The following is a 60,948-nucleotide window of genomic DNA, read 5'->3' on the forward strand; positions in this document are numbered from 1 at the left end:
TGGAGGAAGGTGAAGCTCACCTGCCCCTCAGCCTTGCAGCACTAGGCTGACTGCTGTCTCCGACAACACAGGGGAGTGGCAGAGCCTCTCACCAGTGAAACCAGGGTCAGGCCCACCAGCTGCCTCTGTGTTGGTTTTGTGCCCTGCCTTCCTGGCCATCTTTCCTCTCAAAGTGGTAGAAAGAAATCCAGCAGCAAGGAAATGTGGAGGCTTTGGATAGGAGTCTGCATTCTCTACCTAAGTCCCAAGAGCTCAAAAGCTTTCAGCTGCATCCTATTCGCATCTTTTCCTTGTCAGACATCCCTTGACAAGAACAGAGCCTGACAGGAGGGGAAGAAGGAGGAAATTACATAAGCAAAACAAAGTGTAATTAAATTCCCACTGCAGATGAGCAGATCAGGGCTCGGCTGTTACTTTCCTTCACTCTGTCACATTCTGGACTGTTCTTTAAGGAAAACTCTGCTGAACGAAACCAAAAGGGCAGCTTAAGGTCTTCTCTTTCTGAGGAGTGCCATATGTCTGCTCTCTTTTTTCACTCCTGCTGTCTCATGCCATTCTTCCTAAGGTGAGCACTGACTGGGTGCAGCACAAAGCATACATTTTGAAGGTACTAAAAGGACTCCACCAAAGCCATGGTTGAATTATGCAGGAAGAAAGCATGCTTTCCACCAAGTGTCAGCCTCCCTGGGGTTTAGTCCTCAGCTGTCTTAGCAATGGCTTGCAGCAATAACAAAATGCCAGCTGACTGATACTGTTAGCATTGCTAAGGTATCTCATCAATCACAGCTTTAGCCTTTCCCAGTGAGTAAAGCAGGAAAACAAGGCCATTCCTCCTGCTCTGGTGGGTTTCAGTGGCTCCATCATTCTGATTTACTGACAGATGCTTTGTTTCTCCCACTGCACAACTTCTGGGTGCAAACTCCTCTTGATTTAGCACACAGATTAAGTCCTTACCCCATCTCACTTTTCTAATTGCAAAAAGGCTCAAGAAACAGTGAGTTTGGTTCAGTTTGGCTATCACAGAATGATTTCTCATTGTTTTTGCCACAGTTAATTGATCTTATCGAGGAAAGCATTGAATATGATATTGCAGCATCCTTAATAACACAGATTCTGAGAGTGTTGTGTCAGTCACTTCAGTGAGGACACAGTACACGAGGTCAGACAGATGGCCAAATGACTGCATACCTATAGAATTTATTCACTCTATGAGTTAGTAATGATCAGATTTCCAGCCAGTTTTACCCACAGCTTCTAGCTTTCATGCTCCAAATTGCACATGCAATTGCTTAATCCCTGCACTCAACTGCTCACCCCTCAACCTCGCAGAACCCAGATCCCTGTGTGCAGCCAGTCAGTGCAGCTCCAGTAAATAGGGCAGGACGAGGGAGCAGACAAAGCTGTCATGATGGTGTGCGCTCAGCAGGTGCAGGAGCTGGCCATGCACTTCATCTTTTGTGCCCACAAATCCCCAGTCAGTTAGAGGGCAGCTTTCCAATGCCTGTCTTCTGGTCTCGGGTATAATGTAAACAACAGTCATGGCAGAGCAAAAAGGTGAGCCAGTAAACCATTGCTGCACTGTTTGAGAAGGTCTAAGGAATGCCATGAATTAAAATGGCTCAAGGAGTGCAGGCATACAGTTAAATGTGTCACTTCAAGGAACCACACTGCTCCACAGCCCCAGAATGTTTGCCCTTGGGCTCATACAACTGTGCTACATAAGGAGCTACCACACAGAAACAAAGGTCTGAGCTGGTTAGCATGTCCTCAGACACCCCCCACAACTGCAGAGAAGTGGCAGAGACTGTGGAGACAGCACTCAGGAAACGGCAGGATTCAAATGGAGAGGTTGTTGGGATGGAGTCACAGAATCACAGAATGCCAGGTTGGAAGGGAGGCCAAGGATCACCTGCTCCAACTTTTCTGGGTGATACTGGAGTTGAAATGAGCTGGCCCAGCACCCTGGCAAGCTGAGTCTTCAAACTGCCTACTGTAGGGGACTCCACTGCTTCCCCTGGGAGATCATTCCAATGTCTGACTGTTCTGGAGTCCAATGGGAATCTCCCCAGCATTAACTTGTGCCCATCACCCTGTGACATTTCTGAAGAAAGGCTTGGGTACCCATAGGCTCAGTTTAAAAAATACACTTGATCTAAGTAAAAGAGCCTTGTCTCAAAGAGCCAAACTAACAGCAGCCTATCCCTTTAAATAAAAAACCCACTAAGTGTCAGCGAGTGATGACCACCTCACCCAGCCTGGCCTTGAACACCCTGGGAGGGGGCATCCACAGCCTCCCTGGGCAGCCTGTTCCAGTGTCTCATGACCCTCACTGCAAAGAATTTCATCCTAACCTCCAGTCTAAATCTCTTCTAGCAGTTTTTCTAACCATTTCCACAGCCTCTCTCAGGTCAGGGTGATGTGGTCTAGTGGGAGGTGCGGAATTAGGTGATTAGGTAATCTTTAAGGGCCCTTCCAACCCATACCATTCTGTGATTCTATGACCCCTCCAAAGAGGGCAGTGAGATGCTATTACAAGTTTTCTCCTCCTGGCACAAATCACAGTGCCACAAAAAAAATCAGAACTATTTCCCTGCTGCACTCTGCTGGCATCTACATGCCCATATTTTTTCTCCTTAGACACATTACAAGCATAATGGAGAATACATAAAGGAATGCACAATGATTAGAGATATTTATATGCATCCTGCTAGTGAGAGATCATGCCTGTAACTCAGAGGAGGGGAAGCCACAAAATTATGAAGGTCTTCCTACCACAGCTATTTATACTCCAATGGGAATCCATTAGGGGTTTATTTCTTGTGTTACAAGAGGCAATTTATGACTGTCTGTATATCACAGCATGGTTTAGAGGTGATGGCAATGTAAAACCAGCCTGACCTCAACATGGAATAACTGATTCAAGCAAAATGCCACTTCACCATTTCACTAAACATAGGCTTGGTTTCTTAGAGAATTAAGTAGCTACAGGTAAGTGGCATTTGTGATAACTCTCCTGTTCCCTCCACAGAAGCTGCATGCCACTCCTGAGTGCAGGACACGATGTGACTGTTCTGTTACCACTGCTCCTGCTGGCTTTGTCCTTCTTTCTTTCCAAGGACAAGACTTCTAGTACCTCCATTTAGTTTCTTACCACAGCAGCACCATTTTGCTCATACTTTCCAAGCCTACCCCATTTTAATATTCAGATTCCTCAGTGTCCAGTCTTAAGAACAGCATGGCCACATCATGGTTACAGTTTAGAGAAGCTGTAGAATCTGTGCTCTGCTGCAGGGCTGCCTTGCTGTGGGCGTATTTCAGAGGAGACTCGTAAAAACTGGCAGCTAGCTAAACTTTATCCATCCTGACCTCTCTAGGTGTTCAGTTTCACCTGCAGCAGAAGCATTTATATTGGCATAATGTGCTACACAAGTAGAGCTGAAGTCAAATTACACTTCATAAGCTAGGCTATATTTTTAAAAGAAAATTAAATAATGGCTATAATATTTAATGTTCCACTTAACTGTCACATTAACAGTAAATCTATCAGCAAAGATGACAGAGCTACAATGATTTAGCCCTTACCAATCCAGACCATTAGATCTTTATGAGGGACAACAATGAACAGCATTGTGGGACCAATTCAGATCTTTTCTCAAATGGAAAATGAGTCTCTTGACATTTCTGCTCAGTCCAAACTAAATGGGACCAGTTTTGAGGCTACCCAAAGTCAGTCAAGGTACCAGAAGATGGTTCTATCAAGAGTAAAACACTGGTTAGACACCTCTTGATGTGACTCCATGCAACACCTGAAGCATCTGCTGACTGTGCTACTCCCACAGTGCCGAGACACAGACAACTCTTTCCAGCATCAAACAGGCATCCCTCCTTGGTCTCACCTGCACAAGCACTTCCCTAAACCAACTCAGTGCATGTCCTACAGGTGCCAGAGAACAGAGGGGGCAGGACACGGGACTACATTAGTCTATACTTAGATGAGTTTAAGCTGCTGTGAAGCTGAATATCTAGAACTGAAACAGCTGAGGACTGATTTCAGCCTCCACAGCACCTGTAAGCTAGCTGCAAGTACAGCTAGCAACTTCACACTAAAGTATTAATAAATAAACTGAGTTTTATTTTCCCTACATAAGAAGTTTTATTTTCTATAGCTTACAGTCTAAGGTTAACATAACATTAAGTAATAATTACATCTGGATTATAAAATATATTAAGTTCTAATTTAAAATCAAATAATTAAAAATTACCTAATTTAATCTGGTTTTGTCATTGCTGGGAATAGAAAACACAAGTTTAAGTTTGCTTGCTGCATTCAGTGCCTGCTCTGCTTCCTCAGCAGAAGCTGAAACCCTTGTTTCTATCTTTAGTACCTACCCCCAAAGTAAGAGTCATGCCCATCGTGGTCTGCTCAGAAACTCAGTAGCTTCTGGTGACAGATAACCATCCATTAGGTAGCCTAAAATGTTGTCCTCTTAAGGTTAAAAGAAGTGTGTTTAAGATTGCTCTAGCTTTCAGTTCTCATTCTCGCCTCCTTCCTTAACTTGTGGTTTCCCAGGAGATTCTACTCAGTGATGGATTCAATGTGTTTTTCCTCTTTCATTCATCACAATAGGTGGGGTACATTTTTTAAGCCCTGGAATGAGAGCTGGTCAGCACAAAAGAGCATGCAGGGAAAATAAAACTGGTGAAAACAGACCTGGGAAAACAGACCCCAGAGAAGTGCACAAAAACCTCTGCCACCAGACACAAGACCTTGTATCAAGCAGCTCACTGCATCTGCTTCTCCAAAGCACTGTAGTCTCAACTGATGTTCTAATTGCCATAGAATCAACAAGGTTGGAAAAGACCTCAGAGATCATCAAGTCCAACCTGGCACCCAAGATCTCCTGACTGCTAGACCATGGCACCAAGTGCCACGTCCAATCCCCTCTTGAACACCTCCAGGGATGGTGACTCCACCACCTCCCTGGGCAGCACATTCCAATGGCCAACAACTCTTGCTGTGAAGAACTTTCTCCTCACCTCGAGTCTAAACTTCCCCTGGCACAGCTTGAGACTGTGTCCTCTTGTTCTGGTGCTGGTTGCCTGGGAGAAGAGACCAACCCCCTTCCAGCTACAACCTCCCTTCAGGTAGTTGTAGACAGCAATAAGGTCTCCCCTGAGCCTCCTCTTCTCCACGCTAAACAATCCCAGCTCCCTCAGCCTCCCCACACAGGGCTGTGCTCGAGGCCTCTCCCCAGCCTCGCTGCCCTTCTCTGGACATGTTCAAGTGTCTCAATGTCCTTCTTAAATTGAGGGGCACAGAACTGACACAGTACTCAAGGTGTGGGCTAACCAGTGCCGAGTACAGGGGCACAATGACTTCCCATGATGCATTAAGGATTATTAACATTAACCTGGAGTATCTCCCCCCACCAAAAAAACCCTGAATTTTTTCTCATCTTTGAGGCCTGTTTAGGGAAGGAAGCCAGGAAGAAACCCACTCAATATTCATCCTGGGTTAGTATTATTCACACAAAGAATCCAGACAGAAACTATAACAAGTACTTTCCACATAACCTTTTAGTAGACAATGACTTTGCTCCATATCTATTTTACACTTTATGGTATCTACACTCACCCTCTGAAGTCTCCCCCAGAAGGGCCAAGGAAGGACCAGCTTTCCCTACAGCTGAACTCCTATGTGTCATTAGAAGACATTTCTCACCATTTACTTTTCATGTTAGAACCAAAATAAATTAGGATGCAATTAACACATCAAGTAACAAAACTACTCCTGAGATTACCAAGAACATTTCCTCTCCAGATCAGAGGGAATTAACAACAGGGTTTGCCTTTGCACAGCACAGAGATTCATGCTTACTACCAAAGTCCTCAGACATGAAAGATTTGACTATTTTATGTGCAGCTATGACTTTGGGACAGGTCACAAAACTCAAGAATGCAGTTTCCATCTCTAGGGGAAGCTGCTATTGCACTGTGCATACATCACAAACTGACTGGTTTAAAACTCAGGTTGCTAGATCTCTGCAACAGCCCAGAACACCTTCTGAATTCAGAACTAAAAGCACCATGGCACGATTGGCATAGGAAAATGAAACCCTAAGGAGGAAATCTTCCTGCTGCTGAGCATTTTCATGTATCACTAATCTACATAAGCTGTTATTTCATCTGTCAGTGCTGCCATTGATTTTAAAGGGACAATGCTAAGGACTGTAGGGTTCCCCACACACACATTGTGTCCAATTTCTCAGCTTTATGAAGTCCTTCAATAAGACACAGATATGGTGGTGCAAGAGAAGGTGCCGATAAGTGCTATCAAATACACCCCGAGTAGAATAATATGAGGGAATGGGAACTTCTTTTTCTTTCTGAATACAGAAGTTCTGCTTTGTTTTGCCCCATCTCTGCCACTATTGAAAGGATTTCCGTTGTGTAACAAAGCCTGGAACAGGAAGTACATTGTATGGGGACCTGTGCTGAATAAGGTAGAGACTGTTGTGAAATGTTTAACCTGCACCTTGAAAGTGGGCTGTTCTCTGTTGGAATTGTTCTTTTCATGCTTTAGGAACTGGCTCATGGGGAAACAAAGCAAAATGTAAGGCAAAGGAGAAAACTGCTTTTCTCTGTTGGTATAGAATTTTAACGCTGGAGGAAGGAGAAAGATGAATCTCATATTAAACATCAAGCATGCTCCCTTTGCTGGCTATTTCAGCTTCCTACAATAGGTAAGGGTTGTGTCTCACTTTCCCTGCACCTGAAATCCCCTCCTGAACAGCTGCTGTAACCCCAGCTGTGGTGGTAGTCACTTTGCATGCTGATCTGACCTCAGCCATACATCTTCTGCCCTCTTAGTGTCTCTTCTGAGGCTACAACACCTGTCTCTCATAGAATCCCAGAATGGTAGAGATTGGAAGGGACCTCTCGAGATGATCAAGTCCAACCTCCCTGCCAAAGCAGGATCACCTAGGGCAGGTCACACAGGAACACATCCAGATAGTTCTTGAAAGTCACCAGAGAAAGCGACTCCACAACCTCTCTGCGCAGCCTGTTCCAGGGTTCCAGCACCCTCACATCAAAGAAGTTTTTCCTCATGTTGAGGTGGAACTGAAATCCTTTCTCCAGAACCACACCACGTGCATGTTCCTCCCCCCACAAAAGAGCATCACCCAGGGCCAGCAGTATGTTCCAGCCTGCTGACTCACTGCATTGCACTGCTGGTGGGTTCAGTGCCTGTTTGCAGCAAGCCAGAGTTTGGAAATCAGCTGATATTTAATGCTTGCATTTCAGAACTCTTCTGCACTCATCCCCTATGTGCAGCCCTCACTGTGACCATGCTCCAGAGGGGTGATTAAAAATGCCTTATTTCATCCAAGCCTCCCTTCAACCAACCTTCCTGAAGAGCTAAAGGAAACACATGGAAGGTATTTCTCATTGTGCCGCTGTACACCTGCAGGCAGGGGCCAAGGTCAGCAGCGGAAACAACAAAAAAGTTCTTCAAGAAAGCCAGTTCCTTTGGCATCTGAACATGGGCAGGAAATGCTGGCAGTGTCGCAGGAAAGTTATTCTGATGACAGCTTAGCCCAGTCTAGCAGAAGCCAAACACAGATGATCATTCTAGGTCCCTTCAACCTGCACTTGCCTGTTCTGTGCTCTGCAGCTCTGAGAGAGAGATGTGCTAACATCCAACATCCAGCTGTTCCAGCCTAACATTCCAGCAGACCAGCTCCTCACCTGCACAGAGGTTCCTCTGCTCCAGGGCAGAGACAATCACAGAACTCTGCTTTGAGGGGAGGTTAGGGTCAAGGTCTGAGTCAGCCCTGCTCTGGCTGAACTGTCCCATCTGCCAAACAAGGGCCTGAGCTCAGGATCTGTTGTTCTTGTTTAAATTTAGGCATCCTTCAAAGGCAGATGTGAGTTATTATGCAAGACAAATAATATTGAGGTGTTGGAGCGTGTCAAAGAAGGGCAACAGAGCTGGTGAAGGGTCTGGAGAACAGGGCTGGTGAGGAACAGCTGAGGGGACTGGGGTTAGTTAGGTTGGAGAATGGAAGCTGAGGGGAGACCTCATTGCTCTCTACAACTCCCTGAAAGGAGGTTGCAGTGAGGTGGGAGCTGGTCTCTTCTCCACAGTCTCAGGTGATAGAAGGAGAGGAAATGGCCTGAAATTGTGCAAATTTAGGTTGCAGAGGAGGAAAAATTTCTTTGCTGCAAGAGTGGTCAGGCATTGGAACAGGCTGCCCAGGGAGGTGGGGGAGCCATCATCCCTGAAGGCATTCAAGAAATGTGTGGCCATGGCACTTGGGGACATGGTTCAGTGGCCAGGGTGGTGTTGGATTGATGATTGGACTTGATCTTAGAGAGCCAAATGATTCTGTGACTCTACCATTTTATGATTCTCTGATAATATTAATTGCCAACCATTTTATTTCACAGGTGCTTGAAGCACATCCAAAAAATACTGCACTTACTGTACAAATCACACATACAAAATGGGGGCTCTGGAAAGCCAAGTGGTTTAAATTTATGCTTTCTCTTCAAAACCATATTTTTAAAAGCTAAATCAGGAGAATTTTCTGCTGCATTAAACTCCTGACAAGCCAAAATAGCTGCAAATCTCCTTGCAGTAATTCATAAGCATTTCACTTTCTTCTTGTTTATTGTAAATATATCTTCACCCACAAGTTCATTCAGCAGTGTATTTTTTCAGGAGCACACTCCAGAAGATGGATCCTAACAGAAGTGTTCGTGCCCAACCTTTGCACACCAGCAAGATCAATCATTTTTCTCTCTCTCTCTGAGTTCCCAAAATTAATCTAAATCCTGAAAAGTCAAAGCAAGGAGTCAACTGCCTTCAGATTTCCATGGTGCTTTTCAATATCCACATTCTCTGCCGTGAGATTCTGCCTGGATGTTAGCAGCCAACTCTTACTCTTTTTTAATTTCTGCTAAAATGCCCAGGGATGGGCACTGCAGAACCATTTGTATGTTGAAGATGAAATATCAGCAAAGGAAAAGTGTCCAGGGGAGGTATATTTCAGCATGAATCATTAATTCCTAAAACTTGAGTCTCTTCATTATTCATTGCCTGGTTTTCACCTTGCATTACTCCCTCAGCAGGGTTGCAACGAGGTATTTACAGTGATAGCATGGAGCTGCTGAGACCAGCCCCATGCCTCAGCACCATCAAACTGAGCAATTCAAAGGGAACCAGAAGATTAAAAAAGACTTTTCCACTGCACTCCATAGATCACAGGCACTGAACTAAGGCATTTTATAGACGGAGCCCTTTAGTCCAGAGAAGAACAACCAGGCTGGTGAAGGGTCTGGAGAACAGGGCTGGTGAGGAGCAGCTGAGGGAACTGGGGTTGGTTAGTCTGGAGAAGAGAAGGCTGAGGGGAGACCTCATTGCTCTCTACAGCTCCCTGAAAGGAGGTTGCAGTGAGGTGGGAGCTGGTCTCTTCTCCCCAGCCTCAGGTGATAGAAGGAGAGGAAATGGCCTGAAATTTTGCCAGGGCAGGTTTGGGTTGGGTATCAGGAAAAATTTCTTTGCTGCAAAAGTGGTCAGGCATTGGAACAGGCTGCCCAGGGAGGTGGTGGAGCCATCATCCCTGGAGGCATTCAAGAAATGTGTGGCCATGGCACCTGGGGACATGGTTCAGTGGCCATGGTGGTGTTGGATTGATGGTTGGACTCAATCATCTTAGATGTCTTTCCAACCCAAACAATTCTGTGACTCTAGGACTATTTGCAGGCTTCATGATGCCAAAATTACAAACAGGAAAACCTCAACCAAAATCTTTGGGTTTCCATCAGATTTGCACCGCCCTCATGCTTCTCAACACTGGGAAGCTCTTCATGCATAAATCTATTTCTGCTGTGAAGAATTAAATGCTGCTTTATGAGTTCTGGGGAAAGACTGAAACTTTATATCTACATTCCCCTACACTGTGTATGTTAGATTGCTCTACAGTGGACAGCTTGAAGACTCAGCTTGACAGGATGCTGGGCCAGCCCATTTCAACTCCACTATCACCTGGAAAGGTTGGACCAGATGATCTCTGGGGTCCCTCCCAATCGGGCATTCTGTGATTCTATGATTGAAAATTCAACCCAGTGCACATCTGAGCAGCTTCACAGCAGAGAATGGCTTCCAGTGATTAAATAAAGGAAAACAGTAGCTGGTGTTGCTTTCACACATGGACCTTTTTTTGTGGGATGGGGTGGGGGAAATCTCTGCTGATTGATTTCCAAGCCATTAGGAGTTGCTACACATATTCTCTGTGGCTAAAAGAAGCACAATGCAGACTGCAGAACAGGAACAATACGTGGGGGACTGTCAGTGATCCATTTAAACCATTTGCATTTGCACAGCGTTTGGCAGCGACACCACACCCAAGGCAGCCTAGGTCTGGGGGTGTACTAAAGGAGCGCATACAAATGAGTAAAAGTCACTGGAGCAATTTCCAAGGCATTAGTACATTGGCAGCCACACTCCAGCCCCTCAGCACGAATCCTTGCAGAGCAGCTCTCTCCACCCAGCTTTTGGCAAGCGCTCAGCCAGGCTCAGCCCAGCAGACAGATCCGCCAAATGCTCGTGCAGAAAGCACAGGCACCTCCTTCCCTTTGCCTATGTGCTGCTCTAACAAAACAAAGCCCCAGGCTGAGAGCCGGAGCCCTCAGGAAATGGGTGGCAGCAAACCGCAGCTGGGGTCCAGCTATCTGTCACAGAGCCCTGTGCATCTCACACCCGCTCTGTGGCGTGCAGCAGAGCCTGGACCCCACGCCTTGTGCTTCTGCATCCCCTCCCTGGCACCTCACACATCGATAGCAGGGTGGCACAGCCTCTCTTCCACTCCAGGAAACCATATGCCAGAGAGATCTGGCCAGCCCCAACTGTGAGCTGCCAACCAGCTGGGGCTGGCATGTTGTGCTGCAAGAGGGCCCGTGGCCACCCAGCAGCAAGACAGTGTCTGAGCGTGCATATGTGTGTGGGCACCTGCCTTCACAGGGCACATCAAGCACTGCTGGAGCATGCTCCAGGCACAGCAGCAGAGTGCTCCTGCCCACCCCTGTGTGACAAAACTGGAGGGAGGGATGATCCATGACCCCTGCCAGTCTGTGATTCTGTGACCTGCTGCCGAAGACTCTAACACCAATGCATGGCTTTATGCATGGAGCTGACACGACCTGGACTGCTGGCACTCCAGTGTGACAAGATAAAAGGCAATTCTGAGACTTCCAGTGGCATCGAGGAAAGTAATTAAGATATGAATCACAGAATGGTAGGGGTTGGAAAGGACTTGTGGAGATCACCCAGTCCAACTTCCCCTGCCAAGGCAGGGTCACCTAGAGAAGGTCACACAGGAACACATCCAGGTAGGTTTGGAAAGTCTCCAGAGATGGAGACTCTCTGGGCAGCCTGCTCCAGGACTCCATCACCCTTAAATTAAAGAAGTTCCTCCTCATGTTTAGATGGAACTTCTTGTGTTCAAGTTTGTGCCTGTTACCCCTTCTCCTGTCACTGGAAACCACTGGAAACAGACTGGTCCCAGGCTCCTGACACCCACCCTCGAAGTATTGATCAGCCCTGATGAGATCCCCCTCAGTCTGCTCTTTTCCAGGCTAAAAAGCCCCAGTTCTCTCAGTCTTTCCTCATCACAGAGATCTTCCAGTCCCCTCAGAACCTTTGTAGCTCTTTTCATCTCATGTCCTGTAAACACCCAGTGCAGCTTCCCTGCCAGGAACTTGTTTATTTCATCTGGCACAGAACAAAGCACCAGTGAGACACAAACCTCTGGCAATCTTACAAGTGGATAGGGTGCACCAGTGATGGGAAAGACACTAGGGTGAATGACACCCTAATATCCCTCTGAACACAACCCCCAGCCTGTGACCTGCTTTTTGTTGCATTTTGCTCTCTTCAACCCGAAACTGTAAAATCTCACTCTCAGGATAAAGCTTCTCTGCCACTTCATTAGCCACGTGAATCCCAGCACAGAGTGCTGCAGCTTTTTGGGTGCCACCTCCCCAGAGTCTGGAATGGTTACACAGCAGCAAGCTGACTTCCTCTCCCCTGAGGCTCTCACAGAACAGAAAGAAGCCAAAAAACCCCCTATGTTTCAGGCTTTTTTTCAGAAGAAAACCCAACATTATTTCAACCTTTTTTAAAGGTTATCTACAGTGGTTTAGAGCTTTCTAGCAGACTTGTTTCTTCCAAACAAGTCCAAGAGCCAATGTTGCTGAGTGCAGGGACCAAGATCCACCACCCTTGGTCGCCCCAGCATTGAAGCCAGGAGCGTGCAGCTGGCAACTTCTGACCTGTTAATGAGAAGAACGTGACATGAAAGCCAGGATCAGGATGGGTGTATCAGTTATGTAAATAGTGTAGGAAGGAAAGAGAGGAGGCCAGATCCCTGCTTCTCTGCAGCTGCCTATTCCTGACACGCTACGTGGAATCACAGTACACAAGACACAAGCACAGTGCCCACAAGCCCTCAGAGGGAAACCTCCCCAGTTCCTCCTGCCCCAGCTGCTCCACGGTACTACCCTCCATCACCTACTGCAGACTCTGGCTCTGTTTATTTTGGAAATTAGTGCCACAGACAAAAAAAGTTTGCACTGCAAACTATGCCAAAACTTCAGATGGATGTTATGCCTCTCATTTCAGACCTGGCATAACAGAGAGAGAGCAACTCTCTACATGCAAACATCAGCTTCCCATTCATATGGCCAGTCAGAGGTGAAAGCTGTGTGATATATAAATATCTACAGGCAATCAGCAGTGTTGTGAATGAAAGGTAACAAACCTCATCAGTTTTGTTCAAGTGGGAGAAGAAGAAATTGTGTTGGTCTGTTGTGTTCTATTTGAAGGGACACAGTAGGTATGTTTTGGCGGTGACAAAGATTTACTGAGCCCAAGATTGGTTTTTTAAATCCAAATCATTTCTGGAAAAATTTTGATCAGCCTCACAGCTTTGCAGCATTAGACTTGCTCTTCAAACCCCAATCCTATAGCAAGGTCAGTGTGCCTGAGCTGGCCTGCAGGCTTGCTTGCCAAAATCTCTGTGGATTGTGTTGTCAAGGAACAAATCCAAGGGAGCCACGAGTTCTCTCTTTCAGTTCAGTGATGAGGCAGTTTGATTCAACAGCCCCTGCTCAGAGTGCTACACAGTTTCAGTACAACATGGGTGCATTTTCTACCCTCTAGTTTTTTCTGCAATTTCCAAACAAGTCAAAAGAGACCATTTGGGATCAGCCCCTGCTAAGTATTTTGGAAGCAAATCCTGCAGTCATTAGTCTTTATGCAGCCGGCTATACAATAAGAGATTTGCCTGATTAAGGAGCGCAGGATTTAACCCTCCACGAGAGATCCAGTTTAATGAAATGTGTATGGTACAGCCTGAGCAACCTGATCTAGTTAAAAGAGCTTTAAAGAACCTCCCTGCTCACTGCAGGGGGCTTGGACCAGACGACCTTTAAAGGTCCCTTCCAACCCAAACCATTCTTTGATTGTACAATAACAGTACTCTAGAAAACACTTCTCAAAAGTGCTATCACAAGCACCCAACTCCACCAGCTTCAACTAACATTCCTCAGCAGCTATTTAAATGCACCTTATAATAAAAAATAACTTCAGAGCCACATTCTTCAGTTTAACAAACCTGACAAAAGGAAGCCGAGTCAGACTCGCTCCAGGATGTGCACCTCAGTCTATGACAAAAAGGAAAACAGTTACCAAGTGGAAATGACTAAGAGCACTGCACTGCCCTGATTAAAAGTCCCAAGAATAACAACACAATGTTCTGCAGAGATTGTGCTTCCCACACGGAGCACTAACCTGTGGCTTTTAAACTTCAAGTAAAGCTTCTTCCAGAGAGGCTGCAGACAAGAGGCAGAAACTATTGCACACTGCAAAGGGGAGAGGCTTTACAATAACGGTCTCAGCTGCTCAAAATTAGTGGTTCAGGTTTGTTTTAATAACTGAAGGAAAGCTTCTGCTAAGAACCATAGTTCTTAGGTGGTCATAAAAGCCCTGACACAAGGAGTGCTGCTGCGACTGGATTTCAGTCTTGGCAGACCTTCCCTTGCACTGTGCCTGTAACGTGCTGCTGTTAGCAAGCCAGACTGCTAGGTCTAACTCGTATGAACTGTTACAAAGGCATTCTTAGCTCTGCTGCCAAGTGTAAAGCCCTTCTCCAGTGAGAGTCAACTATTAGGATGACTTTTTGAGAAAATCAAACATCCTGAGTTGCAGCTGTGTCAATAGCTGTCACTGGGTTTGATGGCTGCGCTTATTAAGAAGGGCTTGTTAACCATGTGGAATATAACTAGATTTGGTTGGAAAGAAAAGGGGGAAAAAAAATCCATGCTCACTCTAAGAAAGTTGTTTTATCAACTTGGCTGCACTTTGTGCGAGTTTAGGAAAGCAATGGACTTGTTCCTGCAGCTCTGGTTTCCATGAATTCTTCGAGGAGAATTTCATAGATGGGACAGCAAAAAAGCACTACAGTGAAATCCAAAATGAGATGTAACAAAAAGCTATCATCAAAAGAGTCAAAGAATCACAGAATTGTTTGAGTTGGAAAAGATCTCTAAGATCACTGAGACCAACTATCAACCTAATACCACCATGGCTATTAAACCATGTCCCAGGGTGCTATGTCCACACTTTTCTTGAACACCTCCAGGTGACTTTACCACCTCCCTCGGCAGCCTGACCACTCTTGCAGAAAAGAAATTCTTCCTCATGTCCAACCTAAACCTTCCCTGGCACAACTTCAGGCCTTTTCCTCTCATTCTATCACCTGATCCTAGGGTGAAGAGAACAACCCCACCTCACTACAATCATCTTTCAGGGAGTTGTAGAGAGCAATGAGGTCTCCTCTCATCCTCCTCTTGTTCACACTAAATACTTCCAGGTTCTTCATGGACATTTCCTCAAGGCCAGAAGGAAGACTTAAATAATCCACTCAGCAGTGATGGAATCTGTAAAGCATAATTTGGAAGGTGTTGAGATACTAAATCAAGTTCCTAAACATAAATGAATGTATCTTCCTCAAAGAGAAACAGAGCATGTTGAAAATGCCTTGAAAAACTTTCTCATTTCTTTTCCTTGGACTTTTCATCAGGTAAAACAACTAACAGATAATTTAGCAGGCATTTAAACAGACCTGTTGCCTTAGGGCATGTATAGAGAACTGCAGGGGTTTTCTCCTTCCCTTTTCTGAGCATTGGAGGTGATGTGCTCCCTTCTCCCCTTCCTTTGTTTAGATGAGCTCAACAGCATGCTCACTCCCAACTCCACAGCTATGGACATCAAAGGCTCCCCAACGGTTGGAAATGCAGTTGAAGTAATCTGCAAAAGTAAATAATCTCTGGGGCTGTTGTCTGCTGTGGGCTGCAGATTATCACTGAGCTGCATCCTACCAGATAACTGCCAGTTCCCTGGAAAACCCCTATCAACAGCCTCCCTGCTCTCCTCTCAGCCATGGCACAGGAACGGCTTCTTCTCTCCTAAGGGGACTTCACTCAAGTTGGTCTCCTTACACAAGACTTTGAGAAATGTTCCTTCATTACTTGCTTTACTTAGCTGAATAATTAACATACCTTTTTCTTTTTTTCTTTGCTGCTGTACATCATAAAAATGTTTAACAGTCTAACCAGCCTCAGCCTTACAGCAGCCAGGAAATCAATGCCATCACCTGTGCTGGACTGTGGTGACAAATAGGGGCAAGGGAGTATTTAACTGGGGAATATAATTACTGAAAGTCCTGCTTAAGATACATTGGACATTTGCCTACATTTATTATAACTGGTTCCAAACCAAGGGAGTTTTGGGTTAGGTCCCACACTTCTCAGCTTTTCCTCTGCATGATTTAATGAAAACATTCCTCTGCAAGGCCAGGGAAACACCTCTGCTTGCATTTGGTTTTAGCATGCAGGTGAGGGTCAGAAAACAGCAGGTGGCACTGGAGAATGCATCACAGCCCCGCAGAAGGGTTTGGCCACCCTGGCTAGGCTATGATAAAACCACTGGCTCATCAGGTTAGGCTCTCTCAGCAATATTCTGACTTAAGTTTGATGTGGGCAACAGTACCAGAGATACTAGTGCCTGGGCTTTGGTGAGCCTTCCCCAGGTTGCCAGCAAGTCAGCCTCAACTATGACCACATAGTATCTGTATCTGCCCTGAGTGGTCACAAGACTGAAAACTAGCCCTAATCAAGATGTTACAAACATTTTCTCCTTCTGGAAGGCCCACCTACACCCTCTTGCTTCTGGGGTCATAATTTTACCTTAGAAAGATCCTGTTCAATTTCATTTTTGCAGCCTGCACTGACAGAGCTTCGCAGGAACCTTTGTAGGAGCCTGGTCTCATTCATAGGAGGGATTCCAACTTTTTCTTTTTTTTTTGCTTGCAGGTATAAAAATCCTTACAGACAGGACATCTCCAAACTGCTTCAAAAACAGGCAGAGTCAGTGCTGATCAAATATCAGACACTATTTAAAGTCCCATTCAGATGTTTGCCAACTCCCAAAACTCTGAAATGACACTAAATAACGTACCAACTTTTTGTGTTTCTCTCCCAGCCAATTTCCTTTTATTCAGCTCCTTCATTAGAGCCAGCAACAAATAAGTTGGTATAGCAATCATAAGGCTAAGTTTATCTTGTTTCCTCCACTCCCTTTTCTCACTGTATTACTAAGACTTGGAACAATAACAGGATGCCGGGATGCAGGATGGGAAAAGGTTGACTCCCAGCTGGAAAACCTTGGAGACTGAAGAGCTGAACACTCCCAGTATTGCTTAACGAAAAGTGTAGTGGATTTTTCTATTTGATCTTCATTTTCTGTCTCATGCTTAACATTTTGGGATACTGTTGATTTCAGTTTGCCTGACTTGGGAACAAACCGAAGCTCTGCTGGCTCTGCCTCAGGTAAGGGTGAATGGTTATTTGCTGTCTTTCACCTATGAGGTTCATTTCAAAGGCTTTTTACCTCCACCAAAAATCTCTTCTAATGTCTTAAATAACTTAAGAAATGTGAGTAGACAGGCTATGAATTTTATATATATCCACAGAATCATCTGGGCCTAACATTGATGGCAATTAAGCCAAATTTAGTGAGGACGAAGCAGAGCTGTTTGCAATTGACACTGGAAGGGAGCCACTTTCTGGCTTTCTTGGGCTGTACGGTATTCCCAGATTGTTTCAAGGAAGAGGCATTTTATGCTTTTTTGTAGTCTTGTTTTGTACTGTTTGGATTACGATGTGGCTGCTCACTCACAATGGAAAAGGGACAGAAATTATACTGCAGGTTGCACCCCTAAAGCCTTTAGGCAGGAATTTCGCTTGCAGTGTGGGCAGGTACAGGCTTAGTGCCGCTCTGATGGGCAGGTGCGTGCTGTGTGCTTGCTCCAACGTTTGATCAAAGCTGCCTTGGGATCCATCTTTAAGGAGCTGTGCCTCTCTTGTGCCCAGTGACAGGAGAAGGTGAAAGCCACCATGTATAGCAACCAGCTTGGGCACATCTCTCCTGCTAGGAAGTTTGTTCCAGGCTTAGAGGGCAGTTTACATAAACATATCCTAACCCCAGACCACCAGGTTTTACATCCCCTTGCTCTAAAAGATCAGCAATTATGATTGTAGAAGTTTCTTGATCTCAGTGGTCCAAAAAAGCAGCTTTTTTTTTTCTTGATGAGGTATTTTATGAGCAGTGGCTTCATACAAGTTGGTTAAAAAAAACTTTTATCTTATCCTAAAGATTGTGTAGCAAGTCCCTAGAGCTAACAAGTTTGCTGTACAGCTTGCAAAGACAAAGCATTTATGCATAAGAGATGAAGTGATACTGCTTTTTCTGTAAGAACTCTATCCTGCAATAGCAAGGCTGTCAGCCTGCACAGCACCTTGCTGTGCTGCTTGTCACACTGTAATAAAGATAAAGGGAAGAAAGAAATGCAAGGGGGGTGGGGTGGGGGGGTGGAATATATAGAAGAGGATGAATTTCTGTAAGAAACCCTACTCCGTTCTTAGCTACTGCAAACATTCAAAGTTGGTTGCTACTGCAGTTAACAAAGGTGCAGTTAATCAATGCGTGCCTGCCTCTCCTGATTATAAATCATGACATCAGCATTTGTAAAAGCACACAGTGTTATAGATGTTCAGGCAGGAAAAAAAAACAGCAGACAAAAGCAAGGATACTTCAATGATTTACAAAAGCTTCTCATCCGAGGTTAATTTGTGCCTTGTAACAACAACCAATATAGCAGAAACAAATCACAGAAATGCTGACTTGCAATTTATCTCTGGTACCTCCAGGAGGTACTTTTTATCCTTACATAAAGGGTGACCAGCAGGAGAAAAGGACACAGGATTAATCCAGGATATGCAAGCCTTAGAACGATCTGGTATACTACAGAGAAGAATGGGAACTTACAGCCAATAAAACAAATTAATTTGAAAGCAAGTAACACAATTAACAAATCACTCCTGCCCTGCCCACAAACCTGGGCTTTGTTTTTCAGAGGGCTGCAGCTGCACTGCAGTGCAACAAGAAGCATTTCCCAAAGTTTGCTCTTTACCATAAGAGCATAAAAACTGTTCCTTAAACATCTGAAAACAAATGAAATAGCCACAAGTCACTCAGCAATCTGCAGCTTGCAGAGCATTAAATGCAGGGCTCAGTGCTAAAGAGGCAGCCTTGTACAGTATCACAGAATGGTAGAGGTTGGAAAGGACATCTGGGGCTCATCCAGTCCAACCCACGTGCCAAGTCAGGGTCACCTAGAGAAGGGCACACAGGAAGACATCCAGGAAGGTTTGGAGTGTCTCCAGAGATGGAGACTCCACAACCTCTCTGGGCAGCCTGCTCCAGGGCTCTGTTACCCTTAAAGAAATTCCTTCTCATGTTTAGATATAACCTCCTATGCTCAGGTTTGTGCTTATTACCCCTTGTCCTATCACTGGGCACCACTGAAAACAGACTGGTCCCATTCACCTGACAGCCACCCTCAAAATATTGATCAGCATTGATGAGATCCCCCTCAGTCTGAGAGACCTGGGGCTTTTTTCTCTGGAGAAGAGAAGGCTGAGAGGAATTTTATCAATGTCTATAAATATGTGAGGGGTGGGTGTCAAGATGAAGGTGCCAGGCTCTTCTCAGTGGTGCCCAGTGACAGGGCAAGGAACAATGGGTACAAGCTAGAACACAGGAGGTTCCTCCTGAACATGAGGAGACACTTCTTTGTGGTGAGGCTGCTGGAGCAAGCTGCCCAGAGGTTGTGGAGTCTCCATCTCTGAAGACTTTCAAAACCCACCTGGATGTGCTCCTGTGTGACCTGCCCCAGGTGATCCTGCTTTGGCAAGGGGGTTGGACTCGATCTCCAACCCTAACATTGTGTGATTCAGGCGGATCATTTCTAGACCAAAAAGCCCCAGTTCTCTCAGTCTTTCCTCACAAGAGAGACATGCCAGTCCCCTCAGCATCTCTGTAGCATTTCTCTGTTCTGCCCAAACAGTCAACAGGTTTGTTGCCAGCTTTGCCTCACATCCTGCCTCTGATGAGAGAAACAACTGAAAACAGGATACAGGTACAAAGCTCTGGGGCTGGCTTCGAAGCTCCTCTGATTTATGGCACTTATGGAACAAAGAACTTCACCGTGCACCCATCAATCAATTCAATTAATATTTCAAATGAAAAATAGAAACCCTGTTTTTAAAATCCTTTTTCCTTGTCAGGGTGTTTGCCTACAGAACTACAAAATCAGGTCAGCTAATACTTTGTATTTTCTTAAAAAGCAGTGGTTCACAGAACAGAGGCAACTGATTATTTCTAGCAGCTTCCTTTCTGTTAAGAACCTTCCTGGTTAATTTTATCAGGTGCATCAGGTTTTATCCTTTCTTTGTGGGGCAGGGAAAGCTGGGCCTTCTCTCACCACCACAGGTGTTCCTAAGTTCAGAGGTCCAAATGTTAGTGTCAAAAGGAAAATAAGAGGTTCTCTGTCCTTGTGAGAAAGTTGTTGGCCATGGAAATATTTTGGTGTATTAAAAAAATCAGCCAACCAACCAACCAAATGTTTTCCCCTTTGTTATCCTTCTAAGTTTACAATTTAAAAAATCCCTCAAAGTTTAGCCCTGACAGGACTGGTTTCCCTCCTACCACAGAACACAGCGGACAGTAATTGTTTGTGTCAACTGGCGATTTACTGGGACAGAGAGGTGCCTAGCTCACAAGCACTAAGGTAAAACAATTCCCCACACATACCTTTGAAGAGCTGATCAGAATTTGAACTAGGGGAACTAGACCTCAGCAAATCCAGAGCTGGATAGCTGAGAGTTTGCCTGATCGATCTGCAGACCTCCATTTGAAGGGCCTCTGCAGGTGTATTTCTACTGCAAACACACAGAGCAGACAACACTCTGCTGCCACACTCATAATCAGGAGCCACCACTTTTGCTGCCAAGAAACTTGCAGGCATCCTGCTCCAGGGTATGTCCTTGGTTCAAGTACAGAGCCCACTGTAAACCCAGGAATCCCACCAACAAAACTGGGAACAATGACTTGGAAAATTAATAGCCATCACTCAGCAAGGCATGTGCCACCCACTTTCTGATTCTACAATGAGTTTGGTCTTGAAACATAACCAAATGACTAAAAAACTGTGAAGAATCTTGTTATAGGTCTGCAGTGCCAGAATAGAACCCAGCCCTGTCATCTAATGAGAACCTGAGCTTCACTCATCTTCTCTGAACAGGCATCTGAATGTCAAGTGTGTCAGTAAGCTACTTGAGGCTAGAGTGACCCTGGTGTTGGCCTCTCCTCCTAAGTAAATAATGACAGGACAAGAGGTAAAGGCCTCAAGCTGCACCAGGGGAGGTTTAGGTTGGATATTAGGAAATGCTTCTTTGGTGCAAGAGTGGTCAGGGATTGGAACAGGCTGCCCAGGAAGGTGGTGGAGTCACCATCCCTGGAGGTGTTCAAGAAACGTGCAGACATGGCACTTGGGGTCATGGTTTAATGGCCATGGTGGTGTTGGGTTGATGGTTAGACTTAGAAGGCTTTTCCAGCCTTAATTGTTTTATGATTCTATGGAACTAGGTATATTTTGAATATAAGATTTTGCTGAATATTTTAAGTAAGTTCTCTGTAATATACTTCTGAGACTGATGTTATCTGAGATGCAAGGAGTTGCAGAGCACCATTCTCGTTCCAGATGGGCCAAAAGCAATTATGTTTCCAATTCTTCATTTTTCAAAATCCAGAGAGGTCAGTTTTATTGTCCCTGTCTTGTTGTCACAAAACCCCTCCTCTTCCTGTGGGATTTCACCTCTCTCTTCTGCTAAAACATGAGGAGAAGGACCTCCCTGTTTCTGACACACATTGGTTTTAAAAGCCCACCATCAGTCTCCACAAATTATCAGCAGCCCATCTGGCTCTGTCCCAACTGAAGTCATCTATTTCTCTGCATTTTCCTCTCTCCTCAAGCCCACCAGCAACATCTGGAATGGTCCTTCTGACACCTGGGGAAGTTCACAGGGTGCAAGGTGGGTCATCTGCAGCACACACAGACCCTTCTCCTTATTGTGTGTGACAGTGTTAAAGGGAAATTCCATTGCCACAGTGTGTCGAGCTCCTTCTCCTGCCTTTGTCTACATTTCTAAGCAATGCTTTGGTAGGATGTCTTCCTCTTCCCCTTCCTTTTATGATGCTATCTGCTATGAATCTGTGTGGTGGAAATCCTCTAAGAGTGGAAAGTCTACCTTAAAACTGCTGCTTGAGGAGACTAAGGGCCTAACGCTGCTCTCCTGCAAACGATAGGAAATCCTGCCATTGATGGGAACTGCTCCTGCGATGGGTTCAGCTTCGCTGGCAGAACCTTCGCTGGCAGTTTTAGGTTAGCTTCTCTATTCTCTGTGGGAAACTTCCTCCCCCTACCACCAGGTCTAGACCTGAATTCAGAGGAGACTTTCATTATCTTCCTGACTTTCATTGGCATTATCTTTCAGATGTGTGTGATCTGTCTGCAAGAGAGCAGGTTAATCATGTTAGGGTTAGTGCAGTCAATTAATACCACTAATCAGACTTTCCACCATATAATCAATGCATCCAAACCTACAACAAAATGTCACACCTTTTCTATTTGCTCAGTATTGTTGATTTAGGTTTTTAGACTGCCATTAAACCCAACAAACATTGCTATGCTCTGCACATGTTAGAATCACCTAAATCACCAGTGCACCCCACCTAAAACATGGAGCCAGCACAGAAATTCAGAAGGGAGGGCAGAAAGCAGAGGGCAACAAAACCAACAACAAACGGCAGAAATGCTTTTTGTGCTGGGTTGGATTTGCAAAGACAGAAAGGTGGACTGGATAGTGACAAAGCTACTGCAGAGCTCTGTCATCTGAGCACCATTTCACAGAATTGCTTTGTACACTGGGTTTGCCAGCAGCTGCCCTGGTGAAAGTTTAGGATTGGAATAGAAACTGAATTCTCCAGTAACTGCATTTGGAGATGACTTCAGTTTCACACAGGAAGAACAGGGCACGTTTCTCTTTGGAATAGGTTACATCATTTTCCTGCTGTGAGATGGTGAGCTCTATTACCTGCCTTATATGGATTGATCTTTGGCTTCCTTAACTGAAGAGGAAGGCTTCCTTCCCACAAGAAAGGGGGCTTCAGTGGCCATGATTAAAACATGAGCTGTGGGAGAAATAAGTGTTCCACTTATGCAGCCACTGACTAAGGAGGAAAAGAAATCCCCCTCCAGCTTAAGAAAAGTCTCCAGCTGTGTTTTGAATCCAGGCAGCAAACCCACAAGTGCAGCACTGCTGTGAAGAACTTCCCAAACAGTCAGGTTACTTTAAAGCTGCCAGCTCCCAGGGGGCTGCAGGCTGCTCCCTGCCTGTGCTCAGTGCACTGAGCTCCCGAAGGGCAGGAGCCGCAGCCATCAGCTTAGATGCTGGGCGCTGGCTTGAGTGGACCTGTGAGCAGAAGTGCCCCCCACTCAGCTAGCTGAAAGCCCCCAGCTCTCCCTTGTATCACTTCCACAAAAGTATTCTTACCACATGAAAAGAAAAGCAGGGCCTGCCTTGAAAGGGGATCACTCCTCTTGCAGGTTGAACAGACTATGCTTGCAATCTGCTCTGTGCACCAGGCACTCCTTGGGTGTGGGTTCCCTCAGTGCCTCCACACTGGGCTTGTAAAATTCATCAGACTAACGACCTGCTCAAGCCAGCACATAGATAATGGAGCAAAACACAACACTACACTGTGTCAAATCACAGTCACCCCAGAATGGAAACATTTCCATGCAGAAAAGAAGTCTAAAAAAAGCCATAAAACACAACAGCTTCCCTCATCTTTCAAAGTTTCTCTCTGCCTGAGGTCTGAATTTTCAGCCCACCCCCACCCCCACCAAGCTTCTCTTTATCAGCATAGTAAGCTGGAAGTTTGCTTCCCTAGTTTTTATTTGGATTTAAAGATGAGGTTTTCTTGACAAAGATCTAAGCTGTAAGTCAGAAACATTGAAAGGCTCATTGTGAATTCATAAGAGCAGTAATAATATCATTTCTATCATCTCACAACACATGGAGATCATAACAATGGAAATGCTCCAGGAAAAGACCAACTATAGGGGTGGGCATAAAAGGTCTCAGAGTTAATTAAGCCTGGCCTGGAAGTCTAGTTGAATAAGGGCAGGAAATAGAGAAGAATGAACTGACATTTGAATCAGACATTTTTAAAAGGGAGAAAAGAACTGAATACTAATTGCAAAACAAAATAGATCCAGACACACCCTGGGATTTCAGCCTCTTGCCCAGTCAGAAAATGAGAGATCTGTGTATATAGAACTGCCTTCCTTATCTGCCACAAAATGAGTGTTCAGAGGAGACACTAATGCATTCAGTTACCCTGCAGAATCACCTGGACAAAGGAGCCAGAGCACACAGCCAGCTAGACATGGTTCCTCTGCTTCAGATGACTGTTAGCACAGTAAATATCAATTACTGTGACCTGTGCATGATGCTTGTGTTCAGGACAGATACTTTTGCTCTTGAGCTTTGGTTGAAGGAAAATGTTAAAAAAAAATAAATAATAATCTTCTCTAGTGTAAACATAGCTCCATTGTGCTTAAAGAAAGAAATGTAAAAAAATCATATTTACTGCAAGCAGTTCCTCAAAGAATGGGGATTTGTCCTTCATCAAAACTCCTCGGCTGAAGCTCTGTGATAGAAACCTCTCTGCTATGAAAGTTTTATCTAGAAGCAAAGGGCAAGTGGGAAAAGTTCTAAACCACATTATTCTTGTAGTCTACCTTGTTTTGTTTCAGCTTGGCCAAACTCCTAAACATTCAGTGGCAGCTCTGTGTACAGCAGAGCCAACCAGAGACCATAGCAGTTTGAAAATGTGCACAGAACTTCATATAAGCAGCAAAGCCTCTGGTTACAGATGCTTGAGAAATCTTTGTAGTGATCACAAACACCTCCAATATACCCAAACCATTCCACTTCTGCACTGGGATGGGGCACAGTAAGAGTGGTGAGACACAGGAACAGGTTGCCCAGGGAGAGGTGGGGTCCCACAGAGGTGTTCAAGGCCAGGCTGGATGAGGCCTTGAGCAACCTGGGCTAGTGGGAGGTGTCCCTACCCATGGCAGGGGTTTGAAACTTGGTGTTCCAACTCAAACCATTCTATAGATCTGAGTCCAGCCCCCCTGGTAAAGCAGCACCACCTAGGGCAGGTCACACAGGAATGCATCTAGATGGGTCTTGAAAGTTTGCAGAGAAAGAGACTCCAAAAATTCTGTGGGCAGCCTGCTCCAGTGCTCCAGCACCCTGACTGTAAAGAAGTTTTCCCTCATGTTGGGATGGATAATTCAGCACTTACAGGTTTTGTTCCAGTTTTGGTCCCTCCCACCAGCCCAGGTTGCTCAAGGCCTCATCCAACCTGGCCTTGAACACCTCTGGGGAGAGGGCATCCACGACCTCTCTGTGCAACCTGTTCCAGTGTTTTGCCACCCTCACTGTCAAGAATTTCTCCCCAATATCCAGTGTAAATCTCCCTTCCTCAAGCTTCAGTCCATTCCCTCTCACCCAAGACACTTCTTGTGTTTCAGCTTGTAGCCACTGTCACTGGGCACCTCAACAATCTCCAGAGGTCCCTTCCAACCCTGATTCTATGTTCTCCTCAGCTGTGTTGATACAATGCTGCAGCATCAACACCAAGAGCTGAACAACACCAAATGCACTCAGGAGCGCTCTCACAAAGCTGAGTGATGTGCAGGGCTTGTTTTTTTTAAGCAGCAGGTTTAGTTAAGATATTGATGAAGTGGCTCTTCATTCAAAGCTACCATCACAAGTATAAAATGTCATTTTATAATCAGTTTTCAGGCAGGCATTTGCACTCCAGATTGTTTAGTCATCAAAGTGGCTATTTACTCAGAGGTACTACCATGCATATAAAAAGTCCTTTTATACTCAGTTTTCAGGGAGGCATTTGCACTCCTGACTGTTTAGTCATCAGTGGAAACCACTTCTCAGATGCATAAAATCGACATAAGGACAATCAAAAATATAATGCCAGGTAGTCAGGCACTGGGCCCATTTAAATCAGCTCAATAACCTGGAAATGAAAAGGCAGCCCAGCACTCTCAGGCAAGGCTGACTTCAAAATGAATCATTATACACTCCTGAGGACATGTGACAAGAATGCTTTAAGGAGAAATAAAAGAAACACTGAATAACCTCCTGAAACAAATTTTGCTTGACAATGCAACCACGAAAAAGCTTGCTCCAAGTCAAACGTTGCACAAGTTACATAGGGCTTTTTTTAAGCAATGTTACCAGAGTTTGAGGACCTTCCCTAGTTCCCCTTCTCACTGTATCCCACTATGTGCCCACAACTCTTCTCACACTGTAAGCCCAAGGGAACAAAGGAGGATCACCACAGTTCTGCAGCTCAGATGCCAAGCTGAGACTGGAGTGAAGGTAACGATTGCAGCTGGGTGCCTGCTTCGCTGCCCTGTTTCTCTGGCTTGGGCGCAAGCTGCTAAGAGCAATGCTGTCTAATCAAGAGGTGATGAAATTGGGAGAACAAAATCCTAGACTATTACTCCTCGCCCTGGTGAGGAGGAAGCAAATGCATCCAAGTCCTCTGTGCTTCAGCTGTACCTTTTGGAAGGGGATTTGCTTTTTGTCCAGTTGCAGTATTTTTCTCAGAGGAACGAGGAGGCTCTGCTGAGACCCCACCTCCAATACTGCCTCCAGTTCTGGTGTCCCCAGCATAAGAAGGACACAGAGCTGTTGGAGAGAGTCCAGAGGAGGGCCACAGAGACCATCCAAGGGCTGGAGCACCTCTGCTGTGAGGACAGGCTGAAGGAGCTGGGGTTGTTCAGCCTGAAGAAGAAAAGACATGGGGAGACCTTAGAGCTGCCTTCCGATAGCTGAAGGCATCCTACAGGAAGGCTGGAGAGGGACTTTTCCTGAGGGTGTCTAGAGACAGGACAAGGGGGAATGGTTTGAAGCTGAGGGAGAGCAAGGTTAGACTGGATCTTAGTATCTTAGTTCTTCAGTATGAGGATGGCAAGACTGTGGAATAGGTTGCTCAGGGAGGTTGTGGATGCCTCCTCCCTGTGGGCGTTCAAGGCCAGGTTGGGTGAGGCCTTGAGCAGCTGAGTCTAGTTGAGCGATTTCCCTGCTCATGGTGGGGAGGTTGGATTAGATGAGGTCTGAGGTCCCTTCCAACCTAACCCACTCTGTGATTCTATGAATGCAAACTTCTAATTAGTACAGTATTGTCTGTATCTCCACTTGACATGTTTTTAATAACTACACCCAATCTGCAAGAAGAAACTGCACTGTGTGAGCCATGTGCTCCATGAATCAGCTTGAATAGCAGAATTTCTCAGTTAACTGCCTGCAGTACCCTGCAGACAAAGAGTTATTTGCTGAAATAATTCAACATATAAAATGAATAATGCTGGTGAAAACCCCATCATTTGCTAAAGGAAAATTTAAGAGCAAAGCAAGAAACATAGCTATTTGAATAAACCATTCCCCTGGTAACTTCAGAGAACATTTATGGTCCCTGTTTAAATTGAAACAGAAGTTTGAATTACTGGTCTAATCTGGTGGAGACATAGGGGTGTAACTGGAGACTGCATGTTAAGGGGACCTCACAGCAGCATGCCAGAGGGAGCCACATGTGGGATGGATCAGTCACTGTGCATGCTGTGCCGGCCTCTTCTCTGCTAGTGTGCTTTAAGGACCCCACAGGGGTCCTTAAAAGGTGCATCTTATTTCCTCTTCTCAGCCCTGGCTGAGACAGGGAGAAACAAAAAGCCAATCCCTAAATGTCATCCTCCTGTCATCCCTCTGAAACCTTCTTGCTTCTGACTCCATGGGAATGCATTCCCTTGCTCAGCCACGGGAATATCTCTTTTCTGCTACTGCCTCTGGCATAGGAAAACTGGCATGGCCAGAAAAAAGAGAGAGCATTTAATACAGCTTGTCAAGTGCTAACATTCATGGAACATGGCCTTCACACCAGGACAGTGCCCTTATCCAGTTACTGCTCGTCAGGGTCTTGCTTCTGAAGTGCTTATACATGTTGCCAGAGAAGGGTACTCTTAAATATGCTGATTAATTCAGCCACAGGTTGAACAGCAATGGGCTTCCAGCTGCTGAAGACAAAACTTGCATGGTATCACAGAGGAAGTCTTCTCAGAGTCACACTGTCCTATGGAGCAATGTACATCAAATGTCCCTAGACAGCAGGCAAAGTGCTTGAGTGTGCAGTGTTCCTTCTACCAGAATGAGACATTCTGAAAGGCACCAAAGACAAAGCAGAAGTCACTTTTTGCAAGAAGCTCTTCTGTCTCAGCCTGTGTTTGACACACAGTGGATAGTAGGAGGCAGACCAACCTCCAGCACACTGCTCACACAACATTAACTCACTTACCAAGAATTCAGTCATGAGGCATTAAAGAAAGGGAAGCCATCTTAAAATTGAAGAACAGAAAGATGGAGCTGCTGAGTGGAAGGGCTAGCTGAAGTTTTAGATGAAATGTGCATTTATTTAAAAAGATTCAGCCTATCACTTTCTGTACTAATGGCCAAGATTTCAAACAAAGTCTGAAGTGTGAGACATGGAGTGGCCAGCGACTTCAAAGGAAAGTTTGAATTTGCTGTGTGGATTTTCAGGAGTTATCAGGCTACTGCCACAGTCCCAGAGCTCCTATGCAGATAACCATGCACTGGTTAGGAATTTGAGCCTTCAATTTCTGATAAGCAGTGCCCCTGACTGAGGACACCAAAGGTCCCAGAGTTGCTGTCACTTCTCAGCAACAGCAAGAGAAGTACCCTGAGGAGTTCGACAGAGGCTCTAAACTGAGCATGGATAAACAGAGGCAAATACTAGGAAAACATTGCTGGAAAGAGACCAAATTTCTCTTCACAAAGTAGAATTAGACTGAGACCAGTATGCTCCAGTGGAGATTTGACTCTTTAAATCTAAAATGCTTTCTGCAGGGATGTTTGTAAATGCATCACTTGGAGTGATGTGGGAAGCATTGTCCTCAGTTTCCCAACTCATCTCTTCACCAGAGCAGCACAGGAGATCTCCATTGTTGGGGATTGGATGTGGCACTTGAAGTCACAATGTGTTGGGTGACAGGTTGGATTTGATGATCTCTGAAGTCTTTTCCAACCTTATTGATTCTATGATTCTACCAGAGCTACAACAGAAAGGCACTTTCTAAACACTACAGCCAGTTTTTTCCAAACAGCTGGCATGGCCTGGACTAGTTGAGGTTACCCAGCTCCTTTCCTTTGATTATCAAGTTTTGTAATTTTATGAATGAGAGACAGACTAAGGCCATCATAGCAGGATTACACAATGCCTTCCAGTTTCCAGCTGTAGTCTGTCCATGTATGCAGAGAAACCAAAGCAAAACAACTAAATCTTACTCATTTTCCTAAAAATATTCTGAGCCCAAACAAGGGAGACCTTGCAGTGGCCTTCCAGTACCTGAAGGGGACTACAGGAAACCTGTGGAAGGACATGTCACAAGGGTGAGGGGGAATGGCCTTGAGCTGCAAGAGGGAAGACTGAGACTGGAGATTAGGAATAAATTTTTTGCACTGAAGGTGGGGAGACACTGGAACAGATTGCCCAGGGAGGCTGTGGATGCCCCCTCCCTGGAGGTGTTAAAGGTCAGGTTGGATGAGGCCTTGAGCAACCTGGGCTGGTGGGAGGTGTCCACATGAGAGGGGTTTAAGGTCCATTCCAACTCAAACCATTCTATGACAGTAAGTGCACAGAATTCAAACAGCTGGCTTAACCCAAGAGTTTCAGATGAACCCAGAAAATGTATAAAGCACAGTTTAGCTATTAAAAAGCAACTTCATAGCCACCTTTTTAGTAATTTCCTGCAATCACCAAGGCAGGGGACTGTTCCTCAGTGTATGTACAATAATATAGAAGACAGTGATGCTGCACCACAGGATGACATTGATTGCCTAGTTACCAAAGAGTAATTTTGGAAACATCTCAACACCTTCCTGCTGAAAATATTAATTTAATCTCACATCTAGGAACCTGTGTGATGGCAACTTCTCGATCACAATTAATGCTTTTATTTGTGATGTGCATGCTGACAGCTCCTAAAAGCTAATGGAAAGTCATTTATGTGTAATTTTAAGTCTGATTATCTGAGTGTTAAAGTTCCCTGGCAGTCCTTTCTATTGGGAAGGGAAAATTTAGCAAGAAAACAAATCAGCTTTGCTACATTAAAATAACTTCTCCATCTGATATGGAAGTTGTGCCTCAACTTTGTTAACATATGACGCAAAAGGATGAGAATCATTTCACAAGTTATCATTTTTGTACATGGCAAAAGCTGAGAACAGAGAGTAAAGGAACTTTATCTGTGTCTTCAAACATTACAAAAGACAAGGAATTCAATCAATGAGTTCTGTGAGTAAGATAATTTGCTACACTATATGGGAATTGACTGGAAAATTCACAGAAATCATTTTTCCACCAACCCCCCCCACCCCCCCCCCACCCCCATTTTATTCTAAATCAATATTTTCCAGATGAAGAAATTTGGCATATTTTGTGTCAGGGCAAGTCAAAACATTACATTTGGGGTTGTCAAGCTGTAACATTTAATTTCAAGTAGAGTTAACATAAACATTGTTCTGGCTCAGCCCTGGTGCTGCTTTCCAAGGCTCCTCTTCCCGTGAGCAGCTAGACTACAAATTCCATGGAAACAGAGAATCATTCAGGTTGGCAAAGACCCTTAAAATCATCAGATCCAACCACTAACACTACTCTGCCAAGTTCACCACTAAACCATATCACTAAGCACCACATCTAAACCACTTTTAAACAGCCAATGCACAAAGGGTGATCTTTGCTACTCGGTCATCTCTTCAGGTTAGCTGTGGTAGCTCAGCTGAGTGCTTTTATGCTGCCTTTCAAAACTTGCACAATCTTTTTATTTCAGGAAAATATTTTTTGTTGGGTTTTAGTTGGCATCCAGTTAAAACCGTTTCCTGGAAGGAAGAAACCTAGCATTGCAAACTTTGATGCTAAGGCAGATGAAAAGAAATACAGAAAGGAGGCAAGCTTTCCTATAGAAGGAAAGTCCATTAGCACTTCTATGTGTGCTCTGTTATTATTAGTTTGTTATTTATATAGCTTTCATGTTTTATCTCACTGTCTAGGCTACAGAAGAAGATGAACCACCTTATTCTGCTTTTCTCATTGTTCCTCACTCCAGCATTTGCTGACAAAGAAAGCCAGGAAACAACCCAAACCTTCTCTTCAAACAGTGCCAGTCATAAACGACTGAAGAGAGACTGGATATGGAACCAAATGCACATCAAAGAAGAGATTGACACACCACTACCACACCATGTTGGCAAGGTAAGCAGCAGTCTGCTACCAGTGAATCATTAGAAATGCAGGCAGCAAATGACTAACTAAAAAATGTCCCAGAGGTTCTCCTGCTTTTGAAGAATACAAATCCATTGTAGAAAGCAGCAATGATGGAGCATCCACCGTGCAGGAATGCCTGCATGGCATGCAGGGGCACAGTTAGGAAGGCAGGCTGGCAGCTGATGGAGGTCAATATTCACCTGGCAACTTAAGATCCTTTCAAAACCTTACATCTGCACCTCCAGTATTGGGTGCAGTTTTGGGCCCCTCACCACAAGATATTGAGTTTGTGGAGTGTGTCCAGAGAAGGGCAAAAAAAGCTGGTGAAGGATGTGGAGATCAGCAGGAGCAGCTCAGGAGCAGCTGAGGGAACTGGGGTTGTTTGGTCCGTGGAAGAGAGGCTGAGGAAAGACCTCATTGCTCTCTACAACTCGCTGAAAGGAGGTTGCAGTGAGGTGGGGGTTGGTCTCTTCTCCCTAGCATCAGGTGATAGAATGAGGGGAAATAGCCTGAAATTGTGCCAGGGGAGGGTTAGGTTGGAGATTAGGAAAAATTTCTTTGCTCCAAGAGTGGTCAGAGATTGGAACAGGCTGCCCAGGGGTAGCCCCTGGGCATGGAGTCACCATCCCTGAAGGTGTTCTAGAAATGTGTGGACATGGCAATTTAGGGCATGGTTTAATGGCCATGGCAGGCTTATGTTGGGGATTGGACTTGATGATCTTAGAGGTCTTATCCAACCAACACTGTTCTATGAGTCTGTAAAATCCACATGCACTAAAAACACAGTTCACCTCTCTCAGCCTGGATACAAAACAAAAATGCTACATTTACAAACAGTGTCACATAATAAATTGTTTCATAAGTGAAAGAAAATAATGGTTTTAATTAATAACAAGTGTTGACCTGCTGGCAAACTCATTTTGTTCAGGGCAGCACTCAAAACCCTGTGATTAAATGCACATCACCCAGACAAAGCTCTTCCAGTCTAGTCTTTCAAACTGAACTACTTTGACACTTCTCAGATAAATGCAGTTCTCCCTTTTCTCTCCCATGTACAATAATCAGCATCTGTCAAGGCTGCCTGGGCAAAGTGAAACAGACCTTTCTGGATGGGTACAGCTCACTGGCAGGAAGCGAGAGAGAAAGAGAGAGAAAGAGAGAGAGGAAAGAGGCCAAAGGGTGCTCTCAGCAAAAAAACAGGGCATCCCTGTTTCATTTCAGACCAATTCAGCAGCAGACTGAGGAGAATGCTTCCATTCCTAGAGCTGTCCTAAATAAGAGTAATTCACTTTGTGCTCTGTGGAATGCTTCTGATTACTTTTGCAATGGCTGTGTTCAGTGGATTGCTTTTGCAGGATTGAACACTTGATAAACCCTTTAAAAAAGGCCACAGCAGCATCAGGGCAGAACTGAGTGACAGCTGCAGGAATATGCTGATACAGTTTGATCTTATCTTGTGTGGCATTGGATGCTCTCTTTTGTATGTTCATCCTCAGTGTTAGAAAAGGCAATCCTGGAAGTCTCTACTTTTTACATTGAATAAGTCAATTAAAATGGTCAAAGAAGGCACAGTCTCTCCTACCTTTGAGCAAGGAGTGAGACCTTAGAGCTGCCTTACAGTACTTGAAGAGAGCCTACAGGAGGCTGGAGAGGGACTTTCATAAGGGTGCCTAGTGACAGGACTAGAGGGAATGGTTTGAAGCTGAGGGAGAGCAGGGTTAGACTGGAGCTTAGGAAGAAGTTCTTTAGTATGAGGGTGGTGAGACTCTGGAATAGGCTGCCCAGGGAGGTTGTGGATGCCTTCTCCCTGGGGGATGTCCAAGCACAGGTTGGATGAGGCCTTGAGCAGCGCAGTCTAGCTGAGAGGTATCCCTGTCCATGGTGGGGAAGTTGGAGTAGAGGAAAAACACAACTGAAAGAATGTTCAACAGGAAATAGCAGCTGCTGGCTAAATCAAATGCTGAATATCAGTGCCCTTAGATGAGTGAAGTACAGAAAGGGAAGAATCATTAGATTATGTGCAGATCAAAAAATGTGCAAAACCATTTAGGATTGGATTGAATTAAATTACATTTTAAAACTGATTCAGATTCATTCCTTTTACTCCATCCCTTTTCATGGCATCTAATCTTGAACTTCACAATCCATGGAGTGGTGATTTAATCTTACTGTCACAGCACAAGCCTAAGGTCTGACTACCAAAAAAAAATTGCATGCAACTAAACACAAGAAAGCTGTCAGCTATGGCAGGAATTCTGCTAAATGAATGCTAAGCAATAGAGACTAATGCTGAATAATGTCAGTGGCTGTGAATAGAGATTTGATTCTGTAATTCAGTAGCTGTGAATATAGATTTGATTCTGCAGTTCTGTGGAATCTAAGCAAAATCTCTGCTCAGCTCAGAAGACTACTTGCAAACAAGAGCAGCTCAAAGTGATGATGTTATTTAAGACACAATGAGGTTAATGATGTGTGTTAAATGCATGAACAATTTCTATTTTTAGGAAGTTTGAGACTTGATCTTTAAAAAAAAAGTTTCTTGATAAATAAGCAAGCCAGTTCCAGTCTGGATGCAAGGTTCATCTCCTATGACCCTGCACGGTTGTAGCTGCTGAGGAGCTTGTTTGCTGAGCAACACACCAGACAATATCAAAGGTCTCGATGGCTTTTCTGGTTTCTAGCTGAGTCTGAAGAATCAATCAATCATAGAATCCTATAAAGGCTTGGGTTGGAAGGCACCTCAGAGATCATCTGCTCCAGCACCCCTACCATGGTTATCCAAGGCCTTATGCAATCTGGCCTTGAACACCAGGAGGCATCCACACTCTGGGCAACCTCTTCCAGAGTCTCACCACCCTCATACTAAAGAACTTCTTCCTAAGCTCCAGTCTAACCCTGCTCTCCCTCAGCTTCAAACCATTCCCTCTAGTCCTGTCACTAGGCACCCTTATGAAAGTCCCTCTCCAGCCTCCTGTAGGCTCCCTTCAGGTATTGGAAGGCCTGACTGTGTGTATCTGCTGGTGGACATTGTGCTGCATGCAGATGCCAAAGCTAACTTCTCTTTGTTCCTCCTAGATCACATCAAGCGTACGGAACAACAATGCCAAGTATATTATTGAGGGTGAATATGCCAACACCATCTTCAAAGTGCAAGAAACCAGTGGTGATGTCTATGCATTTGAGAGGCTGGACAGAGAAAAGAAAGCAGAGTATGAGCTGACAGCTCTCATTATCGACCGGAGAAACAACCAGTCGCTGGAACCTCCGTCGAAGTTCATTATCAAGGTTTATGATATCAATGACAATGTCCCCGTGTTTGTACAAAAGGTATTCAATGGATCTGTCCCAGAAATGTCACCAGTAGGTAGGTTCTTCCATCACTTATTTCCCTTCGTGCCTCTGGTTTAAAAAAGTAGAATTCTATGCTAAATGTTGTTGTGTGAACCTCTTTTTGTAGGAACCTCGGTCACCAAAGTGACAGCTGTAGATGCTGACGACCCCACAGTTACAGGTCACGCTACAGTTACCTACCAAGTCATTAAAGGAGATGAGTACTTCACAGTTGATGACTCTGGTAGGTCAGATACACAAATGTCCTCGTATTTTTTGTCCTTTGAAGGCAACAGCTTTAAGGTTTTGCCATTCTGAACAAATTTGGTAATAATTCAAAAACGCAATTTTAAGCATAATTTGGATATATTCTTCATGGCCTTTCATACAATGCCATTGTCTGCATCTGGAGAAGAACTAATGAAGCTGGGATATCAGATGCCATGAGGTACATGAGAAATAAAGAACAGGTCATTTTTTCCTTCCCTGATTAAGAGACTGACTGAGAGCTAATGTAAGTTCTTGTTTCCAACTGAGCATTGACCAAACAGCAAAAGAGAATACAGCAATTCTGAAGCAGCATCTCCTAATCAATAACTCAACCCTTTGCTTTCCTGAATTTCCTTGTTTAAATTTCACCCAGGCTGAAAATTAATGTCAGTGTCTCTTGTGATCATACTGGTCCTCTGCAGCAAACAACTCGGATAAGAGGTGCTCAATACTGGGTTCGGTTGGGGACCCTTCACTACAAGAAAGTTATTAAGTTGCTGAAGGGTGTCCAGAGAAGGGCAAAAAAAGCTGGTGAAGGGTCTGGAGAACAGGGCTGATGAGAAGCAGCTAAGAGAACTGGGGGTGCTTAGTCTGGAGAAGAGGAGGCTGAAGGGAGACCTCATTGCTCTCCACAGGTCCCTGAAAGGAGGTTGCAGTGAGGTGAGGCTTGGTCTCTTCTCCCTAGGATCAGGTGAAAGGAGAGGAAATGGCCTGAAATTGTGCCAGGGGAGGTTTAGGTTGGAGATTAGGTAGTATTCCTTTGCTGCAAGAGTAGTCAGGGATTAGAACAGGCTGCCCAGGGAGGTGGTGGAGTCAGTGTTCCTGGAGATGTTCAAGTATGGACATAGAATTTTGTGACATAGTTTACTGCCATGGTGGTGTTGAATTGATGGTCGGACTCAATCATCTCAGACATCTTTCCAACACAAACAATTCTTTGATTCTCTGATATGCTGTAATGACCAAATTTAGCCATCAACAGACTGCTTCTAAGCAGCAAAGCTCAGTGTAAAGAGATGTACTGTATCTCCCAAATACTCAATCATGTAGCCTTAGAAACATACCCCTGTGAAAGTGCTAGTTAAAACCATATGTGTGGCATAAGACCAAAGTTTGCTGTCTAAGCCAAGACGCATTGGACAAGTCACCACATCTAATCCTGCTCCCTGTTTTTTTTTTCCACAGGTGTGATCTCCACAACAAGGGCTGATTTAGACAGAGAGAACCAAGCAACCTACGAAATCGTTGTTAAAGCAAAAGATGGTCCAGGGTCTTCTGGGGACTCAAGCACAGCTACAGTGATAATCACTTTAACTGACATCAATGACAACTTCCCCGTGTTCAAACACCGTGAGTATCCTGCCAGGGCAGAGCTCATCACAACTCACCTTTCCTTAAGGAAAGAATCTTAGCTTTTCAGAAGGTTTTCTGTATTTCAGCCCTGGGTGTTGCACACCTAGAAAAGAAACTAAAACTCACCATGAATTTCCTCACTTTGCACAAGATTTGGGCAATTTGAGGAGTTAATTATACTCTCATAAAAAATACATCAAAGTTCTGACTGTAGTGATCTGGAATGTTCAATTCTCCATGAAATCTCTGTGTGTCTATAAACTAAGAACAACTTTTAACTAAGTTCTAACTCCCATGTACACACTCGTTATGACTTTTTTCCCCCTTGTTGTTATTTTTAAACAGCATCATTCCACTTCAAAGTTCCTGAAAATATTTCAGTAGGAGGAGAAGTTGGAAGAGTCAAGGTAGAAGATATTGATGAACCACAACACAGAAATACGAAGTACAGTTTTGTCAGAGGAGATTACAGGGACACCTTTGAAATTGTAGCAAATCCATTCACAAATGAAGGAATCATTAGGCCAAAAAAGGTACTTTTCCCACTAACAAAGATGATGATTTGGGTTTTTTCCCTGCATAACAAAAGTGTTTGCTTCCCTTTATGACTAGAGACAGCGAAAAAATGAGTGGAGGTCAGAATTCAACACATTCATCCTGAAAACCCTGTTTTGTGAGGTGTGTGAGAAGAGCAGCTGGTGATTCACATGTCCATCTCAAATGCCAGTCCCAAGAAAACCTAGAATGACTGCAGAGAGCAGTGGGGGTGGTGGCAGATATTCAGGATACACACCTCAGGCTTCTCTCAGTCTGCTTCTAAGAGTCAGTGATTTTAAGAGTTGAACTAACCAAGTCCATGAATCTTTCCCTTCTGTAGCCCAACTGTAACCAAAGTAGAAAATGTAAACAAGTCCACCTGACCTCTCCTCCAAAGTGCTCTTTACAGTTTGGCACTTGCTCCAGTCTGAGCCACAGCTCCTCTGCTTTCCCCAGGGTGTTTTCAGAGCTTCCCCACTAATTCTTTATAACTCTCTAAGAGAGCCCAGATTCCAAAGCCTTGATTAGGGTTTACTCATTGGGTTGTTTTCATTCTCAGATCAGATCTACTTGATTTGCACCAAGGGACATTCCTGCATTATACAGAGCACTGTCAAGCTAAGAGTTTATCGATTTCATTTGACTCACTGGAGGAATAAGAAAAAAGGAAGGAGGACTATAAATCACCTCCTGCAATCCTCAGATTGACAGGAATGTGGTTTTCCCTTCCAAACCTCTCTCTGTAACTGTAAAGCCTAGAAATGTCATTAAGAGGAACATTTTAAGGAAACAAATGCCAAGTATTCCAAGATTAGCAGTAAAGCTGTGGTCACACCAGATGTAGCACTTCCCCTGGTCTTTCCAGGACCTGAGGAATGCATTGCTTGCAACTTCTACCCCAGGAAGAAGCACTAAGAGACCTCACACACACACACATCTGGAATCAGCTAATCTTTTACCATGCAGTGGACAAAGTTCACCCTGCAGTGTTGTAACATGCTTTTGCCCATGCATGTCACAATTTTCAATAAACAGCCATCTGGGATAAAATTTCAACTGCATGACGATTTCCACTTGCCGTGTTCTGCTCCAACAAGAGTCACCCGCAACAACTGCTGCAAGTTTCACAGGGCTCTTATCATCTCAGGAACCCAAAGTTTGAAATGAGTGATGATTTGGGCATTTCTTTCTGCCCCAGCTCCTGGCCTTCCTTCCATTGTCTGATTCCTTTTGTAATCTCAGTCAATGGGAAAAACACGGAAGGGGACGTCATTTATCACCAGATACCGCAGCGAATGGTCACATGGCTATGAACTCTGCCTTGAATGAGTTCAGAATTTAAAGCTTAACCAACAAGAGGAGAATCTGGTCCCCAGCTTTTGAGAAAAAAGGAGCTAAACAAGTTTTGGTATATGAAGAAAAATTGTTTAAACTAAGAAATATTTGCTCAGTTTGGAATACTGGATGAATCTGTTCAAAACCAGAAGTTGCTCAACCCACTCTATGAAAAAGAAGCTCGGTGTGGAAATGCTCTCCCAAGAACCGGGCTAAGATGCAGCTTAGAGCACATAGCTAGCTTAAATGCAAACTTTACTTAGACACCTCCAGAGGAATAAATCCTGGGTGACAGAGCACTGGAACAGGCTGCTCAGGGAGGTTGTAGGGTCTCCCTCTCTGGAGATATTCAAAACTCACCTGGCTGCGTTCCTGTGTGATCTGGTGTAGGTGATAATGCTCTGGCAGGGAGGTTGGACTAGATCTTTTGAGGTCCCTTCCAGCCCCTGAAATTCTGTCATTCTGTGATTGTTTGTTGTTGTTTTTTTTCTCCTAGCCCCTGGACTTTGAAAAAGTAGCAGAATACAGGTTTGATATCGAAGCAACAGACCCCACGGTTGATCTTCGCTATTTCAAATCTGGTGGCTCTAGGAGCATTTCAACAGTCACCATTGAAGTCACTGATGTTGACGAGCCTCCTGTCTTCACCAAACTACCATATGAGTTTAAAGTCAAGGAAAATGACCTAGAAGTCCGAACACTGGGTTCAGTTTGGGCACACGACCCCGACGCAGCTAAACGGAAAATCAGGTAAAGTGACACCGGATTCAGTCAGGTCATTTTAAAGTGGGGAATTCATTCATGATTCCAAGAATTTGGCCAAGAACTGAGGCTTAGGCCTTGTTTTTCAGAATCTGCATGCAAAAAAAAAAACCAAAAAACTACAAAATAAATAAATCCAATTTGATTTTTCCAGCACTGCAGCCCTGGACATAAACAGTGACCAACAAATATGACCATAAATTATCTTTGACCCACATAAACTTACTTAATAATAAAATATTTTCACATTTATGGGAAAAAATGAGCAGTGCTGCATATCTTCATATGGTTATAATGTATTGTTACATTTATTGTAATAACTCTCTCAAGAATGTGCTTTGAAAAGCAAGTAGAACTTCTGAAACGGTAAAAGACAATAATCTGGAAAACTTACCAAAGGATATCATAGAACCCTAGAATGCTTTGGGTTGGAAGGGACCTTGAAGATCATCTAGCTCCAGCCTCCTTCCCACTAGACCAAGTTGCTCAAGTCCCCATCCAGCCTGGCCTTTAACACCTCCAGGTAGGGGGCATCCACAGCCTCCCTGGGCAACCTGTTCCAGTGTCTCACCACCCTCACTGGAAAGAATTTCTTCCTATATATTTCACTCTCACAGCTTGCATAATTTAAAGGAAGTATTCTGAGGCTGCCTTTTCAAGATATTAATGCAATTTGTCACACAAGAGATCTCTGACCCTCCACTCTACAGACCTGAAGTGAAACACAGTGTTATCACCCTTGCATTGACATATCCCTTTTTAAACAAAACCCAGATTCATTCGACGAAGAGCCAGTCCTAATGGAGACTACATCAGGGTATCGGACACAGGAATTATTCAGCTTCCCAAGCCTCTGGACAGGGAATTCAGTTCCTCATACAACATCACTGTAGCAGCTCAGGAAATCCTTGAAGATGGTAAGTGCTCTCCACTTCCCTGTTTGAAAGAAATCAGTGTGCAGCTGGACTGTATCTTATCGGAAAGGAATGCCACAACCTGACATCCTCTTTCCACTAACAAATTAAAAGGCTGCTTGCAGGGTTTGCACAATCATCATCCAAATCCAGTGAGCACCTACAAATGGGTCAAACAACACTTGACCCCTGGCTGTTATGAAAATGCATTCAGTTAGAAGATTTGGCCCCTAGCTGTTATGAAAGCACATTCAATTTTCACAAGGAATTAAAAGGGCATGAGAAGAGGAAGCAGGTTGGGAAACAAGCCAAGCCTGTGGTTAAGAGCAGAAAGATACCAGCCAGCTTCACCCATTAATACGGAATTCAAAGATCCCTCTCCCATGCTGCTGCCCAGGTAGCCCCGCAGAGCTTTGCTCAGATTCAGGGAGCAGGGCAGGCCCAAGGACCATTCCTCAGTTGAGCTGGGGGAGATTGGCCTTTTCTGGAGGGCAAAAAATACTCAGCAATATAGACATGGCCAGGTTTTAGGAAACTGTCTGAATCTGCCCAAGGAAAAGTTCAATTTGGTGATGAAGAGGTGGACACAAACAGCAGAAAGAGCAGGACCTACACAGCGCAGAGACTCACAGATTGCATTGGGTTAGAAGGGACCCTCAAAGGTCATCTCATCCAACTCCTCTGCAATAAGCAGGAACATCTACAACTAGATCAAGCTGTCCAGGGCCACATCAAATCTGATCTTGAATGTCTCAAGGGATGAAGCCTCAACCGCATCGCTGGGCTACCTGTTCCAGTGCTTCACCACTCTCATTGTGAAGAAATTCCTTCTGATGTCCAACCTAAATCTACCCTACTCCAGTTTCAAGTCATTGCCCCTCATCCTAGTCCTACAAGCCCTTCTCAACAGTCCCTCCCCAGCCTTCCTGTGTGTCCCCTTCAGCTATTGAAATGTAGCTCTAAGGTGTCCCTTCTCTTCTCCAGGCTGAACAGCCCCAGTTCTATCCCAGCCCTCTCAAGAGAGCTGTGCTATTGTTGTCATTTCAGGCCGTCTTTCTGACAGAGAATCACACGCCCATGTTCATGTCATAGTTACTGATGAGAATGACAATGCTCCAGAACTCGTTTATCCTGAGGAACCCCGCGTGTGTGAAAATGCTGCACCAGGAAAGGTGAGACAGGAGGGGGAGTTTTCCCTCTAGACTTCAAGTGCCTGCTTGCAAGCTCAAGTGAAAGATGTCTTTTAGTAACAGCTAGGCTCAATTTTCATGCCCAAGCACTTGATCACTTCACTGCTTTCCAAAACATCAGTGATCAGAAATCTCTCTGCAGGACTTTACCCCCTTGGAATATTGACTCTGCTCTGCTTAAGCAGTCAGGCTGCAGAGTTCCTTTCCCCCCAGGCTGTTGCATGTGCAGGATATTAGCAACTGAACCACAAAGTGCAGCCAGGTCCTGCAGAGCAGGAGCCAGCAGTTGAGTTTTACCACACAAATGTTCATAGGTGGTACTGAGAAGGGAAGCATTTCCAAATACTGAGAGAAACACTGCTGCACAGAACATTCTTGTGCTTTTCATCAGAGTGCAACATCCCCACACATGAACAGTGTTAGTGGTTGGGAGTTAAGATGTTTAGCCTCACACATGAGCACTCAGCCCATAAATGTAACCTTTGTTAATTAAGAGGCTTCATCACTTCTAAGGTGAACACTTTCAAGACAGCCATCCTTGTTATCAAATGAACCACATATCTCTGAGTATGAGACTTTTATGCTTTACTTAGGTAAGATTTCCTCTTTGGTTTCCAACCTGTGAATGAAGGGGCAAGACTGCTCTTTTTGAAGACTTTCATGGAAATTCCTTGCCTTGAAAGAACTTGAAGAGGAACATCACAGGATAGCTTTGTCCTGCCTATTACTGAAGGGGGTTATACAAGACATGCATCCCAGCACTAACTTAGAATCATAGAACTGTTTCAGTTGAAAAAGACCTCTAGGATCAGTGAGTCCAACCAACAAACTGAGACCACTATGGCCATTAAACCATGTCCCAAAGTGCCATGTCCACATATTTCTTGCACACCTCCAGGGACAGTGAATGCCTAAATACTATAAGCACTTTTATCCCTGGAGGCAATGTATGTTGAAAATTACGACCTTTTCCATCTTTGCAGGTAATCATCAGGATTTCAGCCACTGACAAGGATGAAATATCACCTAGAGGTTTCTTTAAGTACTCCCTGGCCACAGAAGACAGCAACTTCTCCTTGGTTGAAAACCACGGTAGTGTACCCCTGTAATGCATTTTCTCAGCTAGGCCAAGTAAGATGCTAGGACACAAGGGAGAAAAGCTGAAGTGATGACCTATGGTTGGTCTGGCTCAGCTAAGTAACAATTTCATAGATACATAGAATGGTTTGGGTTGGAAAGGACCTTAAACAACATCCAGTTCCCACCCCACCCTGCCACGTACAGGGACACCTCCCACTAGCCCAGGTTGCTCAAGGCCTCATCCAACCCAGCCTCAAACACCTCCATGGAGGGGGCATCCACAACCTCCCTGAGCAGTGTTCCTTTGTCTCACCGCCCTCACTGTAAAGAATTTCTTCCCAATATTCAGTCTGAATCTCCCCTTCTCAAGCTCAGAGCCATTGCCTGTCACTACAAGCCCTTGTAAAAAGGCCCTTCCCAGCTTTCTTGTAGCCCCCTTCAGGTACTGGAATGTTGCTCTAAGGTCTCCTGGGCACCTTCTTTTCTTCAGGCTGAGCAACCCCAGCTCCCTCAGCCTGTCCCCACAGAGAAGGTGCTCCAGCCCTCTGATGATCTTCATGGCCCTCTGGATCTACTCCAGCAACTCCATGTCCCTTTTATGCCAGGGACATCAGAACCAGACACAGTACTCCAAGTGGTGGTCTCATGAGAGCAGAATAGTAGGGGAGAATCACCTCCCTCATCCGGGTGGTCAAACCTGCTTTGGATGCAGGCCAATTCATTTTTAAAGGCTTCACTTCCTGAACAAAAAAGTTGTTTGCTGCCACCCAGGCTTCACTGAGTTCCCAGCAGGCTGGCTCTGAGGGGAAAATGGCCCAAGTGACTGCTAATCTATGAGGGCAAGCTGGCAGAGATTAGCTCTTAATTAGCTGTCGTTACTTCTTCCAGACAACACAGCCAATATCACTGTCAGGTATGGACAGTTCAATCGTGAGCTTGCCAAAATCCACTACCTGCCTGTCATCATCTCAGACAACGGTGATCCTGAGCTCAGCAGCACAAACACTCTGGTCATCAGTGTCTGCAAGTGCAACGAAAAAGGCAACTTCACTTTCTGTGAGGAACGAGCTAAACAAGTTGGAGTCAGCATACAAGCACTGGTGGCAATTTTTATCTGTATCTTCACAATCATCAGTGAGTATTTGGCTTTTGTCATGTTCATAGATTCGTAGAATCATAGATTGGTTTGGGTTGGAAGGAAACTTAGAGGATCCAGTTCCAACCCCCCTTCCATGGGCTGGGACACCTCACATTGGGCCAGGTTGCTCAAGGCCTCATCCAACCTGGCCTTGAACACCTCCCCGGGCAACCTGTTCCAGTGTCTCAGCACCCTTGCTGTAAAAGGCTTATTCTTAATGTCTTAATCTCCTCTCTTCCAGCTCAAAGTCATTTCCCCTCATCCTGTCACTCTGAGCCCTTGTCAAAAATCCCTCCCCAGCTCTCCTGTAGCCCCTTCAGGTACTGGAAGGCTGCTCTGTGGCCTCCTCAGAGCCCTCTCTTCTCCAGGCTGAACAACCCCAACTCTCTCAGCCTGTCCTCATAGGGGAGGTTCTCCAGCCCTATGACCATCCTTGTGGCCTCCTCTGGACCCACTCCAACAGTTCCATTACCTTCTCGTGTTGGGGACACCAGAACCGGACAGACACAGTACTGCAGGTGGGGTCTCACGAGAGCAGAGCAGAGGGGGAGCATCACCTCCCCTCTCTGACATAAAGAGAGGAGACTGTTTTGGGTTGCTTTTTCTTAGCTGAGATCACAAAAGCTTTGTGGCTATCAAATGGTCACAGGGGCAGAAATATTGCACCTAGTGACTCATCTCACCTGCCCTCTCTAGTTGGCCTGTTAGCATACTTTCAGCTACAAAGCTGCTCACGCTGGTGGAAAGGGTGAGTCACTGGAAAGGTTCTGGCACCTCTCTATAATAGCCATAATCTACACTTGGCTTACTGCTACCAGGCTCACATGCAGCTAGAAAACAGGAAATTTGTGCTGGGGCAGTGCCAGTGAGATTCAGGTTTCCAAAGGTTGAACTAGTCTGGAAATGCTTTAAACAGCCCAGTGAACATGTACACATAAAGCAATCTGTAACACATCAGCAGACCTGGACCTATTGGGTGCATTTGGAATCTACCAGAGAAGGGCAAGAGAATTTCCTGCTTGAGAAGAGGCCTCCTTTGCAGACACATCAGTAGCATTTGTTGCTTAGCATTAAGAGATTTACCAGTCCATGGCAGTAGCTGATCCAATGAACTTCTGACACTGCATTTGTGCTTCCGATTCCAGATCATAGAACCATAGACTTGTTTGGGTTGGAAAAGTCCTCTGAGACAACATTGAGTCCCAACCACTAACCTAACACCACCACAGCCATTAAACCTTGTCCTGGAGTGCCATGTCCACATGATTCTTGACCACCTCCAGGGGTGGTGACTCCACCACCTCCCTGGGCAGCCTGTTCCAATCCTTGACCACTCTTGCAGCAAAGAAATTTTTCCCAATCTCCAACCTAACCCTCCCCTGGCACAATTTCAGGTCATTTCCTCTCATCCTATCACCTGATAGGTGATAGGAAGAAGAGAGAGACCCCACCTCACAATTCAGTCGTATGGTTCCTGTTTAGGCTTCACTGCTTTGAGACCATACAAATCCTGCAGTTTAACAGCATTTTAAGCTATTTTCTAAATAAATATGTTACACAAATTTCACTGCAGCAAAAGAACTCTTCAGCCTGTGTCACACATCCTAAATGCAGTTTGTTTTTCACCTCCTTAACTTCTCTCTTTACACATGCTCATCTACATTCTTTTTGCAGTAATCACCTTGCTAATTCTTCTGAGACAACGACACAAGAAGGATTTGAGTGGTCTTGGGAGGAATGTGGCAGAGATCCACGAGCAGCTTGTCACCTATGATGAGGAAGGTGGTGGTGAAATGGATACTACCAGCTACGATGTGTCTGTGCTCAACTCTGTCCGCAAGAATGGCATGAAGCCAGAAGCAGTTCCCTCTCCGTATGCACAAGTCCAGAAGCCTCCTGGAAATATAACTTCTGGTGCTGGAGAAATGGAGATGATGATTGAAGTCAAGAAGGATGAAGCTGACAATGACAGGGACTTGCTGCCATATGACACCCTTCACATTTATGGCTATGAAGGTGCCGAGTCTATTGCAGAATCTCTCAGTTCTCTGGGATCAGGCTCCTCAGACTCAGATATTGATTATGACTTTCTCAATGACTGGGGACCCAGGTTTAAAATGTTAGCTGAGCTGTATGGGTCGGAACCCAGTCAAGATTTTGTGTATTAAGTTCAAGTTAGCCATGAATTTTCTCCCTCCCACTACAGGTAAGACATCAAGAGCCTGCCAATGGCCACAGAGCTCACAGCTCTTCACCCAAGCCATACAAGGATTTCAAACAGACATGGATAACAACCTGCAAGCAGTAGGGTTAAAAAGAAACACACAGCTCACCCCTGTGGACTTACCCCAGCACTGCTGTCCTTGCTAACCTCCCCAAAACTGCTGCTGGAAGACCTGCTCGAGCTTTCTATGGCACAGCTCCTCTCCCTGTCTGGGTAGAGACTTCTCCTTTAAAAGTGGTTTTGTCCCCACTTTCTCCTTCATTCCTCTCCTCCTGTACTGTGTCCACCAATGAGTTTTCAAGGTCACCATCCACTGGGTCAGAGGTTTGGTGGTGTTGGGAAGGAGTGTTTTGAATAACCTTCAGTGTCTCCAGCCAGCTGGTTTGCCTGGCCCCCTTGTAACATCTTTACTCGTATTCCAGACTTATGTTCAGCCAGCAGAGGAGGAACATATGGGCTATCACTTAATATCAGAAATTATTCCATCACTTTCACTTCAGATGTGGGTTTTTCCTTCTTTCCAATCTATTAATTATTCATATTTTATAGTCTTCTACTACAGCTCTGAGTTACTACAGATAAAATTAGTCAAGGTTTTCAGATGCACAACCTGGTTTCATCTGTCATTTCTAACAGCCTAGTGATGATTTCAGGCACCTTTCTGCCATCCTAGAATTTGCTCCAGCTAGCAGCAAAAGTTGTATTTTCTTTCTGTCAATAGGATCACAGTGTTGCCCAATGGAACACATCCTGCAGGGCAGGAAATGTGGAGATCAGGGGAACGTGAAGTCTCCAACACTGTAAATCTCTCTCAATGGCAACATAGGTCTCTCTAAATTCCTAAAGAGGCTGAAGAGGTTTTTAAATTCAACATTATTGAAGCAACTGTGTATTTTTTTCAGGGACAAACCAATGAAGGGCCTCATTACTGTGAAACTGGTTTGATTTTTTCCTAAGCAGGTACTGTAAAACGGGTATTTTCCACCGAGGAAAGCATTGTAGGCTTCCAAACCAGGATGCTACACACCCACACATCTGTCTGCATAACAGAACTGCAAATACAAGTAAGGCTTTGGAGCTGCAGCTATTACGTCCCTGGTCAGCACGTGTTTAGTCTCCCACCTGATGAAGAGCCACAGAATGGAACTTCCCATGCAGGAAGTTAAGAACCACAGGCACTGGCTGGGTTTGTCTGTCTGTCAGGCCTGAGACAATGGCCTGTCTCTGCCTTCTGGTAATGCAGGTTCCTGCCGCCTTCGGTGGGAACAGAGCCTTGCCACACAGATACTCAGCTCTGCAGGGTCTGTGCTGGAGCTGTATGCATTAGTTTAGTTGATTTGATTATTTAATTTTGGTAGCTAACCAAGTAACACTAATTTTGTAATATTTTTTTTTTTACTTTTTGTTCTTCTTTGTTTTACTTTTTTTTCCTTTCCTAAATCAGTGCAGTGGAACCTCACAAATTTGTTTTTCACTTATTCAAGTCATCTGTGATTTAGACTCCCTTCCTCCAAAATGCTTTCTTGGCAGGAAAAAGCAAGACATTGTAATATTATGTGTAATAGAATACACACAACTATAGATACACTATTATAGTATATATGTAAGGCTATATTACATATAATATTATATAGATTACATAGATGTAATCAGCTCTCCCTGCTGTAAAAAGTTGTGCAGCCCAGTCCTCAGCTGGACACTGATGCTCCCCAGCATCACCAATGCAATCACTCAAATTTTCAACTATGAGCTCAAAGAAAACAAAGCAGAATTCTGTCCAGTCAAACACTTTGGGATGACTTCATTTTATTTTCCATGTGCTCAATTCTCTTCTGGTTTGCTTAGTCCAGTCAAAAGTGCATTCTATTGAGGTTCCACATGTTAGTTTGTTAGAAAGAGTGCTAACTAATAATACTTACAGTTTAAGGACCTTACCAGTAGCAAAGGTATTGGCTATCTAAAAGGTAAAGTTAGTTTTGGAATTGTTTAGAGCAGTAAGTAGAGTACTTTGGTAAGCATCATGCAGATAGTACTGCCTGTAATCGCTGTTTTTTAGCCTGTTTTATAAAGCTGTTTTAAGGAACTCTGTACCAAGTTCCACTGTATAAAGATGTTTGCACTGGAGAGTTTCTTTTTATATTCCTATGTTGTTGTGCTGTGGTTTTGTTTTTTGGGGTTATTTTACTACATAAAAGCCAATCTCACACTGGATTTTCTGTGCATGAATGAGTTTTATATATAACACAACACCAGGCTCTGCACTCCAGTTAACTCAGCCATAAAACCTCTGCTTTCTCAGCTCTAAGGGAACTCAGACCAGCCACAAATTTACCAAAGGACTTTCTGTAACAGAAGTTTTCTCCCAGTCTTTGGAAAGCTGTCAGGAGAGCTCCTGGGGTATGGAAGAGGAAAAGCCCAACAGTGCAGTCTGCATTCAGCAGCTGGTAAGGTTGAACCTTCTGACTTTGGAGGACTTGTGTCTGCCAGTGCTACAGGATGCATCCCCTTTCCCAGCAGATGTTTGGTATTTTAGCAGCCAGGCATCAGTGTGATTCTAAACCACCATGTCCACTGGAAAAATCTTTCTCTCAAGCAGTAGAGGACATACTACGGGACAAAACACCAGCACCCTGGGTCAGCACAAGCCACCCACCTGTGGGGGAACCACACAGGTGGCCACTGCCTGTTACCTCAGTGGGAGAAAAGCTGAAACCGCAGCCCCACCATCCCAGCTCCTGGCCTGATTCACAGATTCATAGAATCCTAGAGTGGTTTGGGTTAGAAGGGATCTTAAAGATCGAGTTCCAACCCCACTGCCATGGGCAGGGATACCTCCCAATAGCCCAGGTTGCTCAAGGCCTCATCCTGCCTAGCCTTTTGTACCGCCAGGGAGAGGGCATCCACAACCTCTCAGAGCAACCTGGCACCTTAGAGACAAACAGCTCTCGATCTTTCTGTACTCACCAGTCTCCTTTGTTCCTATGAATCCTGATTCTGAGCAATACTAGATGACCTGAGATCCTGCTTGCAAGACGTGCCAACCCTGGATGCTAGGTGGGACAACACTATCTGATTCTCTCCCTCCTACAGTGTCACTCTTCACATCCTCATGGTTTTCACCTGCTCAGTGTATTTTATATTTTAGAATAATGGAATTGTTTGGGTTGGAAAAGACCTCTAAGATCATTGAGTCCAACCATCAACCCAACACCACCATGGCCATTAAATCATGTCCCCAAGTGCCATGGCCACAGGTTTCTGGAACACCTCCAGGGATGGTGACTCCACCACCTCCCTGGGCAGCCTGTTCCAATCCCTGACCACTCCAGCAGCAAAGAAATGGTTCCTAATCTCTAACCTCAAGCTCCCCTGGCACAATTTCAGGCCATTTCCTCTCATTCTATCACCTGATCCTAGGGATAATCTGCCCTGCTTCCCCAGACACACAAGCAGGATTGTTCTGCAGCACACCAAAAGCTGCAGCCTCCCCTCTGCCAGGATTTAGACAGGACATGACAGAACAGAACAGACTTGTGCCACAAAAAAAACCCAAAGATGACCCCTAAAATCTGCACAGTTTCTCACCATTTCCTTTGGCTGTTAATAACCTATGAATTGGGCTATGTTAATAATGATTACCTCAATATATTCCCAAGATTATTCCCATCAATTTTTGGCACTTGTAACTTACAAAGCCTGGAATAAAGCAAAAAGAAAGTTCAATTCTTTCACTGCTAATTGCCATGAGCAAACTCCACATCAAACACACTTGAGCACAGGTTGTATTAAAAACACAATAGAAGTGCTAATTATGTTATAATGAAATGCATTTTTCCATAGAAAGGATTTGATTCCACAGCTCCTTGCAACTGGTAGCAGAGATTCTCATAAAGGTTTTTATTCTTCATTTAATTAATATGCATTTTAATATCTTAGCCCTTAAAATGTATCCTAAATTATTGTTTTATGAGATACAGACACAGAAGGGTCATGCCATTTAATAAAAGTTTTTACTCCCACCCCATCTGAAATTTTGGAAGGAATAATGACTTGTGATCAGAGTCTTTGATAAGGATCAAAGCAGCAACGAAAAGCTGCTTGAATATTAACATCTGGCACTTTCCCACACTTCCCTGATAGATCAGGGCAGCTAAGGCTCTATTATCAAAAGGGATTTCCACTATTCAGAGAAAGAAAGAAAGAATAGTTCTGTCAGGTGCTATCTGATTCTAGTCCAGCACTGCTAATACACTGTCAGGAAGACCCAAGCTAAACAAACCAAACCCCCCCCACACCTAAACAAACACAAAACCCAACAACAACAGAAAACCAACCAAAGGAAACAAAACTAAACAAAGCAAGCAACACAAAACCCCTAAAAACTTAAACACAAACAATGATAAAATGAAACCAACCAACCAAAAAACCCCAAACAAACAAAAAAATCAAACAAACAACAAAGACAAATACAAACCCCAGCCAAACAAAGCAAACAGAACCAAAGCAAAGAAACAAACAAAAAAAAAAACCCTAAAGTCAAATCTTTTCTGAGCTCTTCAATTGCTGGGTTCTTCTTTTGAGCTCCTTTCAGCAAAATGGGCTTAGAATAGCCCCAGAAGGGGCCTGGCAGCCTGGCAATCAGACCTGGGACCTGCTCAAGCACAGCTATTGGCATCCAGCCAGGAGTAACTGGAGTAAGTCACAGAAAGCCACACTGGGGTTTCATGCAGCTTAGGTCTGCAAGGTCCCTTCCATCCTAAGCCATTCTATGAGTCTATGTCAGGGGACAGAGCCCCCCACCTATATTTATTTTAAATATTCCCACTTCTATGCATATGTCACATGCAGAAGAAGTGCCTTGGTGGTGGTAGCCATGCAGACAGAAAGGTGATAATTAAGACTTATTCCCAGCCTGTTTCAGGTGAGGGAAGGACAGAGAAAAAGAACAGCCTCCATCTTTCCTCACCTATTCTCCATTCCCATTTCTTTTTCTGTTTAATAAATGTTCTACATTCAAGGGATTAAGAAATCAAACTCTTGAGTTTATATCTTCATATCCTCCTGGAACTGAAGAAATCACCAAGGTGACATCTTTCCCATTTAAGAAGCTACCACAATTTGTAGCACAAGCCATCATGTCTTAGCAGGAACTGAATCAGAGCCTGATCAGATCAAAGTAGATGATTTAGCCTAGATCTAGTCCACAGTAAAAGCATGACAGAAAACAAACCAGTAAAGGCACCCTGTTAGTCTGCATCAGAAATCAAAAATAAGAATAATTTTTAAAAGAGACAAAAGCAAACCTCTAGTGTGAGCAATAAAAATCCCTGGATCTTTGCTGACCTCTTTCAGCTTCCTGACTTTGTTCCTTCCTGATCTGAAAGAAAAGGGGAAAACAGCATTTCCTTCCCCTTCTCCCCAGGCAGGGGCTGCCCCACCTGCTTTCCCACAAGACACTCTGAAGGCATTCCAGTTAACCCCTTCATCAATGCCACAACCCAGCTCAAATCTTTGCAATTCTCCCACTCCTCATTAAAAGCAACCTCTGCTTGAAAGGCAGTGCTCTGAAGGAAGTTATCCAAACACACAGAGCAGAACAAGGCAGAGTTCACCAGGCAATCATCTCTGAAAAATAAGCCAAATAAGGTTCTTCAGCTAGTCAATAACAGCTGGGCTGAAAATGGTCCAAGGACCTCTTCTGGCAGCCTCAGCAGAGCTCAAGGCCTGACCTGCAATGCCCTCTACAAACCAGAACGTTCTCACATGGAAAGGTTCAAAAGGAGGCACCATGCAGCCATCTGCTAGTATGACCTGCAGGAAACCTCCTCCATGGCAGATATTTCTTGGGACAACATTAGAGACTACTTTTGTGCAGAGTGAACAGACTGAAATGTGAGTCCAGACCCCATCACTGTAAAATGTCTTCCCTGAATGACTGCCCATGCTTTCCTCCCCCTACTGAAAGACTAAACCTGAAGAACTTAGACCTGTGAAAGACACGAAAGGACCTCAATGACCATGAGCCAGCAATGTGCCCTCATGGCCAAGAAGTGCATCAAGAAGAGTGGCCAGCAGGTCAAGGGAGGTTCTCCTCCTCCTCCACTCTGCCCTGGTGATGCCTCATCTGGAGTCCTGGGTCCAGTTCGGGGCACCCCGGCTCAAGAAGGACAGGGAATTGCTGGAGAAGGTACAGAAAAGGGGTGCAAAGACCGTTAGGGGACTGGAACATCTCTCTGATGAGGAAAGACTGAGAGGATTGGGGCTTTTTAGTCTGGAAAAGACAAGACTGAGGGGCATCTCATCAGTGCTTCAGGGGTGAGCATCAGGAGGATGGGACCAGGCTTTTTTCAGTGGTGTCAGTGACAGAACAAGGGGTAACAGGCACAAACGTGAACAGAAGAAGTTCCATCTAAACATGAGGAGGAACTTCTTTAATTTAAGGGTAACAGAGCCCTGGAGCAGCTGCCCAGAGAGGTGGTGGAGTCTCCATCTCTGAAGACATTCAAAATCTGCCTGGACATGTTCCTGTGTGGCCTTTTCTAGATGAGCCTGCCTTGGTGGGGGGTTGGATTGGGTGATCTTCATAGGTCCCTGCCACCCCCTACCACTCCGTGATTTCACTGCAGCACTGTGCCCCCCAGCGCAGAGGTTTAAACGCAGGGCAGCAAAGCAGAAGCAAGTTTAGGATGAGTTAAAGCTGTCAGCGCTGCGGCATTTCACCAACTGAAGCGAGAAGCCAAACGGCCAGCTGCAGGCAGCAGTGGCTGCCATGGGCACAAGCCAACGCCTGGTGGCACTCGATCCCAGCTCTTGGGCAAGGACAGCTCCCATCCTCTCCTGCTCCACAGCCAGGCTTCCGCGGACTGCAGCAGCCTCAGCTCCAGCAGCTCACACCGACACCTTAGCCCAACACGATGAATAATTGAAGAAAGTTAATCAGTTTCACGCTTTTAGCGCTGACTTCGCAGGAAAACTCAGCCCTCTCCAGAAGCCGGAAAGGCTGCAAAGCCTGGATTTCTAAAGGGAAAAGCAGTGATCTTGTTCAGGCAGGACTTTTGAAGGGCGTAGAGGGCAGGGAAACAGCTCTGGGGAAAGGATGTAAGCTCCAGATGTCTCCTCTGTTCAAACGTCAGTCCAGATCTCCCAACGTGGAGCAATTTTCCTGTTTGCCAGAAGGAGACCAAGTCCTGCAGGTTCATCCCATGAGGCTGAAATCTGGTTTTGATGATAAGGACATTGTCCAACCCTACTTCTTTAGGGTATTTTCCCTTCCAAACCAAACTGCAGCTGCTAATCAGGATTTCCTCAAGCAACACCAAATACTTTTTCTTTTCAGTGTAAAGCAGTTGGGGTTTGCCTTGAATGAGGATATTTGGGTATGAACCTGTGCATTATCCACCAGTCATTATTTGTTTGTTATTTTTATAGCATAACCATGCAGCAAAATCTTCCCAAGGGGCCATACAAGCAAACCAGTAACAACAAAAAACCAAAACAAATCACCAACCAGTACCAAGAACCTTTCAGTGCCCACCTGGAAGCTGAAAGTATTCCCAGAAATCACTTGTCACACAATTAGATCAACGGCTTCATAAGAGTCAGATACCTTGCAAGTGGATTTAACTCAGGATTTGGTAAAAAGCCATTCAATCAGCTTTCATCCTCCCTCCTCCTCCTCTAGACAGATCACTGCAACTCTGCTGATCCCCTAGCTCTGCAAAGATCAGTATGCTCAGTGGCAGGAGAGGCAAAGCTCTGCCTCTGGGACCCAAAACAGTGTTGTCTGCAGAGCTTCAGCATCAGCAGAGAAAAGGAATATGAGCAAAGAGCTCTGTCTGTTTAAAATAAGGTTGTGATAAAGGTTTATGCCAGAGTAGAGGACTGTGCATGCTGCCAACCTGCTGTGCTTCCCACAGCCATCTTCCAGCAGCTGCTTCTCAGTCCACTGCCTAACCTCCTCTTCACTGCTTTCTTCATCTCCAGCCTCACTCTTTTCCTCCCTCCTCTGCACAGTGGCAGCTGTGATGTCCCCCCTGCTCTGCAAAAAGCCTGGGGCTTCTTATTTCCTGTCACCCCATGTAACCAGCTGTGCTGGCCTGCACTGCCACCATCCTGACTAAGAGCCTCACCCAGCCAGCCTCCCCTAGGGACACAATGACCCAGCTGAAAGGGTCTGGAGAAGAATTCTTACAGGGAGAGGCTGAGGTGGGGTTGGTCTCTTCTCCCTAGGATCAGGTACAGAACGAGAGGAAATAGACTGAAATTGTGCCAGAGGAGGGTTAGGTTGGAGATTAGGAACAATGTCTTTGCTGCCAGAGTGGTCAGGGATTGGAACAGGCTGCCCAGGGAGGTGGTGGAGTCACCATCCCTGGAGGATTTCAAGAAATGTGTGGACATGGCATTTTGAGACACGGTTTGGTGGCCATGGTGGTGTGGGGTTGATGGTTGGACTTGATGATCTTGGAGGCCTTTTCCAACCCAAACAACTCTGCGAAAAGCCCAGACCCCTCTGGGCACCTCTACAGCTGATGTTGCCAGAACTATGACAAAAGGCTTGGCAGCAGCCACCACCTCTCCAACCCCACCTCAAACACTCCAACTCCACCTCAATCACTGCTTAATTCCACTTTTCCCCATGCTTCAGCCTCAACTCTCCCATCCATGTCAGACTGGATTCCCCAGACACAGCACTCGTCCCCACCCTCTCCCATCACCACTGATGGTTGGCAAGGCACTTGACTTGCTGCAGCAGGGGGGCAGTCCCAGCACTCCCACCCCAGTACCCCTCCTCCTGAATGCCTGGAGACTGCAAAACCTTGCATAAGAACATGCTCCAAAACAGCTCTGTGCCAGCAAGCAAATTTTGCTAGGATGAGGAGAGAGGATGAAAGAGAACCTTAGAGGACAAAAGAGAGACCTGGCAGCATGTGAATTTGTAGGTCAAAAGCAGGAGAGGGGGAAAAAAAAAGAAGTCCTATGAAGCTGTTCTGCACAAGCAGCAACTGAGGCAGACTTTCAGCAGAGCAGAGTAGCCTGAGGGAAAGGGCCTCCTCTTGCCTGTGCAGCAGCTGAGGTTCCTTAACCTGCTCAGCTCACATCTGTTCCCCTGATGCACATGGGTCCCATCCTGCTGCCATCTGCTCCTCTGTCCTCCACAGATGCCATGGACAACACAGACAGCAAACAGAGCTCTGTGAGGAAACCACACACTGACTGCAGGTCCCACCCTGCCAGGCCGCCTTCTCCTTGGAAAGCCAGAGAGCATCTCAACAGTACCTGCAGCTGATAAGAGCTGAGGGTTTCCTCTTAAAACTGTGGTCCTGGTAGACTGCCAAGCAGAAGTGAGGACCTGAAGCTTCCCCCCAGGTAAGTAGGCAGCCCTGTTTGCACCACACTGGCCTGGTCAAAAGGCAACAAGGACAAGTGCTCTACACCCTCCAGAGCAGCCAGCCTGACTGCCAGCGAAGTTAGTGCTAGCTGGGGATTACTGTTTGAAGAGGATGGAGGCTATACAAGTGTGTGACACATCTGGGGAGACCACAAAGCTCTCCTTTGTGTCACCCAGTTGGGCAAGAGCCATCCACATGGATGCCAAAACTTCCCAGTGTCACTGCTAATGACTCCAGCCTTGGCTGTCTGACAATTGCCCAGGCCTGGGGCACGTGGCACCTGCAAACACAGGGGGCAAGCAACACAAGCAGTGTACTGCCCTCCTAATCAGACTGTGCTTGAAAATTACATGGGGCAACCAAGCTGCTGAAGGGTCTGGAGAACAGGGCTGGTGAGGAGTGGCTGAGGGAACTGGGGTTGGTTAGTCTGCAGAAGAGCAGGCTGAGGAAAAACCTCATTGCTCTCTACAGCTCCCTGAAAGGAGGTTGCAGTGAGGTGGAGGTTGGTCTCTTCTCCCTAGTAGCAGGTGATAGAACAAGAGCAAATGGCCTGGAATTGTGCCAGGGGAGATTGAGGTTGGAGATGAGGAAAAATTTCTTTGCTGCAAGAGTAGTCAGGCATTGGAACAGGCTGCCCAGGGAGGTGGCAGTCACCATCCCTGAAGGTGTTCCAAAACGTGTGGGCATGGCACTTGGGGCATGGTTGAACGGTCATGGTGGGCTTATGTTGGTGGTTGGACTTGAATAACTTAGAGGTCTTTTCCAACCAAAATAATTCTGTGATTCTATGAGGTATGCAGCTGCAGCCAGGTTAGGATCCATAGCAGCAAACCCACTGCCTTTGTGACCAGTGCAGCCCAGACAAGGGTCAGAAACACAGGATGGCCATGCCTGGGTGTGCTGCCTTCTAGTACTCAACAGTAATTGACAGAAGAAGCAGAAGGCAAGACTAGCAGGGATCCACCAAGGTAGTCAACCATGCAAAAGAGCTGGCAGCAAGGAGCACACCGAGGAAGCCAGCAGAGGGCTAGATGCAGGGCAGTGAGATACACCAGGCAGCAGAGCTGTCTCCTGCTGACACAAAATCATTATCTCATTCTGTTGATTTGGCAGTAACCACTCATCACCCCACTGAGTAATCACATCTTGGACAGACTCAGCTCTGTCTCTCAGTACCTGCATGGATCTGGCAAAACTGCTCATCAAGCCAGGCAGAGCCATCACTTTGAGCACATCAAAGGAGTTGGACCCCTGCTGAAGAGCCATAAAGAGTGAACACAGCCAGCCTCCTCTTCTCCCTTCACTAGAAAGGCTTTGAGTTAGCTAGAAAAATCAAGTTGTTCTCTTCAACACTAGTAGGACAGCCTCCCCAACTGATCCCTTCCTGCAGACGATGAAGCATCCACTCCAGTCAGAATGGGCTTTCTTGGATTTTGCTGCAACATCTGGATTTGGGGGGATTTTGACTTGGCATTCCATGGGCATAGCTGTGCAGAATCCATCTGTTGTCACATACATCACTTCTGAGTCAACTGGAAGCACCACATGGCCTTCCAAGAGAAGGATGTCTGGCAGAAATTACACAGTCACCAAAGAGACCTCTGCAAATCTGCCTGCCTTTGATGCAGACATATTTCAGGAGGAACTTAGAAACAACATGCACTAATGAAGCCTGTTTGTAAGAGCAGAGCTCTGGGCTTGTATCCTAACCAGGACACAGGCTTCCTTTTGCATCCCAGCTATGCCATGTAGGAGCAGATTTTTGCTTGTACACCTCAAGTGCACAAAGTGGGACTCCTTTCTGAAAGTTTATCTGGCCATTGCCTTCCTCTTCCTGTGCCACAGCAGTTGTTTTGTTTGCATAGCTCTGAGGTGAGCTTTTTTAATTTCAACCCACCTCTGAAGCTTTCAGTCACCAGGGTCAGAGGCCCTCTGGTTCAAATCTTTTACAGCACAGGAAAGGACTTGTGGAACACAGTCACCACTAGTTAATGTTTCCTATGACCACAGAAAGCTCATGCCAGGACAGTCTGAAGACCCCAAAGGACAGCTGAATAATCAGGCATGAAAGTAGCTGTCTGGACTGATGTTCATGGGATAGACCTTGGAAGTATTCGCATGCAAGATTTAAACTTAAGAGCTGACCCACTCCAACAGGGCTAAACTGGACTGCAATTAGGTAGAGAAGCAAAGGCAACATGCACAACTAAGGTTCTACATTGGGTGTGTTCAGGTAGTGCTTTTTATTTAGATGCTTCTCAAAGATACCTAGAACTGCATCACTATAAAGAGGACATTGCATCACTGCAAACAGGACCTACTTCTGGTCATCACTGAAGCGGTAGAAGCTGTGGCTGCAGAAGCTACCAAAAAGAATCCCTGGGACGTGTCCCTACCATGCAGTGACAAGACACTGTTTACAGGGCACTCATCTGAGGCTTGCCCACAGCAGGCAGCATTAAAGGGGCAATGCCTCAAAACTTTCCTTTTTAGCTGCAAAAGGAGCAGCATTCAGATGAAGCCTGGTGACCACGAGAGCACATCTTCACTTTGTGATCTTTGCACAAATGCTAAACCACAGCACAGAACATTGCAAGCACCAAATAAAGCTCTGAAAGCTGGGTTATAGGACCCTGAAGATATCTTTGGTCACAGAAATGCTGGTGGGAGCCTAATTACAATGCTACCCCTACCTGCTGCTCTGCTAGCCAAGCTATTCAAGTCCTCTCAATAATGTTTTGTTGTAATGGGAACAGTTCAAGCTGCAGTAGCAGGTTTGTGACACAGAAAATGTAAGAGTAGTTGATTGTTTTCCTTCCAATGCACTCATTTGAACAGGGCTTCTGCTGCTGCTCCACCCAGCAGGTGCCCTTATCTCCAGAGAGCACAGCTGTCTTTTTTCTGCCATTTCCAGATAGTTATGATGTTCAGATTCAGCTTAGAGAAGCTTCACTCAGTCCGAACTAAGCCTATCTTTTGCACATCTCATTTATTTGAGGAAACTGAAGAGTTCCTATTGAATGCTGGGCACATGGCTGCACCCAAGTAACACTCTTCTGATAGGTAACAAAGACCTGCAACACTTCCCCTGCCAAGAAACCTGGGCAAGCTCAGCATTAACTATGTATTTCTACAGAAGTAGTCAAAGGAAGGAATAAAGCAGTATGAGTAGTGCTTACCTAGAGAAGCAGTTCTGCCAGACCTGACATCAGCAGCAACATATCTACTTTCCTGGGTTTCCCTGTATCTCATGACCATTTCATCTGTCCAGATTACAAGCCCTCCTAAGGAGGCACCATGCAGTTCCCAGTCCAAGTTCATGTCCAGCCTGCCTGACAGCAGCTTCACGATAGATGGACTCTCTAAGTAAATGCTTTCACTGCAACACTCATCCCCCTCCATCAACAAAAGGAGTGCTGTTCTTCACTCTATCTCATCTTGGAGTTCCTGCCACACAGGAGCAGGAATTTAAATGCAGCTGGATATTGTTTTCTACTAAGTGCAAGGTCTATATAAAGTCCCTAATGTGGGGCAAGAGTAGGGAAAACTGCTCAAGCGGGTCCAGAAGAGGCCACGAAGATGATGAGTGGGCTGGAGAACCTCCTCTATGGGGACAGGCTGAAAGAGTTTGGGTTGTTCGGTCTGGTGAAGAGAAGTCTCTAGGGAGACCTTAGAGCAGCCTTCCAGTACCTGAAGGGAGCTACTAGAAAGCAGAAAGGAGACATTTAACAAGGGCTTGTAGCGATAGGAGGGAGGGAATGGATTGAAGCTGGAAGAAGGGAGATTTGGACTGGAGATTAGGAAGAAATTCTTTACAGTGAGGGTGAGGAGACACTGGAACAGGTTGCCCAGGGAGGCTGTGGATGCCCCCTCCCTGGAGGTGTTTAAGTCCAGGTTGGATGAGCCTTGAGCAACCTGGGCTAGTGGGAGGTGTCCATGCCCATGGCAGGGGGCTGGAACTAGAGGATCTTGAAGGTCCCTTATGACCCAAACCATTCTATGAATCTATGAAGAGAAAGCAAGCAAGCAGGAAAAATCCCTAAGTGGGTGGGACATGTTTTCATTTGGTTGTCAGTTCACATTGTCATTAACAAAATGATTTTGAAAGTAATAGAATATCAGTGTAATAAGAGTATGCTCAGCATGGCATTGCAATCCATTTCTGGGAGCCCCCCCAGTAAAGCACAGAGATAATTACCACTGAGGCTGGATTGAGCTCCAGCCCAAAGCCCAGCATGAGGCAGGGTGCTAAATAATGCATTTCCCTGGTGCTCTCTGCTGCCCATGTGATTGTTTCAGACATTATATTTATTTAGAGAACACACTCCAGTAGCTTCACAGCCAAGGTGCAGACACTTTGTGCAGGTTTCAGTGAGGCAGGGAGTATCTGCGCCCTGGGAAGTGATCAGCAATACACAAATCTCCTGGTGTTCCAGTTGCACTCCCTGCTTCAGCTGGGACTTAAATTAAATCCCAAAGACCCAGCAGAAAAGGCAAGACAATAAAGTCTGAGTGCCCTCTGCTCCCTTTGGCCTCTGTTTGACAGAGTTGGGTTAAGCTTGGAGCAAATTTGGATGAATACCAAAGCCATGCATACGGTTCCAGCTTGTGAAGCAATGACAGCAAGCATGGGAGAGCCACAACTGAGGTGCATGTGCCTGTGACATTTCATTTTTTTTCTACTGGGCTTTCAACAGAAGTCAGTTGTCCTTTGAAGTACTAAGGAACACAAAAGTGTCCTTCCTGATTACAAGCCACTAACTCAAGCTGCCTGTGGCTTCATTCCCCTTCAATTCCTTTTGTGTTTTCTCCACTGACACTTAATCATCATTTCCCACTCCAGCCAGCAGCCAGTTTCCCGGGTGTTTGCTCACCTATAGCCCAGACTGGTCCTTCACAACTGCTCCTTTATCATTTTATCCACAATTTTGAGGATATCTTGTTTTTGTCAAAAGGATACACAAAAGCTGGCCATAAATTGATGCAACTGATCTCTTAAATGTGGTCTTGCTCACCAACCCTTTAAGTGCTGCAGCAACCCAGCTCATCCCATTTCTTTTTGTTATCTTTTTTTACTAGCTTGTGCCACACTATTGTTTGCTCTTTCCACTGCATTAAACACCATGTCCAAGCTGCCAGAGACCAACATTTATCCTAAACCCTGCTCCAATCCTTTTGTATTGTGAAACCCTCCGGGGCCATTCCTTTTCCTTTGCTTTGCTCTGTTCATTTTGTCCCCAAGCCTGCCTTATATTTCTCTGCAAATGAACTGCATAAAGCCATTTAACTGCCCTGCTTTCCCACCTCTCCTTCTGCTTCTCTCTCCTAGCAAGTGAACTTCTCTACTCTGGAGTTTTCAAATTGATTGCCAGTTTGCTTATCCTACTGCACTTTTATTTCCAGAGGTTAGAAACATCAAACAAGAGAATATGTTGCATTCTCACTTGAACCATTAATAGCTTATTAAAAAAGGTCTCACAGCTTCTACACAGTGCCAGTCTGTCAGGGTAGAGGGGAAAACACAACCTGGAGGGTGCTGATGTATTTTTATTAATCCAGTTCATATAAAATCTGGCTGCATTGGAATCATTCCCTGTGCAAGTTCTTCTCTGTCCCTGGTTTCTGCCTTTCACAGCAATTTCTCCCAGGCAGGAGTCTCATCACTGCGTAAGACTCGGCATCGCTTCCAGGGCTTTATTTTGCCCCCACTGACAGTGAAACCAGGTTTGAGCTGCACAGGGGTTTCATGACCCTGAGAGCTGTCCCCAAGCATTTTGATCTCCAGTCTGCATCTCTTCCATACAAATATGACAGTTCCAGCGAAGAACTTTGTGCCTTTGCATATTTGTAAATTATTTACCACCTTCCAGAGGTCCTGCAGATTCACAAACACTTCATAAATAAAACAGCATCAGAGCAGAGAGATGCTGGGTTGCACACTCATTGGTAAAGCACAAACCACCCCTAATGACAGGGCCTGGATTTTGCCACGGTACACTAAGTCTTGCTTGCTAGCACACAGCAGTTTCAGAAAGATAAAACCTATTTTAGGTCACACAGATATTTTCTTTTGCTGCCATGCTGGCTTTTTCCAATGTGTGCTTTTGCTTTAGGTTAACAAATGCACTGCTAGATTCACATGCTTGCCTACACTAACAGCACTGCAGGGGATGTCTTTTTTCCACAAGAGCTCTCCATCAAAAACCTCTTTTAAAAACATTACTGCTAGCAGATGCCAAATATTTCACTTCAGTGTCCATCTGGATGAAAAAACACCAACCAAAACCAACCACATACAACTCCTCCAGAGGAGTTACTCTGAGCAGCAATCTTTTAAATAACCAAGAAACTACTCCAGAGTGTGAAGCCCTCTCAAATTTCACTTTTCTCCTTCCCCATGACCTAGGTCAGGGGAACCCTTGAGAAGCTGGGCATGAGCCAACAATGTGCTCTTGCAGCCCAAAA

At 45.2% G+C, this 60,948-nt stretch overlaps 1 protein-coding gene across 1 annotated transcript; it reads left to right on the forward strand.

The window, feature by feature from the left end:
- The first annotated feature begins 16,793 nt into the window (after positions 1-16,793).
- CDH5 (cadherin 5) lies at positions 16,794-46,468 on the forward strand. The gene is made up of 12 exons (XM_009901140.2): positions 16,794-16,953; positions 30,748-30,949; positions 34,037-34,325; positions 34,419-34,535; positions 35,747-35,911; positions 36,260-36,447; positions 38,283-38,536; positions 39,323-39,465; positions 40,510-40,634; positions 41,636-41,744; positions 42,621-42,866; positions 44,545-46,468. The coding sequence occupies exons 2-12, from the start codon at positions 30,761-30,763 to the stop codon at positions 45,036-45,038; spliced, it is 2,319 nt and encodes a 772-aa protein (XP_009899442.2). The 5' UTR covers positions 16,794-16,953; positions 30,748-30,760; the 3' UTR covers positions 45,039-46,468.
- The last annotated feature ends 14,480 nt before the right edge of the window (positions 46,469-60,948 follow it).

This window comes from Dryobates pubescens, chromosome 19 (genome assembly GCF_014839835.1).
Source record: "Dryobates pubescens isolate bDryPub1 chromosome 19, bDryPub1.pri, whole genome shotgun sequence".
Classification (NCBI taxonomy): domain Eukaryota; kingdom Metazoa; phylum Chordata; class Aves; order Piciformes; family Picidae; genus Dryobates; species Dryobates pubescens.

Bases quoted from the DNA above. Each gene is read 5' to 3' on its own strand.
- CDH5 (XM_009901140.2), top strand. From the start codon at position 30,761: ATGAACCACCTTATTCTGCTTTTCTCATTGTTCCTCACTCCAGCATTT. The intron at 30,950-34,036 runs GTAAGCAGCAGT...TGTTCCTCCTAG, and splicing joins TACCACACCATGTTGGCAAG to ATCACATCAAGCGTACGGAA. The intron at 35,912-36,259 runs GTGAGTATCCTG...ATTTTTAAACAG, and splicing joins CTTCCCCGTGTTCAAACACC to CATCATTCCACTTCAAAGTT.